Source organism: Rhinolophus ferrumequinum, chromosome X (assembly GCF_004115265.2).
Source record: "Rhinolophus ferrumequinum isolate MPI-CBG mRhiFer1 chromosome X, mRhiFer1_v1.p, whole genome shotgun sequence".
Taxonomy (NCBI): Eukaryota; Metazoa; Chordata; class Mammalia; order Chiroptera; family Rhinolophidae; genus Rhinolophus; species Rhinolophus ferrumequinum.
This window is the reverse complement of record NC_046284.1, coordinates 39,374,291-39,446,379: the sequence shown is the minus strand read 5'-3', so window position 1 is coordinate 39,446,379 and position 72,089 is coordinate 39,374,291. Positions and strand designations below refer to the sequence as shown.

The following is a 72,089-nucleotide window of genomic DNA, read 5'->3' as shown; positions in this document are numbered from 1 at the left end:
TTGATCTAAATTGATTGAGAAAAATAGAGAACCTTCCAAATAGCGGCAATGGCATTAATAAAGGCTTGGTGGCAGGAGGGAGCAAGATGCATTAAAGAGAGTGATTTGACTGAAGAGATGGGCTATGTTAGGAAGGAAGGAGAAATACATTTATGGACAGAATATGAATAGGAGGATAAATGTATTAGGAATTTTACATGTGCGGCTAAGGATTTAGGGATATACGAGTATAACTACATACAAAGGGTGCCAAAAAATATACACATTTTAAAAACGGAAAAAAACTGTATTAATATATACCAATAGCAAAAGATGAATACAAGACATGTTTGACTTCTGCAATTACAAGAGTCCCGATACTTCTGATTACAGCGAACTACTGGTTGAGCAACACTGGCCAAAGTGTTACTATCTCTTAAAATATGTATACATTTTTTTGGCACCCCCGGTATAACTGCAATTTCCATAAATAAAATGAAGTAGGCAGCTTTACCAACTTCTCTCTCTCTCAAAACAATTGACCCAAAAATCAGGTTTAAAACTAAAACAAAACAGCCTTCTGGTTTGGGACAATATGTCCTAGACTCACCTCTCTCAGCTCCTGCCTACTAAGTACAAGTAAAAAGCTTGGAAACAATAAAATAGATAATCATAGGAGAACTTTGAAGACTAAAATGAGGAAAGCAGACTGCCTAGGGGACCTGATGACTTGAGGGAAAACAGTGACCGAGTATCTCCTGACCACCCATCAGGGGCAGAAGCAAAATGGTGCCCAAAGTGTCCTGATGCTCCAAGGGACAGAAAGCATACCAGGGTCAATTTCTTGTGGGGAGCCATAATTTCCTGTTATTCTGAAGCCTTGCAAACTGGCTCAGTTGTTATCTTTGCCTGCAACTGGTGGATGTTTACAAGTTGCTGAGGAAGGTGGTGAGAATGGCCAGTTTCTCGGAAACAGATCACTGATGGCTATCAGGATAATTGATAGGCTCTGTTATGGGATAATTGGTTTGGGGAGTTTTTAGTGATTTGTAGTGTCAATGTTAAAGTTAAAAATTTACGTTCAATGATGTAATGCATTCCACTGTTTGCTGACTAGTAGTTGTGCACGTACTCTTAGGGTATATAAGTAGTGAAGGTGAATAAAGCTGGTGCTTCAGCATCACTGGAGACCGATCGATCGCATCATCAACATTTGTGTAAGTGTCTTTGTTCATTCCCACTCCCCCTTTCGGGCCTTTCGTTGATTTGTGGCTGCTGGTCAGCCTCATTTGGCGCCCAACGTGGGGCTCGAAAACGGGGGATTCAGTGAGGAACACCGTACAGCTTGGGCCCAGCTCGGTTACAGAGCGCTGATGGTACGGTGAGTAGGGCACTATCCCCTCGGTCGAATGAGTGTGTGAGTGAGTGATAGCTCCACGACCTCGTGTTACGGAGCTTGTTTGGGCCCTAATCTGAGGTTCCGGTTCTGTCATATGGCATAACGGCGATCAGAACTTCGGTTCTGCCTGGTCGGGAAATTGTACCGTCACGCCTTAGCCACAACAGATTTGGTCCCATAAGGGGCACGGCCAGACGGGCATCTGATTGAATTATTTGTGTGAAAGAAGGGCCGAGTCAGGGAAAAGAGAAATAGGTCACGCTATCAGCAAGGACCGTTTGAAAAGAAGTAGGTCTCGCTATCAGCTAGGACCGTTAGAAAAAATGGGTCTTGCCAGCAGCAAGGACCTGTATGTTAGAGGCCTCAAAAAAGTTCTTGCCGCCCGTGGCAGCAGGGTGAGCAAAGAGCAATTAGATAAATTTTTAGAGTTTGTAAAGAAAGTTTGCCCATGGTTCCCAGATGAAGGTACCGTCAGTTTGGAGACTTGGGAAAAGGTTGGAGAACAATTACAAGGCTATTATAGTGTCCACAGACCTCAACGGGTCCCGGTAGAGACTTTTGGATTGTGGACTTTAATCAGAGATTGCTTAGATCTTAAAAGGGAAGGCTGTAAGTTAGAAAGAGTAAAACAGGCAGGGAATGAAGAAACCCTTCCGTTTGCCGCTTCACTGGAAGAGCTGGGAGAAAGGGAGGTGGCTGATTATGCTGAGAAAACTCTTCCATCTGCCGCCTCTCCGGAGGAGAAAAAGGAGGGAGAAGGAGTCAGATATGCAGAGGGACTTGCTAAGCATAATAAAGAGCCTGTTAGTCAGAAACCTCCAGATAAACACTGGGAAGATTTAGACCCTCAAGATCAGAAAGATTTAGTGGTGGCTGCAGCTCAAGAGAGCAGACGGCTTGCAGATCCTATGTTTACACTCGCAGAACAGATAAAGATGATTCAGAGACAATTAGTAGAGCTTAAAGTTGCTGTGAGTAAAGAAAATTGTCCTCTGGGTCCCCAGATTTCTTTAAGAAATCAGTGGGATCCTCGGGGTAAAGACCCCGCCCCCCCCGCCAGGATATGTTAAGCCAGGATCAGATTCTGTTGTGCGCTCCCCTCTTCAATTGGCTTGCAAAGAGACTCATAAGCAGACAGAGTCTTTAAAACAATTTAGAGTATATCCTGTCTTTAACAGGCTTGACCAGACAAAAAATGTGTTTAAAAAATGGAGACCTTTTCAGTAAAAGCAAGTAAAAAAAAAATTAGAAGAAGCTTGCACACAGTACGGTCCCATTGCCTCTTTTACAATGACAATTTTAGATGCTTTGTCGAGTAAAGCATTGGTGGCTCAGTAGTAAAATTCTTGCCTGCCATACAGGAGGCCTGAGTTTGATTCCCGGCCTCCCTGTTAACCTTTTAGTACAAAAACAGTTTGATAAAGGCCATATAATTAAATCTACTTCACCCTGAAATTCACCCATTTTTGAAATTAAGAAAAAATCAGGAAAATAGAGATTGTTACAAGATTTTAAAAAAGTAAATAAAACTAGCCTATAAAAAGATATCAGTGGCGAGTCTTTCCCCAAGACATGGCAAATAGCCCCAACTTGTGTCAAAAGTTTGTTAGTAAAGCAATTGATAACACCAGAAAACAGTTTCCTTCTGTTTACATCATTCATTATATGGATGACATTTTGTTGGCCTGTAAGAAGGAAGGGGTGTTGTTAGCTTGCTTTGTGAATATGAAAGAGAACCTTCTGGCCTCGGGTCTTATTATTGCACCCGAAAAAGTACAGAGAAGTGAGCCTTATTTTTACTTGGGATTTCAGTTGTTTGCTCAGTATTTCACTCCACAAAAAATAGAGCTTAAAAAAGATCATCTTAAATCTCTTAATGATTTTCAAAAGTTGTTGAGAGATATTAATTGGCTGCGCCCTTCTTTGGGATTAACTACTGGAGATCTTAAACCACTGTTTGAAATTTTAAAAGGAGATTCTGATCCGACCTCCCCCAGATCTCTTACTGAGCCTGCACGGAAGGCTCTCTCTAAGGTTGAGAAAGCCATTCAACAAAAAATTCTCTTTATTTTGCCAGCAATTCTCTATCAATCATGTTACTGGCATTCCTTACAATCCCCAAAAACAAAGGATTGTTGAACGCACTCATGGCACATTAAAAGTCAATTTACAAAAAATAAAAAAGGGGGAGTTATATCCCCTGACGCCTCATAATTACCTGTCTCATTCTCTCTTTATTCAAAATTTTTTGACCTTGGATGCCCATGGTAAGAGTGCTGCGGAGCGCTTTTGGCATCCTTCCACTGCCACTCAGGCTTTGGTCAAATGGAAAGACCCACTTACAGGCTCTTGGCAAGGCCCAGATCCAGTCCTCATATGGGGCCGAGGGCATGTTTGTGTTTTTCCACAGGATGCAGAAGGCCCTCGGTGGCTGCCAGAACGATTGGTGCGACATGTGGACCCTCTACTTGCTGATGACATTGATGACCCTCAACAATGCAAAAGAAGACCAGACGTATTGGGCCTATGTACCTGATCCACCAATCCTCCACCCTGCTGTATGGGATGGTCCTGAGATTCCAGTTTATGTCAATGATACTCACGCCCTAGGATTGCCTTCTAATGGACACATAAAACAACATTTGGAAAGTTTTGTAAATCAGACACTCCCTGCAGTCAGGTGACTGATTTACAAGATGGGACTAGAGACTGGTCTAAGAAATCTGTTAATATATCTGCTTGTGTTCCTTCCCCATATATACTTTTGATTGGAAATATTAATGTACATTTTGTAGGAGTTCAGTATATGGGAGATGTAATTCAAAGCATAAAGGTTAAATCTCATTTGGAATGTCATTCTGAATATCATTGGATATGTGTTACTCCTAAAAGATATAATAATAGTCAATATGATTGGAGTCGGGTTCGTTCACATCTTCAAGAAATTTGACATGATGTTAATGTGTCTTTAGATATGTTTCGGCTTCATGATGAAATTCAAAGTATGAGAGAAGCTGAACCCTTGAAATTTGATGCAGCCCAGGCTGCTTCTGATTTTGTTAATGCTTTAAAAAATGTTATGCCTTCTTTGCCCTCTATACCGAATTTGGTCCATTCTGTCCTGGTGTTTCTTACACTAGGCATCTGTGTCTGTGTGATTCTGTGCCTACTCCCCATCCTCATTAAATGTTTCATCAGCAGGATGTTAGACTTGCGAGCTGACATCCATCAGCTTGAGCTTAAGACAAGGCCTTAAGTCTCTCTCTCCCCCTTGTATGTATTGGGACGGGTTAGCCAATGACGGGTAAATCCTGGGAGGTCCTTCAACACCTAAGACAGGGCTTGTATTAAAAAATACAAGTTCCCAAGACGGGTTAATTGATGAGACGGTCCCGGGGTGCCTAAGACAGGCGCCGTCACCTTATATCTCCTGTAATATGGATTTTGCTTCAATAAAATAAAAAAGGGGGAGATGTGGGGAGCCATAATTTCCTGTTATTCTGAAGCCTTGCAAACTGGCTCAGTTGTTATCTTTGCCTGCAACTGGTGGATGTTTACAAGTTGCTGAGGAAGGTGGTGAGAATGGCCAGTTTCTCGGAAACAGATCACTGATGGCTATCAGGATAATTGATAGGCTCTGTTATGGGATAATTGGTTTGGGGAGTTTTTAGTGATTTGTAGTGTCAATGTTAAAGTTAAAAATTTACGTTCAATGATGTAATGCATTCCACTGTTTGCTGACTAGTAGTTGTGCACGTACTCTTAGGGTATATAAGTAGTGAAGGTGAATAAAGCTGGTGCTTCAGCATCACTGGAGACCGATCGATCGCATCATCAACATTTGTGTGTCTTTGTTCATTCCCACTCCCCCTTTCGGGCCTTTCGTTGATTTGTGGCTGCTGGTCAGCCTCAATTTCTTGAGAGTGGTAGCCCTCCTGGCACCGGAAAGCCAACAAAACAAAATAAAACAGGACCTGGCAAGCAGTCTCTGTCTCACTATTACACACCAGGACCTTGTGGCACCCAGTGGCCCAAAGAAGCACATCTTGCTTCTTTACGTAACACCAGGAAGAATCAAGAGGGTGCTCTACCAGTACCAGATAATGTAACAGAGTATTCCACATGCCCTATCAAGCCCAGTGTCTCCTGCTTCCACTTAGGGGCATCATGCTTGACAAAGCATTTTAAAGAAGAATTAATACCACCTTTTACACAATCCCTTTTAAAAAGTAGATGTGGATGGAACACTTCCCAACACATTTTATGAGGCCAGTATCATCCTGATAGCAAAAACATACAATGGCAGTACAAAAAAGAAAACTGCAAAACAATACCTCTCATGAACTTAGACTCAAAATGCATCAACAAATTATTAGCAAGATATTCTGTAAAAGTGGTGTTAATTCTTTTCGAACTGTTTGGTAGAATCATCAGTGAAACCATTTAGACTGGAGATTTCTTGAAATCATACCAAGAATATTCTCTAACCACAATGCTTTGAAATTGGAGAGCAACTGCAAAACGAAAGCAGAAAAAACGACAAGTATGTGTAGATTAAACAACATGCTATTAAAGAATGACTGTGTTAAAGAATAAATAAAAGGAAAGATCAAAAGATGCATAGAAACAAATGAGAATAAAAATAAATCCTATCAAAATTATTAGGATGTGGCAAAAGCAGAATTAAGAAGGAAGTTTATATCACTACAGGTCTATCTCAAGAAACAAGAAAACTCCCAAATAAACAACCAAACATTACATCTTAAAGTACTAGAAAAAGAAAAACAAATGAAACCCAAAATCAGCAGATGGAAGGAAATAATAAAATTAGAGCAGAACTAAATGAAATAGAGAACAAAAAGACAATTGGAAAAACTAATGCACCAAAGAGGTGATTCTTTGAAAAGATTAATAAAATTGGCAAGGTCAGCTGGATGGCTCAGTTGGTTAGAGCATGAGCTCTGAACAACAGGGTTGCCAGTTTGATTCCCACATGGGCCAGTGAGCTGCACCCTCCACATCTAGATTGAAGACTATGAGCTGCTACTGATCTTTTGGTGGGGCGGCTGGATGGCTCAGTTGGTTAGAGCGTAAGCTCTCAACAAGGTTTCCAGTTCAATTTCCGCATGGGTTGGTGGGGTGTGCACTGTGAAACTAAAGATTGAAAATGGCGACTGGACTTGGAGCTGAGCTACACCCTCCACAACTAGAATGAAGGACAAGGACTTGGAGCTGATGGGCCCTGGAGAAACACAGTGTTCCCCAATATTCCCCAATTAAAAAAATCATTAAAAAAATGTTTAAAAGTAAAATAAAATTGGCAAAACCATGGCTAAACTCACTAAGGAAAATAGAGAAAAGACACAAACAAAATCAGAAATGAAAGAGGAAAAGATACCATGGATATGACAGAAAAACAAAGGATCATCCAAGAATACTATGGAGGACTATATGCCACTAAATTCAATAACCTAGAAGAAATGGACAAATTCTTAGAAACATGTAGCCTTCCTAGACTGAATCATGAAGAATTGGAAAATCTAAATTGATAGATCAACACTAAGGAAATGGAAACAATCATCCATAACCTACCAATAAGCAAATGTCCAGGACCAGAAGGCTTCACTAGTGAATTCTACCAAACATTCAAAGATGATTTATAATACCTGTCCTTCTCAAACTCTTGAAAAAATTGAAGAAGAAGCAATAATTCCTAACTCATTTCATGAGGCCAACATTGCCCTGATACCAAAACCTGGTAAGGATAACAATACAAAAGGAAATATCTTTGATGAATACAGTCACAAATGTCCTAAACAAAATACTGGCAAACAGAATACAACAATACATTAAAAAGATTATATATCACCAGCAAGTGGGGTTCATTCCAGGGGCACAAGGATGTTTCAACATATGCAAATCAATCAATGTGATATACCACATTAGCAAAATAAAAGGTAAAAATCATATGATCATATAAATAGATGCAGACAAAGCGTGTGACAAGATACAATATCCATTCATGATTAAAACACTTAATAAAATGGGTATAGAAGGAAAGTATCTCAACATAATAAAGGCCATAAATGATAAAGCCTCAGCTAATGTCATACTGAATGATGAAAAACTGAAAGCTTTTCCTCTAAGACCAGGAAAAACACTAGGATTCTCCCTCTTACCACTATTATTCAACTAGCATTGGAAGTCCTAGTCAGAGCAATCAGGCAAGAGAAATAAATAAGAGGAATCCAAAATAGAAACTAAGAAGTCAACATGGTTTCGTAGACAACATGATTCTTTATATAGAAAACCCTAACAACTCCACCAAAAAAAAATATTAGAAACAATAAATACAGTAAAGTTGCAGTATACGAAATCAATGTACAAAAATCCATTGTGTTCCTATGTACTAACAATGACATTTCAGAAAAAAAATGAAAACACAATTTCTTTTGCAATTGCAACAGAAAGAATAAAATGCCTAGGAATGAATTTAACAAAAGATGTGAAGTACCTATACACCAAAAACTACATGATTTTATTTAAAGAAATTGAAGAAGAGACAAAGGATTGGAAAGATAGTCCCTGTTCATCAATTAGAAGAATCAACATAGTTAAAATGGCCAAATCACCCAAAGCAAACACAGATTTAATGCAATCCCTATCAAAAGGCCAATGGGATTTTTTAAAGAAATAGAAGAAAAAAAATTATCAGATTTGTATGGAATCACAAAAGACTGAATAGCCAAGTCAAACTTGAGAAAAAAGAACAAAGCCGGAGGTATGACATTCTTTGACTTCAAATTATACTACAAAGTGGCATTAAGTAAAATAGCATGATATTAGCAGAAAAACAGACACAGAGACCAATGGAATAGAATTGAGAACCCAGAAATGAACCCACATATATAGGAGGTCAGACAATTGGGTTCGAGAACTAATCCTAGACAAAGTGCTACATATCTTATTGCTGAATATTACTGTAGTCACCTTCGAAGCACTCCCCTTGGTAAGCTATGCACTAATTCCAGCACCTACTCCACCCTTCGAAGCAATTTTGGAACTCTTTTTCTGGAATTCCCATCAGAGCTGTCGTTGTGTTACCCTTGATGTCCTGAATGTCATCAAAAAAGGAATCCACATACACTGTTGGTGGGAATGTTAATTGGTGCAGCCGCTGTAGAAGGCAGTGTGGCGGTTCCTCAAAAAATTAAGAATAGAATTACCATATGACCTGGAATTCTCTCTTCTGGGTATACACCAAAAAAAATCTGAAAACATTCATTCAGTGGCCAAGACGTGGAAACAACCAAAGTGTCCTTGGATAGATGATTGGATAAAGAAGATGTGGTAAATATATACAATACAATATTACTTTGCCATAAGAAAAGATGAAATACTGCCATTTGCGACAACAGGGAGGGATCTTGAGATTATTATGTTAAATAAAATAAGTCAGACAGAAAAAGTCAAGAACCATATGCCTTCACTCATAAGTATGTGGGATACAAAACTGAAAGCAACAAATGAACAAGACAAAAAAAGAAACAAAATCTCATAGACATAGACAATAGTTTAGTGGTTACCAGAAGATAAAGGGGGACAGGGGCAGGTAGAAGATGGAAAAGGGGGTCAAATATATGGTGATGGGGGAACTGACTCTGGGTGGTGAACACACAATGCAACGTATAGGTGATATGTTATAGAAATGTACACTTGAAACCTATATAATTTTAGTAAACAATGTCACCCCAATACATTTAATAAATAAATAAAATGTTAATTACATATTCAATGTCTTTACTGGTTATAGGGGTATTCATATTGTTTATCCTTTTGAGTTTGACAGTTTGTGATTTTTGAGTAGTTGGTCCATTTCTTCTAAAATGTTGAAATTACGAGCCTAAAGTTTTTGTAGTATTGCCTAATTATCCTTTTAATAGTTACAGGATCTGCAGTGGTATCTCTTATTTTATTTCTGATATTGGTAGTTTGTGTTGGTTTTTGAAAATACTTTATTCTTTTTCAATTACAGTTGACATACAATACTATAGTAGTTTCAGATATAGATCATAGTGATTAGACATTTATTTAAATTACAAAGTGATCACCCCAATAAATCTAGTACCCATCTGACACCACAGTTATTACAATATTATTGAGTATATTCCTTATGCTATAGTTTATATCCCCATGACTATTTTGTAAATACCATTTCATACTTTTTAATCCGTTTCCCTTTTTCACTCATCTGCCAACTCCCCTCCCACCTAGTAACCATCAAAATGTTCCTGAATCTGAGTTTCTGTTTTGTTTGTTCATTTATTTTGTTCTTTAGATTCCACATATAAGTGAAATCGCATGTCATTTGTCTTTCTCTGATTACTACACTGAGCACAGTATCCTCTAGGTCCTTCCAGGTTGTTGCAGATGGCAAGATTTCATTCTTTTTTATGGCTGAGTAATACTTCATTATATATGTGTGTGTGTGTGTGTGTGTGTGTGTGTGTGTGTGTGTGTGTGTATATATATATATATATATATATATATATATATATATATATATATCCATTCATCCATTGATGAACACCCAGGTTACTTCCATGTCTTGACTATTGTAAATAATGCCACAATGAACATACGGATGCATATTTCTTATTAAATCAGCTTTTAGGTTGATTTGGATAAATACCTGGAAGTGGAATTAGTGGGTCCTCTTTCTCTCTTGTTATAGCTTTTGTTTTAAAGTCTATTTTGTCTCGTATAAGTATTGCTACACCAGTTTTTTTTCCCCCCATTATCATTAAATATCTTTTTCTATCCCTTTCTCTCTGTGTGTGTCTTTTGATCTGAAGTGGGTCTCTTGGTAGGCAGCACATGCAAGTAAAGGTCTTCTTTTCTTATCCATTCAGCCACATTATTTTTTAATTGGAGCATTTAATCAATTTACATTTAATGTTATTGTTGACAGATATGTATTTATTGCCATTTAATTATTCATATTTTTTTATCTTTTTGTTCTCTTCTTCTTCTTAAAGAAGTCCCTTTAACATTTTTTGTATTGCTTGTTTGGTGGTGATGGACTACTTTACCTTTTGCTTGTCTGGGAAGCTCTTTGTCTGTCCTTCAACTCTAAGTGATCACCTTGCTGGGTAGAGTAATCTTGGTTGCAAGTCCTTGCTTTTCTATCACCTTGCATGTTTCCTGCCAATCCCTTCTGGCCTGCAATGTTTCTGTTCAGAAATCAGCTGACAGTCTTATATGAGCTCCCTTGTATGTAACTAACTGCTTTTCTCTTGCTGCTTTTAAGATTCTCTCTTTGTCTTTAACCTCTGTCATTTTAATTATGATGTGTCTTGGTGTGAGCCTGTTTGGGTTCATCTTGTTTGGGACTCTCTGTGCTTCCTGGGCTTGTATGTCCATTTTCTTCACCAGGTTAGGGAAGTTTTCTGTCATTATTTCTTCAAATAGGTTTTCAATTCCTTGCTCTCTCTCTTCTCCCTATGATGCAAAATTTGGTAGCTTGATGTTGTCCCAGAGGCCCCTTAAACTATATTTTTTCAATTCTTTTTTTCTTTTTGTTGTTCTGGTTAGGTATTTTCTGCTACATTATATTCCGAATCACTGGTTTTATTCTCTGCTTTAGCTATTCTACTGTTGATTCCCTCTAATGTATTCTTCATTTCAGTTATTGTATTCTTTATTTCTGACTGGTTGATTTGTACGTTTTCTATCTCCATTTTTATGTTTCCTACCTTTTTGTTGAAGTTCTCCCTGAGTTCATTGAATATCCTTATAACCAGGGTTTTGAACTCTGCATATGCTAGATTGCTTGTCTTCATTTTTTTAAATTAAAGTTTATTGGGGTGACAATTGTTCATAAAGTTACATAGATTTCAGGTGTACAATTCTATAATACTTGGACAGGAGATTCTTTTTGTTTTTTTTTTTAGTTTCTTTTTTCTCTGGAGCTTTGTTATGTTCTTTTATTTGGACATGTTTGTGCCCTCATTTTGGCTGCCTCCATGTGTTGGTTTCAACATATCAGGTAGAACTGCTATGTCTTCCGGTCTTGGTGGAGTGGCCTTATGTAGTAGGTGTCATGTGGGGCCCAGTGGGACAGTCTGCCTGGTCACCTGGTCTGGGTGCTCTAGGTGTATCCCTTGTGTAGGTTGTGTGTGTCCCCCTGTGATAGTTGAGCCTTGGTTGTAGTTTGCAGGTCAGTGGGAGAGATTGACTCTTAGACTGATTGGTTGTGAGGACTGGCTGTGACTAAAGTGGATGAGCTCTCATGCAGGGGTGACCCTATGGAGCAGGATTCCCTTTAGCATGGCTCTGGTGCCTGCCCCGTTTGACCTTGGAGTGTCTTTTGTTGAGGTCGTTGAGTGGTGCTCTGGTGTGATATGAAATTGGTCACCAGGTGTGTTGGGTTTAGGGCCTCTTGGGAGGGGCTCTTTAGCAGGCCAAGGTCACATGCTGTCTGTCTCCTGCCCAGGTCCACTTGGTGTGCATTACAAAGTGATCTGCAGATTGTTTCCACTTGGAGCTACCTGGGAGAGGCTAAGCTGTGAACCCAGTTTGGCAGTTGCTAGTGCCAGTTTTGAGGCTACATAGCAAAAGATTCAGAGTATGCCCAGGCCAGATGCTGCTTGTTTGGAGTTTGTAAACCTTTGAGAGATTTTAAAGTCCTCAGCTTGAGCCAAGACAGCTTCTTTGTATGGAAAAGACCCTGGAAGTAGCTTGTCTGGGCTTGAAAGTTGGGTGTGGGGAGGTCTCAGGGAATCACCAGGGTAGGATGAGCAGCATTAGCCAGATTGATGGAGAATCAGATATGCTGGCTGCCTGCATCTGCACACTCGATGGGAAGAGAGCTCAACAAAGGAACAATGGCTTCTCTTACCACTGCTGTCTGGGAGAAAGCTGCCCATCCAGGCATTACCTTGAGGCCAGACAATTCAGTTGCTCCCCATATGTCCCTGGCATCTTTTGAGTTGCTGCTCCAGCACTTGTGCTCAGAGCAAATGAGTCCATCTGTGAGTAAATACATGCAGGGGCCCTTTTGGAGGAGTGCCTGGGACTCTAGCAGCCCTCTGTCTCATTCAGCCACAATTTCTGCTGGTTTTCACAGCCAGAAGTTGTGGGCACTTCTCTTCCCAGCAATAGAACCCTGGACTGGGGATCCTGGTGTGGGACTGGGACCGCCTTCACTCCTCAGGAGGGACCTCCTCAGTCAAGACATCCCTCCCAATTTTTAAAGGTCACTGTTTGGCTAGACTCAGGCAATTCTCAATGATGGTTGTTCTGTAATGTAGCTGTAATTTTGATGTGGTCATGAGAGGAGGCTAACACAGTGTTTACCTCTTCTCCCATCTTAACCAGAAGCCTCTGATTTGTTTTACTTTTTTAAATGTTGCTAGAATTTTACTGATATTACTGATTTTTTTCATAAAACCAACTTTGATGTTTTTCTATTGTTTTTCTGTTTTTGATTTCATTAATTTCAGTTCTTATCTTTATTATATCCTTTCTTCTGCTTGCTTTGGTTTTATTTTACTGTTTCTAGTTTCTTGAGTAGTAACTCAGATTATTGATTTGATACCTTCTGCCCCATAATTTTATAACATTATTGTTTAAATACACAAATCAATAAAATGAAAAACAAAAAACAAAAAACATTAGGGGATGATATATCCAATAGGAGATAAATTAACCAGTCCATGTAAGTAATATGAAATGGTTATCAGAGCATTTGTACAGATAATTCAGACCAATGAAATCTCCTTTTACAAGAGTTTGTTGCAAATGTGAACATTCCTTTGAATTTTCTTGGTGATTTTCCAATTTATATTAATGCCATAAACAACTTATAGAACTTAAAATAATATAGAAGTCAGATATTCTTTAAACATACTATATTTTGAGAAAAAGGACAAACTGAGATGAGTGAATAGACGACACAAAAGAGTATCCCATGATGCTTGCATCAAAAACAGTACAGAGGAGTGATGTCATAGGAATGGCAGCAGCAGGGAGCACTTTTTGAGTTCTCCTCTGGATCTTATCACAAACGGGACATCTATAACCCATCAAAGGACTCTCTGCTCATCACGCAGAACAGCTAAGAGACTTGTGCAAGGATTACTTGAAGGTGGGCAAATTGGGCGAGCAGGGGAAGAGGGAAGGGAGCGGAGTGGAGACGCAGCCCACATCTGTGGCTGTGGAAATGAGATCTGAATCTGTGGCAGTGGAAATGTGGCCCGCATCTTCGGCTGTGTAAACATGGCCTGTATCTGTGGCTATGGAAACGCAGTCCGCATCTGCAGTGGTGGAAACACAGATGGCATCCACAGCTGGAGAGACGCAAGGGATCCCAGGACGTAACAGAGAACACAAAAGCCAGAAAGTTGGCTCTTTCCCTGCATCCCACAGCTGATCTCTACCACTGAGGGGGCATTTCCAACATTTGAGCCAATAAGCTCACCTAAGATCTCCAGTTGGGCCCTAGGCCGGACAAAGGACACAAACACCATAACTGGGCCCCTCCCCCCACTCTTCCAATCCTACCCTGCCCTTCCAGAGACTTAAACTGGCCCCTGAACTGAGTAGTAGTGTCAAACTACAGAGGAGCCTTAGTGCTCAGGCTCTGGGAAGACCGTCGTGCAGCTCTGACCCAGGGAAGAGGCTGGGAAGAGTGTGATTTTTGCTGGGTTAGGAGAGAAGAGACTCCTCTACCCACAGCCACCACCTTTTCTGGCCTGCGGGAAGAGTGTGACATGGCTGGGCTAGGAAAGAGAAGACCCCTCCATCCCCAGCTCCCACCCTTTCTGGCCTGCCTAGGGCAGGGCAATTACAACTGCGGAGGCACTCCCAGGGATCAGCAGTAGGCAGCAGACGCAGCTCTGGGCTTTCAGCAGCTCAGAAATCTCCCGCTCACCACACACACACGGAAGAAGTTCCCTAAGACTCAGGAGAACTGGACACAGGGCTGGTAGTGCTACTCTCAGGGTGCACATGTGCAGCCAAAGGCAGAAACTGCACTGACATTGTAGAAACTACCATCCAGACCCCTCAGCCCTACTCATCTAAATCTGTAGTCCCAATGTCACTCTGGGCACCAGGTGAGCGGCTCTGCCTGCACAATACACAGAGGACTCTTTGGTACAACAGAGGACAACCTGGAGATTACATGCTGGGCTTAAGCCAAAACTGGCGCTGCTTTTGTTTTGTTTTGTTTTGTTTTGTCTTTATATTTTTGATATCTTTGCCTGTGTTGAGTGTGGTTTGTCGGTTGTTTTTACATGTGAACGTATTTCATTTTTTCTTTGTTTTTGTTGTGCTTGGTGATTTGCTTTGTTCTGAAATTGCCCCACCAGGGCCCAGCTTAAGAGGCACAAGATTCAACACACCCAGAGGCCAACTCCAGACCAAACCAGAGTACTACTGGGTTTAACCTACAAGTGACACACCCAGAGGGAATTCTCTACAGGCAAAAGAGCCCAGAGAGGCCAAACCACATTTAAGCAGTCAATCCTCATACAGCAGAACACCCTGCGGTGGGCAGAACCAAGTCTCACAACTAGTTAGCCTAGGAGTTAACCCCACCTACTCAAGAACGAAAAGCAATTAAAGATCTTCTTGAACAGGACAATATACACAACACAAGAGTCACCTTTGGAGCACATGCAGAGGAGAAGAACGAAGTAGTGCAAGTCATATATAAAGGATATATACTACATAAGATAACCCAGCAAGAACTAAGAACTCTAGGGGATCTACCTAACACATCGAAGCAAACACAGAGAGTCAGCCAGAATGGGGAAACAAAGAAACATATCCCAAATAAAAGAACAGAAAAAAAACCCAGAAATGGAACCAAATGAAACACAGGTAACCAACGTATCAGAGACAGAGTTCAGAACACTGGTGATAAGAATGTTTAAGGAGCTTAGAGATGACATACAGAAGGATAGAGAAATCATAACGAACAACCAGTTAGAACTAAAGAACAGAATTACCGAAATAAAGAACTTACTTGAAGGAATTACCAGCAGGTTAGATGAAGCAGAGGATCGAATCAGCAACATAGAAGACAAGGTAGCAGAGATCACCTAAATGGAACAACAGAAAGAAAAAAGAATAAAAAACAATGAGGATGGCTTAAGAGACCTCTGGGATAACAACCAGTGCAACAACATGTGCATCATAGGAATACCAGAAGGTAAAGAGAGGAAGCAAGGGATTGAGAACATATTTGAAGTAATAATGTCCCAAAACTTCCCTAACCTGATGAAGGAAACCAACATACAAGCCCAGGAAGTGCAGAGAGTTCCAACCAGGATAAACCCAAACAGGTCCACACCAAGACACATTATAGTTAAAATGGCAAAACTTAAAGACAAAGAGAGAATCCTAAAAGCAGCAAGAGAAAGACAGAGGGTTACATACAAGGGAACTCCCATAAGACTATCAATTGACTTTTCTACAGAAACGTTGAAAGGCTAGGAGGGAGTGGCAGGAGATACTCAAAGTGATGGAAAACAAAGGCCTACAACCTAGATTGCTTTATCCAGCAAGGCTATCATTTAAAGATGATGGAGAGATAAAGAGCTTTCCAGAAAGAAATAAGCTAAAGGAATTTATTACCACCAAGCCAGCATTGCAAGAAATACTAAAAGGACTTCTGTAAATAGAAGATGAAAACAACCTAACTACAAAATTAAAAATGGCAATAACTATGTACCTGTCAATAATCACTTTAAATGTCAATGGATTAAATGCTCCAATCAAGAGACATAGGGTGGCTGAGTGGTAAGAAAGCAATACCCTTGTATATGCTGTATACAAGAGACTACCTCAGATCAAAAGACGCACAAAGGCTGAAAGTGAAGTGTTAGAATAAGATATTTCATGCAAATGGAAATGAGAAAATAGCTGGAGTTGCAATACTTATATCTGACAAAATAGAATTTAAAATAAAGAACATATTAAAAGACAAAAATGGGCACTATATAATAATAAAGGGATCGATCCGACAAGAGGACATAAACCTAGTAAACATCTATGCACCCAACATAGGAGCACCTAAATATATAAAACAGATATTCACTGACATAAGGACAGAGATCAAGCGTAACACTATCATAGTAGGGGACTTCAACACACCTCTGACAGCAAGGGACAGGTCTTCCAGACAGAAAACTAATATGGAAACAATGGCCTTAAATGACACATTGGACCACTTGGATTTAATCGATATTTTCAGAGCATTTCACCCCAATGCTGCAAAATACACGTTCTTCTCAAGCGCACATGGAACATTTTCCAAGATAGACCATATGTTAGGCCACAAAACAAGTGTGGGGAGCCATGATTTCTTGTTATTTTGAAGCCTTGCAGACTGGCTCAGTTTATGATTAACCTGTTTCAGCTCCTAAGGCATTGTCTCTGCTTGCACCTGGAGGGTGCTTACAAGCTGCTGAGGAATGAGGTGGGAGTGGCTGGTCCCGGACACAGAGGACTGATGATTATCAGGGTAATTGGTGGGCTTTGTTATGAGAAAATGACTTTGGGGAAGTTTCAGTGATTTTGTAGTTTCTATGTAGAAGTTAAAAATTTACTCTCAATGAGGTAATGCACACTCGTGATTGTTAAGCTGCACGTACACAGATGGCATAAATTGGTGAAGGAAAGTAAACTCGGTGCTTCAGGATCACTGAAGACCGGCCGCATCATCATTTGTGTGAGTGTCTTTTTTCATTCCCACTCCCCCATTCAGGTACTGTTCGATTTATGGCGGCTGGCCCGTCACAAACAAGTCTTGATAAATTTAAGAAAATTGAAAGCATACCAATGGTCTTCTCTGACCATAGCGCTATGAAATTAGAAATGAACTACAGGAAAAAAACTGGAAGACACATCAATTCATGGAGGCTGAATAACATGTTACTAAATAATGAATGGGTCAAGCATGAGATCAAGGAAGAAATCAAAAGATACCTTGGGACAAACGAAAATGAACACACGACGACCCAAAATCTATGGGATGCCGTGAAAGCAATCCAAAGAGGGAACTTCATAGCATTGCAGGCCTACCTAAAGAAACAAGAAACATCACTGATAAACACTTTATCTTCACACTTAAGGGATCTGGAAAAAGAACAGCAAAATAAGACCAAGGGGTGTACAAGGAAGGAGATAATAAAGATCAGAGCAGAAATAAATGAAATAGAAACCAGAAAAACAACACAAAAGATCAATGAATCCAAGAGTTGGTTCTTAGAGAAGGTAAACAAAATCGACAAAGCTTTAGCCAGACTTATCAAAAAAAAAGGAGAGAAAGGACCGAAATTAATAAAATCAGAAATGAAAGAGGAGAAGTGACAATAGACATTGCAGAAATACAAAAAAAATTTAAGAAATTACTATGAGCAACTATATGCAAACAAATTTGACAATCTGGAAGAAATGGACAATTTTCTAGAGGTGTACAACCTTCCAAGGCTAACTCAAGAAAAAACAGAAAACCTGAATAGACTGATTACCAGCAGGGAATTTGAATCAGTAATCAACAATCTCCCAACAAACAAAAGCCCTGGACCAGATGGCTTTACAGTTGAATTTTACAAAACGTTCAAAAAAGAATTATCACCTATTCTCCTCAAGCTCTTCCAAAAAATCCAGAAGAGGGAAGACTCCCAAACACTTTTTATGAAGCCACTATCACCCTGATCCCAAAATCAGACAAAGACACCACAAAGAAAGAAAACTACAGGCCAATATCTCTAATGAACATAGATGCAAAAATCCTCAACAAAATATTAGCGAACAGAATTCAGCAATACATTAGAAAGATCATACAGCATGATCAAGTGGGATTCATCCCTGGTATGCAAGGGTGGTTCAACATCCGCAAATCAATTAATGTGATACACCACATTAACAAAATGAAAAATAAAAATCACATGATCATGTCAATAGATGCAGAAAAAGCATTTGATAAAATCCAGCAGCCATTTATGATAAAAACTCTTAAGTAAGTGGGAATAGAGGGATCATATCTCAAAATAATAAAGGCCATATATGATAAACCCAAGCTAACATCCTACTCAATGGGGAAAATCTAAAACCATTCCCCTTAAGATCAGGAACAAGGCAAGTTTGCCCAGTTTCTCCACTTCTAGTCAAAATAGTGCTGGAAGTTCTAGCCACAGAAATCAGACTAGAAAAGGAAATAAATGGTATTCAAATTAGTAAGGAGGAAGTAAAATTGTCATTATATGCAGATGACATGACACTATATATAAAGAACCCTAAAGACTCCACCAAGAAGCCATTAGAGCTGATAGATGAATTTAGTAAAGTAGCAGGGTACAAAATTAATATTCAGAAATCAGTTGCATTTGTATATACCGATAATAAAACATCAGAAGGAGAGATTAAAAAAAACAATCCCATTTACAATTGCTCCAAAGACTATAAAATACTTGGGAATAAATTTAACCAAAGAAGTAAAAGATCTGTACTCAGAAAATTATAAGACACTGAAGAAAGGAATGAAAGAAGATATAAATAGATGGAAACACATATCATGTTCATGGATAGGAAGTATTAATATAGTTAAAATGTCCATACTGCCTAAGGCAATATACATATTCAACGCAATTCCTATGCAACTACCAACGACGTTTTTCACAGAAATAGAACAGATAATCCTAAAATTTATATGGGACCATAAGAGACCCCTTATAGTCTCAGCAATCTTGAGAAATAAGAACAAAGTGGGAGGTATAACAATACCTGACTTCAAATTATACTACAAGTCTACAGTAATCAAAACAGCATGGTACTGGCATAAAAACAGATACATAGATCAATGGAACAGAATAGAGAGTCCAGAAATAAATCCACGCCTATATGGCCATTTAATCTACGACAATGGAAGCAAGAATGTACGATGGGGTAAAGACAGTCTATTCAATAAATGGTGCTGGGAAACCTGGACAGACACATGCAAAAAAATGAAGCTGGACCACCTCCTTACACCATATACAAAAATAAATTCAAAATGGCTTAAAAACTTAAATGTAAGTTCTGAAACCATAAAATACCTAGAAGAAAATATAGGAAGATACTTCACAGACATTACCCGGAGTAAGATTTTTACTGATATATCCCTTGCGCGAGGGAAGTAAGAGAAAAAATAAACGTGGGATTATATCAAACTAAAAAGTTTTTTCACAGCAAAGGAAACCATCAATAAAGCAAAAAGGGATCCTACTAAATGGGAATAGATATTTGTCAATGATATATCTGATAAGGGATTTATATCACAAATCTTAAAAAAACTCACTCAACTCAACTCCAAAAAAACAAATGACCTAATTAAAAAATGGGCAGAGGACTTGAAGAGACATTTTTCTAAAAAGGACATACAGATGGCAAACAGACATATGAAGAAATGCTCAACCTCACTAACCATCAGAGAAATGCAAATAAAAACCACAATGAGATACCACCTCACCCCAGTCAAAATGGCTATCATCAATAAATCAACAAACAACAAGTGCTGGCGCAGATGTGGAGAAAAGGGAACGCTTGTGCACTGTTGGTGGGATTGCAGATTGGTGCAGCCACTATGGAAAACAGTATGGAGGTATCTCAAAAATCTGAAAATGGAACTACCCTATGATCCAGTATTTCCACTCCTAGGTATCTATCCGGAGAAATCCAAAACTCCAATTCAAAAATCTTTATGCACTCCTATGTTTATTGCAGCACTACATACAATAGCTAAGACATGGAAACAACCAAAATGCCCATCGGTAGATGACTGGATTAAGAAACTGGTACATTTATACAATGGAGTATTACGCAGCCATAAAGAAGAAAGAAATCTTACCATTTGCAACAACATGGAGAACATTATGTTAAGTGAAATAAGTCAGACAGAGAAAGATAAGTACCATATGATCTCACTTATTTGCGGAATCTAAAGAAAAGAATAAGTGAATGAACTAATCAGAAACAGTTTTGGAGACAAAGAGGAAAAACTGTGGGTTGCTAGATGGGCGGGGGGGGGTGGGGGGGGGGGTGAGGGGATTGGAGGGCAGTCGGTGACCACAGGATGGCCTCGGGGTTTGAAAATTAATCTGGGGAACGTAATTTAGTGGTTACCAGAGGGTAAGGGGGTTGGGGGGTGGGAGATGAGGGTAAGGGGGATGAAATATATGGTGATGGAAGGAGAACTGACTCTGGGTGGTGAACACACAATGTAATTTATTGATGATGTGTTACAAAATTGTACATCTGAAATCTGTAATTTTACTAACAATTGCCACCCCAATAAATTAAGAATAAATAATAAAAAAAATAAAAATATATCAGTAGAAATCTCATCAATAGAGGTAGACAGGCTTTGTGTCCCTGGGTATTCCCAGATTCAATTCTTATTCATGAATCTCTAGAATAAGAAAAGCCACCATTTTGTCAGTATTGATGAATTTCTGTTGAGATTTATTCTCCCATTACATAAACAATTTGCCTTACTCCCTAACGCTAAATCTGAAATTCATCCCTGTTCTGGATTCTAGGTCCATTTCTTTCCCAAGCCAGGAGAATCTGGAGTCTTAGGCCAGTAATTTTGTACATCAGGATTTAGCCTTACAGGTGGTTCTGCTCTCAAATCAGACCATAATTCTAATAACTGGGCCTTATAAACTGTTTCCTTGACTTCCTTCCTGGTGCCCTAGCTCCTCTTGCTTTTTTCCTCTTCCAAGAATTTTAGATTGGAATCTTGTCTCTGAAAGAGATTTTGCTATGGCTGATTTAAACACCACGTCAACACGTTCCTCTTGCTTGAATCCATCTTAGTTCATCTGCCCTGTTAATTGGTTTATTCTGCTTTCTATATCTCATCCACCTCTGGTATTACTAGGTTTGCTGATATATAAATGCATGTAGTAAAACTATTAAATAAATAGGAAAGGAGATAGGTTGGGATGATGTTTCCTAACATTTTTTTAAATGATCATGTTTGTAGAATCTTTTTGGCGACTGAAGAGCGGGGAGCGGCAGGCTGGGAAAGCCAGGTAACCTCGCGAGACTTAGAAAGGTGGAATGTGAGGACGCGCGTGCTGCTATCATAATAACGGTAAAACCAAAGTCCTGCTTCCGGGGAGCACTCCTTCCTGTCAGAAGTGGTGGCCTGGAGGCTGTGGGCATCGGCTGCCTCCGGCTTGGCTTTCCACAGCCAATAGGGCATCGTCAGTTGGTAAGAGGGAGGAGGGGAACTTCTTGTGTACCTCGCGCCGTGCCAGAGAGCCGAAGCGCACTGTCCGCCCTGATGAAACCGTTGTGTTAATGCCTCAGAGCAGCCAAGGTTTCCTGACGGAAACATTTATTTATTTTCTTACTCGACATTTATCCTAAACTTAGATAAATATACCTCCTTCCAGAGTAATTCTGTTTACCTTCCCCACGGAGCAATGTATTTAATGCTCCCAATCACTGAATTCTGGTAGACTGCTAGGCGTAATATTTAAACACAAAACTGTTAATTTGCTGTCTCCGAACTTGGACTGGAAATACTATTCTTTCTCTTCCAGGTGTTGATGTTGAATATGCCTTGTTAGCATAGTAGAATGGCTGAACCTAAGGACATGATCCCTTCTTTGTCCGAAATCCAGTGCAAGATCTGTGTGGAAATCCTGATTGAGCCGGTAACACTGCCTTGTAATCACACGGTCTGTAAGGCATGCTTCCAGTCGATTATTGAAAAGTCAAATTTATGCTGTCCTTTCTGTCGCCGCTGGATCTCTTCATGGGCCCGGTACCATACCCCAAGAAATTCTCTTGTCAATATGGAACTGTGGGAGAAAATTCAAAAACACTATCCAAAGGAATGTAAACTTAGAATCTCTGGGCAAGAATCAGAAGAATCCATTGATGACTTTCAGCCAGTTCGTCAGTTAAGTGAACCAGACGAATTGAGAAGAGAATATGAAGAGGAGCTAAGCAAAGTGGAGTCAGAGCGAAGAGCCAATGAGGAAAAAGAAAACAAAGCCAGTGAAGAATACATACAGAAATTATTGGCAGAGGAGGAAGAAGAGGAAAAAAGACAGGAAGAGAAAAGGAGAAGAGACATGGAAGAACAACTCAAAAGTGATGAAGAACTGGCAAGAAATATAAGCATTAATATTAACAATACCTGTGAAGACAGTGTCTTGGCTTCTCCTGGGAGTTCCAGAAAATCTGATCCAGTCACAACCAAGTCACAAAAGAAAAGAAAAAACAAAGAAATTGATACTGGAGATATTCAGGAGTATGTGTCACCTAAATCTCAGTTTGAGTCAGCATCACAGTCTGAAGAACAAGAAGGCAGAAAAAACTCCATGTTTAAGGAAACTGACAGTAGTGATATAAAGAGCCCTAGGTGGAAAGACACAGAAATTGAAGAAGATATGCCAACACTTTCTTCTCAAATATGCCTTGAAATTCAAGAACAAGGAGCAAAGTCTTCAATAGAGTCAACTATGCCTCAGTTATGTACAGATGATACAGAAAGATGCCTTGAAGGAAAAGTCAAAATGAGACCAAGCACGCATGACAAAGAGTCATGTGTCATAAGTCATGAGGGACCTAAAGCCAGAGTTTCCTATTCAAGAGAATCTGCAGTTAAGACTTTTGGCAAAACAGAGAGTGGGTGCACTAAGTCAGGTATGACACAGATCAGAAATGAAGAGTCTCACCTAATGATAAGTAATGAAGGTATTTCCAAAAGAAAAAAACAGGAATCTTTGTTTGAAACCATTGGGGATCCATGCTTTTCTGCAAAAAGAGGAAACACATTCCCCAAATCTTCCTCAGGCCAAGAGGAAGCAGAAGACCCCTTCACCCCAAAACTGTTACACTTGGAACATCTATTTTTTGAAAGACGTAAACAAGAAGAACAAGATAGGTTATTAGCATTAGAGCTTCAGAAAGAGGTGGATAAAGAAATGAAGCCAAGCCAGAAAAAGGGATCTGGAAGTGAGTATCAGTTACATGCTACATTCCCATTTCCAGAGAGAATAAGTGGGGAGAGGAAGAATTCCAAAGATAGCAACTCCAAAAGACAAACTGATACAGAACATTCAAAATCTCAGAGGGGCTCAAAAAATTAAAATTGGCAACCTTTTTTTAACATCCAGTTGTAGCATTCAGTTAATGTTAATGAAAAATGGCAAATTCTAGTAGAGATTATTGTAATATATCTAAAAGTACTCATTCCTTACAGCCTAGTAAGGCACCACAGAAAAGTATTTTTCATATGTTTCAGAAATACCCAAAGTAATGCATGGGTAAAGGGAGTGTTTAATAATCTACTAAAGCTAGTTTGTGGAGCTCTATTTATTTTTGTCATAGAATCTTAATAAAATTATCATTAATTCTGCTCTGTGGGCTCTCTCGTTGTCCTTAATTAAAGTACTGTGTGATTACAAGGGAGGAATATACAAATGTGTTTCTGCCAAATTCAATGATAAGCAAGAGACCCCATCCTTTTTAAATAACTGTGATGTGCTGAGATTGACAGTCCTTATAGATAGAAAAATGCCTGGGCCATCTCCCAAGAAATCTTCAAGTGCCATTATCTCCCCCGCCCAAAAATAAATGCATATTTTATGGCCTTTGCTCACCTTTTTGTCCTGTAGTAATCAAAGCAAGATTATACTATAACAAGTCGTTAAGGAATCCACGTTTAAAAATCCAGGCTTTCTTCCCATGTATTTGCAGAGCCTTTGAAATGCATCTTCCATGAAACTAAAGGAATCTAACTCTCATCTTTTAATTATTTTAACCATTACAGCATTTCCTTTAATTTAAAGTGGCTTAGAATCAACATGAAATCAGAATTATCTGGAAAATTGGGATTAATTGACAGAAAACTAGAGTCTTGATACAAAAGGAGTTAAGAGTTGGGGTGAGGCCGAGTGGGGTGGATTGATAATTTGGCACACTGCACCTGAGTGGGTGATCAGAAAGTGGATCCAGGGTGGAGTATCAGAGTGTGCTCCCTTTTCCTTTCTTTGCTAAATAACAAAGAAAACATTTGGGTTTTACACCTTTTCACACCATAATATCTGGTGCCAAAATAAACATTACTTACTAAATTACCTAAAATTTTGGAAATTTGCATTTCTATTAGTCTGCTAGTCCAGAAAAGAAAAATGGAAATTTACTGTAGGAGAGTTATGTAACAATATCCTATGTTGTGGAACCTGAGACATAAATAGCCATTTGTTTATTTCCTTATATCATCACTTGTATTGATTCTGACTTTTATTTGTATTTCTGGACAGAAATAGAAAGTATGATACTTGGGTTTTGCCCTATATTACACCTCAAAGTTAAATCAGAAGGCAGTGATTTCATTTTGTGAAATTTACCTTACAGACTACCAATCTTTGTTTCATTATCATGAACAACTTTGACCAAACAAACAGTTTTAACAGTATTTCTGCTGATGTCTAGTAGTTCATCCTTTTAAGGTAAAAATGCAATTAAATTCTTAGAGCTAATTCTAGCTTAAATTTGTCAATATTTTTATACATCATTGACATTTTTTCTCTCCAAATTTTGTAACTGAAATTCTGTTAATCTTTGCATATTTTATGTCATCTTCTTCAATATTTATTGGGTAATTATGGGCAGAATTTTGATGCTAATTTAAAATTTAGTTTGCCGTTTCTAAAAAATAAAATTAATTTCTCTATGAGTAATGATTGTGCTGAAATGTAGTCAGAAACTAACAAATGTAGTCTAAAATAGACTGAAATCTACCTTCTCATCAAACCGATATTTTTCCAAGAGCAATTTCACTTTACATTTCAGGTTAGACTTTGTTGGAACTCCTCAAATTAAAAGTTATATAATTAAATCTTCCTGTAATAGTCCATAAACAAACGGGGAAATATAGTGTGATGTATTTAGGATTTATATTATTTAACAACTTTTCTTTTTCTGTGCAGAAGTGTACAAGTTGGTTTTAAGATGCATTTTAATTTCTCTGTTAGTCTTTCTGATAGTCCTACCATGTATGCCTTTTTGTTACAAACCAATGTTGTGTGTCAGTCATTAGAATGTGGTGCTACATTCTCCCTCATTTTTGTGGAAGGGATAAGAAAGTGTTTAATTTCTGAGAGAGTACTAAAACTGTGCAGAGGTTGAGAATATGAAAATTGAAATGGATTATTATGTATATTTTACCACAATTTAAGAAATAAAAATTACATAAAAATGGAAAGTTCTACACAACAAAAACTACCACAAAGGAAAATTGGAAGACATGGCAAACTGGGGATGAAATAGGTGCAATTCATCACAAAGAGCTAATTTTCTTTACATAAAGTGTCTGTCAATACATTAAGAAAAGATTAACAACCCAAAGGAAAATTAGAAATGTTTATGTTCCCAAGAAACATAGTTCTCGGGAAAGGAAATATAAATGGCTTTTAAATATGTGGAAAGATGATTAACATGACTCATATATTTTCTGCCCTTCAGATTAGTAAATATAAAGGCGCTTTTTTTGTTTTTTAAAAAAGGATAAAATTTGTATGAAGCTGCCAACACAGGCCACCCTAGCTGAAGAGTGCAATGTCTTGGTACATCTGTAATGTATTTGGAACACATCAATATGCTATACTAGTTGGGAAGCTCTAGATAAGGGAAGATTGTGATCTTCTAGTTCAAGTTTACATCTTGGACACATTGGTTGGAAAGATCTGAGACAAATATTTTTATTTTCTGGTAATTTTTAAAAATATGACATAATATAATTTTGTTATTTTTTTGCCATTCCTACTCTATCCCATTCATGCAAAAGTATCATTCTATACTCACTGCCTTCAGGGTACACATATGACAAATTTAAAGAGAAACAAAAGAGTCAATTCTCAGCTTCTGAGTTTCAGAGTAGATTTCGAAATAGGCTTTTGGGATTCATAGAGAAGTAGCAATTTACATTAGGTCTATGAATCTCAAAATTTCTGGCTTTTAATTTTTAAAAGACAAATGTTCAAAGAAATTAGCGTAATAAAATGCATCTTTAAAGGAAAAGGAAGACAATCCATAAATATAATGAATATACCATGAAATAGAGGAGAAAACTCTGGATTATCTGAGTCTGCCTTGAATTAATAAGATTAAGTATGCCGCCATGGGGCAAAATAAAGCTTCAAGTTGGAAACAAGTATCAATTATAGAAACATAAAAATTCTTTTGCACATCTAAGTTGCATTTGAGAGATATTTTAAACTGCTACATCCCCAAATTCTTTTGTATGTATAACGTGAAAAAAATAATTCCTCAGTTATTACTGATAAGCCCAACCATGGTACCCCATTCTCTAACTAAAAACTTGTTGTACTAATAGCATCCGAGGTGAACTAATTCAGCTAGCCAATATTTTTCCAGTCTTAAGAGATGCCTTCTATCTTCTTAAAGATTCACAGTTTTCCTAATTTATAAGGCATTTCACCACCATTGCTAACAAAATCTTAAGGAAACTTCAGGGTTGCTGAATACAGGCTGTTAAGAAAACAGTCAATATATTTTTCTGAGTCAAATTTGACATTTTACCCTTTTATAGATGTTTTTCTTTTTCTGCTTATCTGATCATAAACTTTTAAAGCTTTAAATAATTTGAATTCCATACTTTGCTCCATTTGTTTTCATATCAGGTAACAATTACCTACACAGTTCCACCATATGTCATCTGTATGTCTTTGGACAACTTACTGAGTTTCCTAAGCCTCAGTTTCTTTGCCTATAAAATGGCCGTAGGAGAAACAGTTGGACATGCAAATTGAAAGGTTATGGTCAGGAAAAGAGATCTTTTATATAGTGATTTTGGTGATGAACTATTGCATGATTACCTTAAAAAACAGTAAGAAAAACAAAAACACTTGGAGAAATGCAAAAATAATTCAGTAGATGCTCAATATATGTACTTAGGACATATAAAGATGTGGCCAGAGTTATAATAATAGCAACTAATATTTCTTGGTTTCTATATGTAAGCATCATGCTAAATGGCTATATATTTCCTCATTTAATCCTCACAATAACCTGTTAAGTTGTAACTTTTATCATTACTCACTTTACAGATGAGAAAATGGAGGCTCAGAGAGACAAGTAATTTGTCCAAGGTTTCACATTTAGTAAATTGTGAATCATGAGTCTAGCCCTGCCAAACATTATTAACTCCTAGGTTGCACTGCCTTACCAACGTTCTGAAGTAAAGCTTCCTCATCCTTATAATCCCTCTTAAATAATATTGATCAAGTATATTCTAAGCATCTTCTCTTATGTAAACTGACTCTTACTTCTTTTTTTTTTTTTTTTTTAGCAGTGAAGTTCCTCTTTATTAAGGAAAAGACACCAAGTATATATCATTTGTTTAGAAAAAAAATCCTAACCATGTTACCCAGTAGAAGGAAAATTCTTTACAAAGTTAGAATGTTAGTTTAACCGGTATTGTTTTCAGGTACTTACACCAAACTACGAAACACTCTCTCTCTTCTGGACTTCAGTTTGAACCCAATCTGTGAATTTTACCAAACCATGAACCAAACAAATGTGTTTTATTTAATTTATTTTTCTTTTTATTATTATTATTATTATTATTTTAATTTATTGGGTGACAATTGTTAGTAAAATTACATAGATTTCAGGTGTGCAATTCTGTATCACATCATCTATAAATTACATTGTGTGTTCACCACCCAGAGTCAGTTCTCCTTCCATCACCATATATTTCATCCCCCTTACCCTCATCTCCCACCCCCCAACCCCCTTACCCTCTGGTAACCACTAAATTACGTTCCCCAGATTAATTTTCAAACCCCGTGGCCATCCTGTGGTCACCTACTGCCCTCCAATCCCCTCCCCCTCCCCCCCACCCCCACCCACCCCCGCCCATCTAGCAACCCACAGTTTTTCCTCTTTGTCTCCAAAACTCTTTCTAATTAGTTCATTCACTTATTCTTTTCTTTAGATTCCGCAAATAAGTGAGATCATATGGTACTTATCTTTCTCTGTCTGACTTATTTCACTTAACATAATGTTCTCTAGGTCCATCCATGTTGTTGCAAATGGTAAGATTTCTTTCTTCTTTATGGCTGTGTAATACTCCATTGTGTAAATGTACCACAGTTTCTTAATCCAGTCATCTACCGATGGGCATTTTGGTTGTTTCCATGTCTTGGCTATTGTGTATAGTGCTGCAATAAACATAGGAGTGCATAAAGATTTTTGAATTGGAGTTTTGGATTTCTCCGGATAGATACCTAGGAGTGGGATTACTGGATCATAGGGTAGTTCCATTTTCAGATTTTTGAGATCCCTCCATAGTGTTTTCCATAGTGGCTGCACCAATCTGCAATCCCACCAACAGTGCACAAGCGTTCCCTTTTCTCCACATCCGCGCCAGCACTAAATGGTGCTGGGAAACCTGGACAGACACATGCAAAAAAATGAAGCTGGACCACCTCCTAACCTTTGCCATTTTTACTTTAATGTTTCTTGGTGTGGACGTGTTTGGGTTTATCCTGGTTGGAACTCTCTGCACTTCCTGGGCTTGTACGTTGGTTTCCTTCATCAGGTTGGGGAAGTTTTGGGACATTATTACCTCAAATATGTTCTCAATCCCTTGCTTCCTCTCTTCACCTTCTGGTATTCCTATGATGCGCATGTTGTTGAGCTTGATGTTATCTCAGAGGTCTCTTAAGCCATCCTCATTGTTTTTTATTCTTTTTTCTTTCTGTTGTTTCGTTTGGGTGATCTCTGCTACCTTGTCTTCTAAGTCGCTGATTCGATCCTCTGCTTCATCTAACCTGCTGGTAATTCCTTCAAGTGAGTTCTTCATTTTGGTAATTGTGTTCTTTAGTTCTAACTGGTTGTTCGTTATGATTTCTCCATCCTTCTTTATGTCTTCTCTAAGCTCCTTAAACATTCTTATCACCAGTGTTCTGAACTCTGTCTCTGAAAGTTTGGTTACCTCAGCTTCATTTGGTTCCAGCTGTGGAGGTTTCTTCTGTTCTTTTATTTGGGACATGTATCTTTGTTTCCCCATTCTGGCTGATTCTCTGTTTGCTTTGATGTATTTGGTGGATCCCCTAGAGTTCTTAGTTCTTGCTAGGTTATCTTATGTAGTATGTGTCCTTTATATTTGACTTGCACTACTTCGTTCTTCTCCTCTGCATGTGCTCCAAAGGCGACTCTTGTGTTGTGTATATTGTCCTGTTCAAGAAGATCTTTAATTTCTTTTTGCTTGTGAGTAGGTGGGGTTAACTCCTAGGCTGACTCGTTGTGAGACTTGGCTCTGCCCACCGCAGGGTGTTCTGCTGCGTGAGGGTTAACCACTTAAATGTGGTTTGGCCTCTATGGGCTCTAGTGCCTGCAGAGAATTCCCTCTGGGTGTGTGACTTGTAGGTCAAACCCAGTAGTAATCTTGTTTGTTCTAGAGTTGGCCTCTGGATATGTTGAATCTTATGCCTCTTAAGCTGGGCCCTGGTAGGGCAGTTTCAGAACAAAGCAAATCTCCAAGCGCAACAATAACAACAACAACAACAAAGAAAAAAATCAAATACATTCACATATAAAAACACCCGATAACCCCCACTCGACACAGGCAAAGATATCAAAGATATAAAGACAAAGCAAAACAAAACAAAACAAAGCAAAACAAAAAGCAGTGCCAGTCTTGGCTTAAGCCCACCAAGTAATGTCCAGGTTGTCCTCTGCTGTACCAAAGAGCCCCCTGTTTATTGCGCAGGCAGAGCCGGTCACCTGGCGCCCAGAGTGACTTTGGGACTGTAGATTTAAGTGCGTGGGCCTGAGGGGTCTGGATGATAGTTTTTACAAAGTCAGTGCAGTTTCTGCCCTTGCCTGCACATATGCACACTGAGAGTAGCACCACCAGCCCCGTGTCCAGTACTCCTGAGTCTTAGGGCACTTCTTCAGTGTTTGTGTGTATGGGGGGGTGTGGGCGGGAGATTTCTGAGCTGCTGAAAGCCCAGAGCTGTGTCTGCTGCTTGCTGCTGATCCCTGGGAATTTCTCGGCAGTAGCACTTGCCCCGCCCTAGGCAGGCCAGAAAGGATGGGGGTTGGGGATGGACGGGTCTTCTCTTTCCCAGTCAAGCCATGCGTCTCCCTCTTCCCGCAGGCCAGTAAAGGTGGTGGCTGGGGTGGGGGAGTCTCTTCTCTCCAACCCCAGCCAAAATCACACTCTTCCCAGCCTCTTCCCTTGGTCAGGGCTGCCTGTCAGTCTTTCTAGAGCCTGAGCACTACTACGGCTCCTCTGTAATCTGACACTACTCCTCAGTTCAGGGGCCAGTTTAAGTCTCTGGAAGGGTGGGGGTAGGATTGGAAGAGCGGGGGGGAGAGTCCCATGTATGGAGTCTGTGTTCTTTGTCCGCCCTAGGGCCCACTAGCCGCCCTCCTGGCAGGAGAAATCAGCCGTGGGATGCAGGGAAAGAGCCCACCTCCTGGTCTCTGTGCTGTCAGTTCCGCCCTGGGATCTCGTGCGTGCCCAGAATTGCAGGTGCCACCGCAGTTTTCGTTGACTCCGCCGCCGCCGGCCAAGACCCTGCCGCGGGCCCTCGCGTTTTCACTCCGCTCCTTTCCTTCCTTCCCCTGCTCGCCCAATTAGCGCACCTTCAAGTAATCCTTCCACGAGTCTCTTAGCTGTTCTTTGTGATGAGCAAAGAGTTCTTTTATGGGTTATAGGTCCCGTTTGTAATAAGATCCGGAGCAGAACTCAGACAGTGTGCCCCGCTGCCCAGGTGTTCCTTTTTGACTTAGCCACATCCTGCGTTCTTGTGTGGGGAGTGGGAACTAAGACCCCGCATGACATCCCATGTGACAAATGGCGGAGCGAGCAGGGTATGGTGCCTGCTGAAACTCACCGAAGGATGGTGGAGCAGTTTATGCCTACAAAAGTTCAGCTTCGGGAAGCCCACGAGGAGCAACGCTGGGAGCGGGAAGCACGGTCTGCCTGGGAGCCTCGAGCCTCCAGATGGTACACCTTACTCATGGCGATGGAAGTCGTTGTCCTCCTTTTTTGGATCGGCTTCTGCTGTAGGCTCCGAGGATTGTGGACATTATACACCGAGGCCACCACCCACTCAGACACCTGGCACAGCGAGCAGGTTTCCGATCAGGTAGGAATGGAGTCTGACTCTGGGCAGGAGGACGTGTGGCCCCCACACAGTGTGTGGTGTCTGATGGCCACTGTTCTCAGGAGTTGGACCACCAAGGAGGGGTGGGAGGACATGGATGGCTCTCCGGCCAGTGTGGAGAGGGCCCTGCAGGCTCAGGCTGAGTGGTTGCCGGAGGAGGAGAAGGCTACAGCCGGCCGCGTGGGCTGGATGTTCCTCACGGCCTTGAGGCTCAACACGGAAAATGCACTTAATGAAATGGCCGAGGTGCCAGACCAGGTGTCCTGGTTGGAAGTACTGGAAGCTCGGGTCCTCCTGTTAGAAGAGGGGCCCCACAGTGGAGACTCTGAGGCAGAGGCGGAGGAAGCGAGTGGAGACAATGTAGCTCCCAACCCACAAGCCCGGCCAATCTTGAAGTAAAGGGTAAAACGTGAGCAACCTTTGGGCCCCAGGGGCGTTGCTGCCGGCAACCCAGCTGTGACTGAGTTCACAACCGACACTCCTTACACTCCCCCTGAGTTGCAGGAGCTGGGGAGGTGGTACAGAGCCCTGGAGAGCCAGTCTCGGCTTGGCTATTATGTTTATGGGTTTAGGGAGCAGACAACTTTCTCTGCTCCCCAGGCGAGATGGAAAAGGTAGTCTTCGTCACAGTGCATCCGTCCCTTCGACAAAGGTTACAGAACTGTCATAGGTTGGCCCATGACCAGAGCAACCATTCTCTAATGGAATGCCTCAGAGCTGTGGTACGCACAGTTTGGGGACAGGCTGGCGAGCTGCCAGACACTGTGAGTCAATGGCAGTCATATCCGGAACTTACTCAAATCATCCGTGAAATGGGTGTAAGGCATGCAATTTTCAACCCTAATATGCAGGGGCCAGATGACCAGATGACGAGCTTTTTACAGCCAGCACGAGAGATCTGCTTTTAGATACTGCACCTGCGAGTGCTTTTGGATCCTTGGTTGCTATTCTTACACCCTATGTAGGGAAACAGATCCTTGAAGTTACAACTGCCATGGCCACCCTAGGGGATGTTGAAAGCCGGAGGAGAAGGAATTTAAGACAGGAGGTCCGCACAGTTAAGACCTGGAAGCCCAATCCAAAGGCAAAGGGGCGAGGTTGCGGGCCTCAGAGAGTAACATACGCACAGACGTGGCGTGATCTCCTGGCAGCAGGGGTCGATCAAAAGAAAATAGACCGACAACCCAATGCACTCCTGCTGGAACTTTGGAAACAGGTGAGTCCGGAACAGCAATTCCGGAGAAGCCTAAAGGAGATGTGTGGGAAAGCGCGACCCGTGTCCCTCCAGGACTTCATGCAGCCACTTGAGGCCGACTCCTTTCAGCTTGATTAGGGGTGGAGCCAAGGTACCCAGTCAGAGGGGATGAGCAGGGACCGGAGACCCCACGTGGAACTGTCCATACATTGGTCCCCTTCTAATGTGCAGAGGGTTTTGGCCCTAGTTGACACTGGCACAGACTGCAGTCTCGTTTATTGGAACCCGGAACTGTTCCCCAGACCAGCAATCTGCATTGATGGCTACGGGGGAAAGACTGTGACTGTGAAAGCTGTTTCCTTACCACTGGGTATAGGAAGGCTTCCCCCTCGTACTTACAAGGTTTATGTCTCCCCTGTTCCAGAGTATATTCTAGGGGTGGACGTGCTACATGGCCTCAACTTACAGACGTCGGTAGGCGAGTTCCGTCTCCGGGTCCGGGTGGTGAAAGTGGTGACACGCGGGCATGCTCACCACCTTCCTCAAGTGTTGCCACAGCCCGGGCGAGTGGTTACAGTGTGACAGCACTGCCTGCCAGGAGGGCAGAAGGAGATTGGTCGTACAATATTGGAATTGGAGAAGGCACATATTTTGAGGCCAATGCTCAGTCCTTTAACTCCCCAGTATGGCCTGTCAAGAAGCCAGATGGGACCTGGTGAATGATTGTGGACTATAGGGAGTGAAATAAGGTGATGCCTCCCTTGCACGCTGCAGTGCCTTCAATTCACGATTTAATGGATCATCTGACTGTCTGCCTCGGGACATATCACTATGTAGTGGACTTGGCCCTGGAATGTCAAAAGTCCCCACTGTCGGTGGTTGGACTTGATAGCCCCATGGGGGGCCGGTTTGACTCATGATTTGCAAGTGACGCCAGGGATGGTGGCTGAGTGGCCACTGCAAGTGACCGTAGTATACGGAGGTCCTAATACTAGGATGATTTTGCGGGGAACCTATGTGCTCTCACTACGGCCTATTATGGGGTCCCCTGTTCTGTTACATATTGAAACTATGCAAGGGACCCTAAGCACTGCCATAAAGGTCTTGTACCACAAACCTGGAAAGTTGCCAGTGACAGCGACCCTCCTTTCCCAGGACAAAAAGCTAGCGTGTATCCTCCCAGATGGAAGGGATTTGCCATTGTTGGTTCTTAAGACTACTGCTGCTTTTTGTCCGTAGGTGCCGATAGGCTAATATGGCACAGGGACCCTCGCGGAAGCTGCTTGTCGCATAGATTGTGAGGCGAGACTCTGTAGGGGTGGAGTGTGAGGACAGAGCCCCAGAGAGCAGTTTCCAGGCTCTCAGCCTCGCGTGGAGGGGTGCTGGCTCGGGTAGTGGATGGCTGCAAGGTGTGGCTGGTTGGCGGTCAGCTGTAGCCATTGAGCCGTTAGCCACTGATATAACTGCCGCGGCTGCGTTGGGGAGTGGAGGAGAGTAGAGGGAAGTCAGAGAGTCGGTCGGTTGCAGAAAGCGGACAGCAGGTCGCACGTGGTGTGAATCCAGCCTCCAGTGAGACTATAGTGGTATGACTCCCTTACCTATGGCTCCGTGGGTGTTCCTTTTTGGCCTAGCCACATCCTGTGTTCTTATGTGGGGAGTGGGAGCAGTGACCCCGCAGGCTGTCCTGCACGACACCTACACCTGCTTTAATCTGGATACCATTTGCTTGGAGTGTCAATTTCTACCCTTTCACTTTGAGTCTATGTTTGTCCTTGTAGCTGAGATGGATGTCTTGGAGGCAGCATGTGGTTTGGTTTAGTTGTTTTCATCCCGTCTGCTACTCTATGCCTTTTTATTGGTGAGTTCAGTCCATTTACATTTAGGGTGATTATTGATATACGAGGATTTCCTATCATTTCACCTTTGGTTTCTGGTAAGACTGTGTCTCCATTGTTTCTTTGTCTTTTTGTTGTCTGTTATTTCTTTGTGGTGGTATTCTATGATTTTCCCCTCTGTTTGTTTTTTCATTATGTTACATATTTCAGTTCTGGATTTTTTTTGAGCTGTTACCATTAAGTTTATGTAAAAGAGTGTTTGATATTTAGAGTATTCCATTTGTTGATCATGCTTACTTTCTCCATTTAAATATTTTGCTTCAGGCATTTACTCTTCCCAGTTTTATGTTTTGGTTGCCACAAATTATCCCTATTTATGTTCATCGAATAATCTCCATTAGTATATCTTGTAGTGCACTTTTTGTGTTAGAAAATTCCCTCGGCTTCTGTATGTCTGAAGAGGTCTTTATTCCTCCTTCATATCCAAAGGATATCTTTGCTGCATATATCATTGTTGGCTTTTAATTTCTCTCTTTCAATAGTTTGAATATTTGATTCCAGTCCCTCCTGGCTTGTAGAGTTTCTGCTGAAAAATCTGATGATAATCTAATGCGCTTTCCTTTGTATGTTTCCATCTTCTTTTCCCTGGCTGACTTGAGGATTCTTTGTTTGTTGTTAATTTTTGAGAGCTTCAATACACGGTCCCTTCGAATAGTCATTTTGGGGTTGAGGTAATTAGGTGTTCTATTTGCTTCTTGGATTCTAGTATCCATTTCTTTCCGCTGTTTGGAAAGTTGTCATCCACTATTAGTTTGAATATACTCTCTGTTCCCTTCTCTCTTGCTTCTCCTTCTGGTATGCCCATTATTCTTATATTGCTCTTTCTGATGGAGTCAGAAACTTCTTGTAGAGTTCTTTCATTTCTTGTAAATCTCAAGTTTCTTTCTTCTTCCATCTGTGTCATTTCCAGTTTTCTGTCTTTGATGTCACTGATTTTTTCCCTCCATCTGGTCAACAATACTACCTAAGCTGGCTATTTCATTTTTCATTTATTTTATTGAGTTCTTAATCTCCAGAATTCTATTTGGTTCTTTTTAAAAATTTCAATTTCTTTGGTAAAACATTCATGTTGTTTGATTGTGTTTCTGAGTTCTTTGTAGTGCCTGTCTGTGTTTCTTGCATCTCGTTGAATTTTTCCAGAATTACAATCTTGAATTGTATGTCATTTAACTCACATATTTCCATGTCTTTAAGTTCATTTTCTGGAGACGTTTCATTTTCTTTCTGAATTGTCTTGTTGCCTTGGTTATTCATTTCAATTAATGATTTATTATTTCTCTTCCTGGACATCTATAGGAGTGGGTTCTGCAATATGCGATAGAAAGAGGTCTTTGTTTTGTTTTACAGTAGGTCTTGGTAGAAAGTTTTATTTTCTCTCCGACAACAGCCTTTTATTCTCTCTCACATTGTAGTGTTATATTTTCTCTGCATTATTCCGGCTTGTTACACAATGAGGTCTTCCCTGGAAGGTGAACAATTCCTCTATGAACAGTTCACCTGGGTCATAGGGTGTCACCTCTGTGGGGGGATGTGGAGAGCTTCTGAAGTTCCAAAGCTCTTCCTGCACCAGATTTAGAGCCCATGAATTTCAGAAGCTCTGTTTACTCCTGCAAGCATCCACCCAGATAGGTAGGTACAGGGGCAGGGTAGGTTGTGAGAGTTGGGCCAGAGCAATTGCGATGACCACCACCACAGCCAGTCCTGCTTGCATGGGTCCCTCCCCTTTGCCAGAACTAGTTGGGCTACAAATCCATCTCTGCAGACCACAGTTCTTAGAACTGCAAATATTCTGTTATTTTGATCCGATACTGCTTCTGTTCTGCTTCTAGCACTGTGCAGGTGGGGGTGGGGTGAGCTCTGGGAGCATAGGGAGGGGGAGTCCAGGCTCATTGCCTAAGGCTTCCATTCTGTACTTAGCAGTGAGGGCTTAAACCACGGTATTCAGCCTTCTTCCCTTAATCTTTGCAGGAGAGGGAGAGTTCTTCCCTCTCCTGCAGCTGCAGTTGTTCTGGAATATAGCGAACTCGGAGCACTGAGGTAGGTCTGTGCCCTGAGCCCATGTGTCCCTGTCTCCGTGCTTCTCCCTTCCCTCCTCCCCTGCTTGTGCAATTTGCCCACCTTTAGATTATTTCAGTAGTGCGCCTCTTAGTCTTGCCTGTCTGCTGTGCAAGGAGTCATTTGTGGAGGTATAATTGTTCAATTTGTTGTAAATTCCAGAGGAGATTTTAAGAGGCTCACCTCACACTACCATTTTTTATGATATCATCTTGGTCATTTAATTTTTGACACAGGAAAGAAATATTTACATTGGTAAAGATGTTCTATTTAATAAATGGTGCTGGGAAAAACTTGAGAGATACATGCAAAAAAATAAAAAAACAAAACTGGTCCACCTTTATATGCCATATTGAAGAATTAACTCAAAGTGGATTAAAGACCTACATAAATGTAAGACCAAAAACCGTAAAACTTCTAGAAGAAAATATAGGAAGTAAACTCTCAGACATTACCCTTAGCAATATTTTTCCTGATATATTTTCTTAGGAATGGGAAAAAGTAAACCAATGGGACTACATCAAACTAAAAAGTTTTTTCACTGCAAAGGAAACCATCAACAAAACAAGAAGACATCCTACTGAATGGGAGAAGATATTTGCCAGTGATACATGTGATAATAGGTTAATATCCAAAATTTATTTTAAAAACTCATGCAACTCAGCACCAAAAAAAACCAAACAACGTTATTAAAAAATGGGCAGAGGACATGAAGAGACGTCTCTAAAGAGAACATACAGATGGCCAACAGACATATGAAAAGATGCTCAACATCACTAATCATCAGATAAATGCAAATAAAAACCACAAGGAGATACCAGCTCATTCCTGTCAGAATAGTAGCTACTATCAATAAATCAATAAGCAACAAGTGTTGGTAAGAATGTGGAGAAAAGGGAACCCTCATGCACTGTTGGTGGGATTGTTGTTTGGTGCAGCCACTATGAAAAACAGTGTGGATTTTCTTCAAAAAGTTAAATATAGAAATACCTTATGACCCAGCAATTTCACTCCTGGTTTTGAAATCCAAAACACTAATTCAAAAAATTATATGCACCCCTATGCTTGTTGCAGTGCTATTCACAATAACCAAGATATGGAAACGACAAAAGGCCCATCAATAGACAATTGGATAAATAAATTGTGGTACATTTATACAATGGATTATTACTCGGTCATAAAAAAAATGAAATCTTACCATTTGCAACAACATGGATGGACCTAGAGAATATTATGTTAAGTGAAATAAGTCATACTGAGAAAGACAAATACCATATGATCTCACCTGTAAGTGGAATCCAAAGAACAGAATGAACAAGCAAACAAAACAGAAGTCAACTCAGAGATATAGAGAAAAAACTGATGACTGAGGAATGGGAGGTGTTAGAGGTGGGGAAGAAGGTGAAGAGATTAGAAAGTACAAATTGGTGTAGTCACAAAATAGTCATGGGGATGTGAAATACAGTATGGGGAATGTAAGCAATAATGTTGTAAAGATTATTTAGGATGTCAGATAGGTACTGGACTTATTGGGGGATCACTTCATAGGTTATATAAATGCCTAACCACTGTGCTGTACACCTGAATCTAATATAAAATAATATGGAATGTCAACTATAAATAAACTATAGTCACAGGATTAATGTACAGCATCAGGTACATAGTGAATGGTATTGTAATAGATGTACAATATCAGAGGGTTAGTAGACTTGGGGGTTATCACTTTGTGAGGCTTGGAAATATCTGATCATTATGTTGTTTTGTATGCCTGAAACTAATAAAAAAAAAGAAAGCAATTCCATTTACAATAGTATCAAAAATAAAAAGGATGTAGGAATTAACTAAGGAAGTAAAACACTGGTATACTGCCAAATATTGTTGAAAGAAATTAAAGACATGAGTAAATGCAAAGCCATTTTGTGTTCATGGTTTGGAAAACTTAATATAGTTCAGATGTCAATTGTATCTGAAGTCATCTTCACATTCATTGTAATCCTTATCAAAACTCCAATGACTTTTTAAAGAAAAATCCATCTTAAAATTCATATCGAAGCTCAAGGGACACTAAATAACAAAAACAGTCTTGAAAAAGAAAAACAAAGTTAAAGGACTCACACTACCTTGCTTCAAAACTTACTACAAAGCTGTAGTAATCAAAACAGTGTGTAGTACTGGCATAAATACAAACATATTGACTAATGGAATAGAATACAGAACCCAGAAATAAACCCTTGCATATTTGGTCCAATATTTTAAAACAAGTATGTCAAGACTATTCAATGGGAGAAAAGAGAGTCTTTAAAACAAATGGTGCTAAGAAAACTAAATATCCACATGCAAAAAAAAAAAAAAAAAAGAAATTGGACCCTAACTTTATACCATATACAAAAATTAACTCAAAATGAACCAAAAACCTAAATATAGGAGCTAAAATATAAAACTCTTGGAAGGAAGAATATGGGGAAAGATTCACGATATTAGATTAGGCAGTGATTTCTTAGGTAAGACACCAAAAGCACAGGTAACAGAAGAGAAAATAGGTAATTGAAGTTAATCAAATTAAAAACTTATGTGAATCAAAGGATGTCATCAACAAAGTGAAAAGGTAATCCACAGAATGATAGAAAATATTTGCAAATATATATATCTGATAAGGGATCAATATCCAAACAAAGAAAAAAAATTATAAATGGGTAAAGGACTTGAATAGAAATTTCTTCAAAGATATACAAATGGCCAATAACATGAAAAGATGCTCAACGTCACTAACCATTAGGGGAATGCAAATCAAAATCACAATGAGATACTACTTCACATCCATTAGGATGTCAATTAGTAAAAACAAGCAAATAAACAAACAGAAAACTAGTGTAAGATAGGATGTGGAGAAACTGAACTATTGTGCATTGCTGATGAAAATGCAAAATGGTGTAGCTGGTATGAAAACCAATATGGCAGTTTCTCAAAAATTAAACACACACTCGCCATATGATGTAGCAATTTTATTTCTGGGTTTATAACACAAAGGAATTTAAATCAAACAGTCAAACAAATATTTATGCACCCATGTTCATACCAGCACAATTCACAAAGCCAAAATGTGGAAACAATCCAAATGTCTATCAACTGATGAATAAATAAATTGTGGTAAGTGCATACAATGGGATATTATTCAGCCTTAAAAAGAAATGAAATTCTGACACATGGCACACATGGATTAACCTTGAAGACAATATACTAAGTGAAATAAGCTAAATATAGTCCACTTATATGCAGTACCTAGAGTAGTCCAATTCATAGAGAAATAAATTGGAACAGTGGTTACCAAGTACTGGGGTAGGGGCAAAGAAGGATTTTTTGTTTAATTGGTAAAGGTTTTCAGTATGGGATGATGAAAATGTTCTGGAGATGGGGAATGGTGATGGCTGCACAACAGTGTGAATGCGCTTGATACCACTGAACTCTACACTTAAAAGTGATTAAAATCATAAATGTTATACCACAGTAAAATTAATTACTAAATAAGATAAATCACCCCAATTTGGAAACCTTAAAAAATAATTTAGACAACAACCAAGATGGCACAGTAGGTAAATGCTGTGTTTACCTTCTCTCACAACCACATCAAAATTACAACTAATCTACAAAACAACCATTATTGAGAATCACCTAAAATCAAGCTGAACTGAAGCCTTTCAATTAAGGACTTGCAGAAGAAGCCATCTCCATATTGGTAGGTCAGAGACACAGAATGGGCTGGTCTCATACCTGCATGTTACCATCAAAGATCGGAAGGGCTATTTCAGCTGTGGGGGTCCCCTCCATCCCCTAAAGGGGTGAGACTCCCCAGCCCCATCCCAACCCCAGTTTCCAGTGCCAGGGAGAGAAGTCCCCATAATTTCTGGGTGTGAAAACCAATGGAGATTGTGACTCAGTGAGACGGAGCACAACTTCACTCCCAGGCACTCCTCTTTAAAAGCCTGTGTGCAGACTTACCCACCAATGGAATCACTTGCTCAGAGCTCCAGCACTGGGGCAGCAGTTGGAGAGGCAATAGGGACACATGGTGGGGAACTGAGTTGTCTGGCTTGGGACAGTGGCTGGAGAGGCAGCTTTCTTCTGGACAGGGGAGCTGGCGGAGGCCACTGTTTCTTTGTTGAGCCCTCCCTCTTCTCCGTGTCGGAGCACAGGTGACCACCATATCTGAGTCTTTGCCATTTGTTCACCACGCCCTGGCAATTCGAGACCCAGCCCCGCCCAACCTTCGGGCACACACAGGCTGCTTCCAGTGGCTTTATTGTGCAGACCGCCTGCCTTGGCTCCAGCTGCAGACTTTCCTAGACACTCTAAGGTTCACAGAACCCAGACAAGCAGCATCTGGCTTGAGTGTGTCCTGTACCTCTGGCTGAGAAGCCCTAAGCCAGCCCTGGCAGCAGCTGGCCTTGATTCTGGCTTGGCCTCTCAAGGTGCTTCCAAGCATAACGTAGACAGCAGCCATCCGTGGATTTCTTTCTGGCTCCCAACGGGAGGCCCCAGGTGAGGCATGGGCTGTGGCTGAAGTAGACCTACTGTGGATTCCCTCCAAGGTGGTCCTGGGGCTGGCACCCCCAGTGGCTGGCTTCAAAATGAGCTGGAGCATCACCCAGCCACCTCCAAGTACCACACACCCAAGGAGTGAATTGGGCAGGCACCAGAGTCCTGCTGAGGCAGATCTTGCTGTGTAGGATTAGCCCCTGTACAACAACTCTTCCACTATAGTCAAGGCCAGTCCTCACAACCAGTGAGCCCAAGGGTCAGTCCCTCACACTGATGTGCAATTATCAACCATGGCTCAACTACAAGAGGATGGTACACACAACCCACACAAGGGACACACCTGGAGCGCATGGCTCAGGTGACCGGAAAGACTGAGCCACTGAACTCCACAGCACACCTACTACATAATGCCACTCTACCAAGACCGGAAGACATAGCAGCCCTACCTAATACATAGAAACAAACACAGAGAGGCAGCCAGAATGGGGAGACAATAAAAGTCCCAAATAAAAGAACAGGAGAAAGCTCCAGAAAAAGAACTAAATGAAACAGAGATAAGCAATCTGTCAGACACACGGTTCCAAACACTGATAATAAGAATGCTCGATGATCTCAGGGAGAACTTCAACAGAGAGATAGAAAGCGTAAAAATGGAGATGGAAACCATAAAAAAGAACGAGTCAGAAATAAAGGATACAATAATGGAAATGAAGAATATATTACAGGGAATCAACAATAGATTAGATGAAGCAGAGGATCCAGCCAGTGGTTGGAAGATAAAATAGCAGAAAACATCCAACCAGAACAGCAAAAAGAATCCAAAAAAAATTAGGAGAGTTTAAGGGGCCTCTGGGACAATATCAAGCGTACCAACATTTGCATTATAGGGGTACCAGAAGGAGAAGAGAGAAAGAAAGGAATTGAAAACCTATTTGAAGAAATAATGACAGAAAACTTCCCTAGCGTGGTGAAGGAAATAGACATTCAAGCCCAGGAAGCACAGAGAGTCCCAAACAAGATGAACCCAAAGAGGCCAACACCGAGACACATCAAAATTAAAATACCAAAGGTTAAATACAAAGAGAGAATCTTAAAAGCAACAAGAGAAAAGCAGTTAGTTACCTACAAGGGAGCCCCCATAAAACTGTCAGCTGATTTCGCAACAGAAGCCTTTGCAGGCAAGAAGGGAGTGGCAGGAAATATTCCAAGTGATGAAAAGCAATGACATACAACCAAGATTACTCTATCCAGCAAGGCTGTCATTTAGAATTGAGGGACAGATAAGGAGCTCCCCAGACAAGAAAAAGCTGAAGGAGTTCATCACCACCAAATCAGTATTACAAGGAATCTTAGAGGGACTTCTTTAAGATAGGAGAGGCTTAAGGATGGGTGAAAGGGGAAAGGATTAAGAAGAACAAATTGGGTGTTATACAGTAGTCATGGGGATGTAGGGTACAGCATAAGGAATATAGTCAATAATATTGTAATAACTAGGTATGGAGCCAGATAGGTACTAGATCTATCAGGGTGATAGATGGGAATGCAGTTGGGGGCAGGGTGAAAAAGGTGAAGGCATCAAGAAATACAAATTGGTAGTTAACACAGTATGGGGAATATAATCAACAATGTTGTAAAGATCATGTAAGGTGCCAGATGGGCACTGGACTTACCAGAGGGATCACTTTATAGACTGTGTAGATGCCTGACCACTGCACTATATACCTGAGAAGCTGAAGAATAATATTGAATGACAACTATAACTAAATATATAGGTATATATAGTCATGGGATGTGGAGTACAACATAGGGAAGATAGTCGATGGTATTGTAACAGCTATATAAGATGTTAGTAGCTTGGGGAATGGATTATCACTTTATGAGGGGTTTAAATGTCTAAATATTACATTTCTTGTACACCTGAAACTGATAAAAATAAACAAATTTTAAAAAATTAATCTATCCTATAATTAAGGTCAAATTAATGGGGAGTGGCCCAGCACATTAGCCTTTATCAAGAACAAGCCACCTGTGTTTTTTGCTCCTTGCTGACAAATGATAGAAATATTTCTGGCCTCCCAGAGTCTTTATTCTTCCCTTGATAAATAGGAAAAACAAGAGCTTTTATCATGTTCTGACCAATAGTTAAATTGCCTCGCCCCCCCCCCAACACCGGAAGGATTGCTAGGCATTTCAAATCACCTGATTCCTCTGTGGATGGATAAAGCTAAAACAGCCTTTAATGACATTTTCCTTAGTTAGCAGAGCAGCACCAGGATGGCCCAGTGCTGACATTTTCTTTTCTAAAGAGGAATAGGAAAGGAATGGGACCATGTCTGTCTTGTTTGTAATTTTACACCACTGCATAGCACAAGGCCAAACACAAAATTTGGTTGAATAAATGAACAAATAGGTGCATGAATTACATTACACAAGGCTCACCCACCCCACCACCCAATTCTTGGCCAAAATTCTGGAAACTTTCACCTCATTTCCATCTTGATCCTGTCTCCATTTTTTTTTTTCTGTCTCCATTTTTGAGTTCACCTGGGATCCTGACCTGTATCTCTCACCCATTCCCAACTACACATGTTTCCTTTAGGCTCATTTGGATTTTCCAGTTTGACTTTTGCACTCTCTAGCAGTACCTGGTACAAAGCCACTCGTTTTCTGAGTCAAGCTGGGCCTTTGGAACCCCATAACACACTTGCACTGCTCTTCACCCTGCAACCCTCTTTTGAATATTTGAAGGTACCAAGTGCTCCCTGTTTTGGGGTACTTGTGTATGTTGTTTCTACCACCTCATGTTTTAACCCAATCTTTGCCCAGATGAACCCCTACTCATCAGTCAAATATTGGTTAGCATGTCACTGTTACAGAAAGTTTCACTTGACCCTTTCCTCTTCCCACTTCTAAATTAGACTCCTATTAAAGCATTTAAAAGCTCTTTCCCTTATAAAATGTCACAGTTTATATATTTATATATATATGTATATATATACATATACACACACACACACACATATATATACATATACATGTATATGTATATATATGTGTGTGTGTGTGTGTATATGTATGATTATTTTATTATTATCTAGAAGTTAAGCTTTATAAGGAATGGGACCATGTCTGTCTTATTTATAATTTTACACCACTGCAAAGCACAAGGCCAAGCACAAAATTTGGTTGAATAAATGAACAAATAGGTGCATGGATGCAGGTGTCAATCAACTTAGCTGGCACTCTCCGACCACCTGAGGAGATGTGGACAGTCCTTCTAGCTCCTGAATGTCCTGAATGCATACTCTGGGATCTAAATACTGCTAGAATTGAGGAGAGACCCAGAAAAAGGAGACAGCAACAAAGGAAAAGGTGTTTTCCACTAGCTATTGCTAAAAATGTTAGCAAGCTGATACACATATACTCATCCAATAACTTTACTTTCAACATCATTATGAAGGCAAAATGTGGGACTAATTTTCCCTATGCGTGGTGCTCCCCACCCATTCTACAATGTGACCTTTTCTGACTTTATCCTCAAATCTCTTATTGATGCTCATTTTATTCTGATTTTAGTGGCTTCCAATATACGTTTTGTTAGGGGTGGGTGGTGGTAGTGGTGATGGACAGTTTGTCTGGATACTTCTCCACAGGAAATACCTTGAAATCATTCTTTCCTTCCACCTACCTGAGAAGGAGCAATAGAGCTGATATCTTACGAGTTCCATTTCATTTAAACCTTGGACATATTAATCCAAACAAAATTTTACTATTATTTTACAGTTATGTCCTGGCAAATACACTTGTAATGAATATTCACTTTGTTCATTTATATACTAATTCGTTTATTCTAAATATGTTGCCCCTAAAAATCAGCAATGTCTCATCTCTTGGTTCAGTTATAGAGCTGTTCATCTGAGACAATATAATGGGGGCTTTGCTTGTGTGAATAAGTTGGGTTGATTGCCAAGTTCCAAGCTACCATCCTATCTGTCATTTGAACAAGGCAATCTGTAACTTGATGTAACATCATTTCACCATAAAATTACAGAATATTAGATCTGGAAGGAACTGCAAATAGTCACTAGTACAATCCCCTTATTTTACTGTTGAAGAGACTGAGGCCAACATGACACACTTATTCTGTGCCAGTAATACTAGGATCCTGCCACCACACAAAATCACTTCCCATAGCTATTGTACTCATTACTTTAAAATGCTCATCTCTCCCATATGTCTCAACAAACGTGCATTTATTTCCTTTAACTCTATCTTCCCTCCCCTCTCCTCAACTGTTCCTATCTTTCACTCTCTCCTATCTATGATCCATCTCAGCCAACCAGGGTAGTGTTACCTTTACCCTTCTTCAAAGCTATATACACTTGCTCAGGAGCAATGGACTATAAACAAATTGAATTCCTTTCAGCATTAGGTCAGAGCTCCTAAGCTAGCTCTGTACAAATCCTGTAGCCAACCATAACCCTCCCCTAACATCTGACCATTTTGATTTGTGCATAACCACAAAGCTTCAGTAGCTTTTTTCATACTAACATTGGATAGTCCTTTTTATGACAACCATTTTATGGACATTGTAATAAAGTACCAACTCCTAAGCTGTCAATGGCCTAATTCCAAATTTGTTTTAAAACAACTATACACAGATTCCCCACTGTTGTCAGAATATAACTTTGCTGGGGCATGAAGCCTAGAGTGACTTGAGCCTGAGGGAGATTATAAAGCAATTAGGACTTTGTAGAGAATACTGGCTTCGCTATCCAGAAAAACACAGGCTTAAAAGATGCTTAGAAAATCATTTCTTATTTCTCTGAAATCCAAGACACACTTGCTAAGAAAACAAATTCATGATAGCACAATTGATCACATGCTAGTGTTAAATTTTAGTAATCACCATAGAGGATACCACCTCACCTCTTAACCATACATTCCATTGCTCCAAAAAGCATTAAGAGTACTTCCTGCTGTTGCTCCATTCATTCTTCTAACAAGCCATGAACATGCACTGACTATCTAATATGTGATATGCCAAGTACTGTTTGAGATTCCAGGGACGTAACAGTCATTAAGTCATACTTTCCCTCTGTCTCCTGGAGTTTACTGTACTGGTAAACATGGCTATTAATTAAATAGAGACATGAGATATTGGGTGCCAATATTTATATAAAAAGGACATCTATCCTGACCAGGGAAATCAGACCTAATGGATCTCAGGATGCAGGACAACACTATTCGTGTCTGGGCAGAGGGTGATTAAAAGAATGGGGGGGGCAAGTTTGGAGGAGAACTTAAACTTTACCTATTTCATAATGTTGTCTAAGCCTACCTTTGACTAAGGGATACCCCTTGTGATAGTCATCTTCTTAAAACTCTTATCATGTTACTCCCTTGTTCACAAACATCTATTGGTTCCCTGTTGCTCTTAGGTTTTAACTGCTTACTCTGACATAATAAAAGGCTGTTCACAATTGAAAGAAAATGTCTTTCTCTATATTCTGTTATATATATATATATATATATATATATATATATATATATATATATATATATATATATATATATATATATATATATTACTCTACCCAATGAAACATCACACTGTTTCCATTCTTTTATTCTTTTAGACATGCTGTTTCCTAGAACACTGCCCTCCCCCACCTCCTCTTATCTAGCAAACTCTTTTTAATCCATTCTAAATCAGTACAAATGTAAACTCTTGAGTAAGGCCTTTACTGGCTATCCCAGTGTTCCTCCCATATGCCATCTCACCTAACAGACTGACCACCCCCTTTAGCAGTAATAAGCTATAAGCTTAATAATAAGGTAACTTTTGAGTACTTATTAAATCTCCAACAATGTGTTAGATATTTTCACATATGCTTTCTAAATTTATACTTACAATTAAATAGTGAGGTAGATACTATTATTATTCTCCTTTTACAGATAATTTAACTTGTACAAAGTCACACAGCAGTGAATAATAGATTTGAGATTCAGGCTCAGAGTGTTTGATTCCTGAGACCATACTCTTAACCATTTATTTATTCATTTATTCTACGTGTTCATTGATTTGTCGTTAAATGTGCTAGGCACTAAGAATATAAGATTAAAAAAAAAATGTTTCTGCATCCAGAGCTTTCAATCCTCATGCCTCCCAAAAAAAAAGCATGCAGAGAAATGGACAAAGACTCAAACTGAGGTGTCCTCTGCCACATGGCAGACAAGATTTCTATTACTGTTTCTACCTCTGAATATGGGATTTTATTCATATTTCCTTTGGCAAAGATACTTCTTCTATGAAAAAAACAACAAATACCAGCTTATTACCATGGCCTCAAAACTCTGCATGGATTGGCAATTGTCTACCTCTAAAATCACATCTCATGTTGCTTTACCTGTCTTTAATTGCATTCTAGTCACACTGCCATCTTTATAATCATTGAAAAGTTCTTTTCCATCTCAGGACCTTTGTTTATTTCTTTATTTATCATCATCGTCGTCATCATCATCATCATCATCATCATTTTAATAAAAGGTAAAATACCACACTTAAATGAATACTCATGTTAACTTCAGACTTTTTTAAAGAAATAAAATATTACAAGCTTGAATTCCCTACTCTCTACTCTGTAGCTCCAAATCTCTTCCTCCCTCCCCACTGGCAATCACCATCATGAATTTGCTTTCTCTACAGTTTTTCTTACTTTTTTTTTAAAAAAATTATGTGTATATGTCTTCATTTCTAAATTTATAAGAGTGATTTCATACTGCATATGAAGTTCTGGAACTTGCTTTTTCTCACTCACCATTAGATTTATGATGTTCATCCATGTTGACATGTAGAGATTTAGTTCACTCATTTTTTACTGCTGTATTGTATTCCATTATATTAATATACCACAATGAATTAATTCACTCCCTGTATTACTGACATCTGGTTTTTCACAATTAAATACAATGTTTTAATTAATATTCTTAGACAATTATTGAGGGCATTATGACAAGTGAAATAAGTCAATAGAGAAAGACAAATACTGCATGACATCATTTATATGTGGAATCTTAAAAAGCTTAAATCACAGAAACAGAGAGTATAATGATGATTACGAGGGGCTCGGAACTGGGGAAAATAGGAAGATGTTGGTCAAAGGATACAAACTTCCAATTACAAGATGAATAAATCCTGGAGATTTAATATACAGCATAGTGATTATAGTTAATAGTATTGCATTATATACTTCAAAGTTGCTAAGAGAGTAAATCTTAAATGTTGTCACCACAAGAAAGAAATAGTAGCTATGTGACATGATGGAGGTGTTAGCTAAAGCTGTTGTAGTAATCATTTCGTAATGTATGAGTATGAAATCAACACTTTGTATATCTTAAATATACACAATATGTCAATTATATCTCAATAAGCTGGAATACAGAGCAAGAGCATAATTAAGAAAATCTTACACCAATAAATTTGAAAACCTATATAAAATAGACAAATACCTAGAAAAATATAACTTACTTGACTCAAGAAGAAAATTTCCTGAATATTTCTATAATCCCACAAAAGAAACAAAATTCATAATAAAAATTTTTCCTACACAGGAGAAAAAAAACCTGGTACAGTTTTATGAGAAAGTCATATCAGACTTTGAAGGAACATATTAATCTAATATTTCCCAAACTTTCCAGAGTGTAGAAAAAGAAGAAATAATATCAGTTCATTTTATAATGCTAACAAGTTTAATACTGAAATCTGACAACAAATATATGTGAAAGGCAAATTATAGAAAATATTCTCATGAACATGGGTGCAAAACTCCTAAACAAAATATTAACAAACATAATCCAGTAATGCATAAGAGAGATCATATATCATGACCAAGTTGCGATTATTTCCACAGATTTACAATGCCATATCTGTCATCTGCCAAATTTTCTTATCTACAGGGATGTATTTCAGGCACTACTATGTTCTTTTCGTCATTTGTCTATCTCTGTGCCAACACATCAATTTTTTTTTTATTTATTTTTAATTTATTGGGGTGACAATTGTTAGTATAATTACATAGATTTCAGGTGTGCAATTCTGTATCACATCATCCATAAGTCACACTGTGTGTTCACCACCCAGAGTCAGCTCCCCTTCCATCACCATACATTTGATCCCCCTCACCCTCATCCCCCCCCACCCCCTTACGCTCTGGTAACCACCAAATTACGTTCCCCAGATTAATTTTCAAACCCCGTGGCCATCCTGTGGTCACCGACTGCCCTCCAATCCCCTCACCCTCCCCCCCACCCCCCACCCCTCCCGCCCATCTAGCAACCCTCAGTTTTTTAATAACTACAGCTTTAAAATACATCTTGAAATTTTATAGCACATGTTCCCCCATCATAGTCTTCATTTTCAAGTTTGTCTTAGTTCTTAGATTTTACTCTTACAAATGAGTCTTTGAATCAATTTGTTTAGTTACAGGAAAAATTCTATTGGATTTCTATTAGAATTGCCTTTAGTTTATAGATTAATTTGGTGGAGAACTGACATTTTTATAATGCATATAGCAGGTCTTTCCAGTTATTATGTCCTCAATGATTTCTAGACAAAGATCTTGAATTAATTTTTATGTTTTAGATCTATTCATAGGTACTTCAACATTTCATTGTTATATTTAATGAAATCATTTTATCTTATTGCATCTCCTATTTAGTTATTACAGCATGAGGACAATATTGATTTTGATCTTTCATTGATCAAAATCAATTTGGAGGACTGTTGTCCTCCAAATTTATCTGAAAATAATAGCATAGTTAAAATATAAACATATAAGAAGAGTAAACTGAGCGTCCATTCTGAATGTTTTTACATTTTATGATTTCACTGTTCATTAATCTGTCTGTTGCCCGTTTGTTTGTTTTAATAATAATTAAATAAAAAACAAACAAACACTAAGCACTCTAATACTTCTTTAGGGTTCTACCTAACTGAACAGGTACTGAAAAGGTCATGATAAAAAAAGTACCATTTGACAACCAAACCACAGGATGTGAGAGCTTCAGTGGTCTTCACACATTGTACATTCATTTATTCAATCAGCAAATATTTGAGAAATTACTGTATGTGCTGAACACATACTGTGTGATTGGCACAGTGCTAGAGGTAACCACGAAAGCCAAGGTCTCTACCCTTTTATAGAGCTTGTCATCTAGTGGGAGAATCAACAAACCTATTGTGATAGTTAATTTTGTGTGCCAATTTGAATAGAGAATAGTAGTCAGTTACTTAATTAAACATTAATCCAGGTGTAGTTTTTAAGGTATTTTGTAAACGTAGTTAGCATCTATAATCAGTTGACTTTAAATAAACTAAATAAGATTTCAGATAAGATGGTGAAGTTGTTAAACACTGTGCTTGTCTCCTCTCATGACCACATAAAAATTACAACAAAACTACAGAAAATCCATCATTGACATCACCTGAAGTCTAGCTAAACAGAAGGCTTATAACTAAGGATATAAAAAAGAAGCAATGTCAAGACTGGTAAGAGGGGCAGAGATGTGGAATGGGCAGGTCCCACACCAACCTGTGACATTTAAAAATTGGGAGGGATATCTTGGCTGCAAAAATCACCACTGAGGAGTAAGGAGCCCCAGCCCCACACCAGGCTCCCTGGCCCAAGGTCCCATTGCCAAGTAAAGAAGTTTCACAACTTCTGGCTGTGAAAACCAGGGGAGATTGTGGCTGAGTGAGATGGAAGGCTGCTGGAGTCCCGGGCATTCCTCTTAAAGGGGGTCTTATTTACTGACGGACTCACTTGCTCTGTGCTCCAGCACTATGGAAGCAGCTTGATAGGTGCCAGGGAAATACAGGAAAGAACTGAATTGTCTGGCCTCAGGGTGAAGGCTGGAGGAACAGCTTTTTCCCAGATAGAAGTGGGAGAAGCCATTGTTCCCTTGTGGAGCCCTTCCCCCTCCCAGCATGCAGACTTGGGTGGGTACCATATCTGAGTTTCTATAAACCTGGCTAACACTCTTCACCCTACCCTGGGGATTCCCTGAGATCACATCCCACCCAGCTTGTGAAACCACCCAAACCACTTCCAGTGGCTTTTCAATATAAATGACCTGTTTTGGCTGTTGTGTGGACCTTCCTAAAAATCACTCAAAGGCTTACAAATCCCAAACATGCAGGATCTGGCTTTTGACCCATACCTCCTGCTGAGTAGCCCAAAGTCCAGCACTGGCAATAGCAAGCCTCACTTTGCAGCTTAGCTTCTCCTAGGCACCTCCAAGCCCAGCATAGGTGGCAGCCATCTGTGGATTGCTTTGTGGTTCATTCTAGGTAGCCCTGGGTAGGGCACAGGCTGCTGCTGAACTTGGCCTGTGGTGGGGCCCATCCCAGGAGGCCTTTGAGCCAGCATTCCCAGTGGCCAGCTTCAGACCAAACCAGAACACCACTTGGCTACATCTGTGCATTTCACATCCAAAGGACAGAATTAGTAGGCACCAAAGACCCATTAAAGTGAATCCTGTTCTATAAGCCCAGCCCCTGCATAACAGCTCCCCCACTACAGTCATGGCCTGTTGCCATGCAGGGTGTCATGCGGGGTCTCAACTCCTGTTCCCCACATATGAATGCAGGATATGGTGAGGCCAAAAAGGGACACCCACGGAGCCATAGATAGGGGAATCATACCACTATAGTCTCACTGGCGGCTGAGTTGGAGACACAGGAAGCAGGAGCAACACGATCCACAACCTGCTGTTCACTTCTCTGCCAACCATCCAACCCCTTGCTAACTGCACTCTGCCGTGCTAACTGCAATCCACGCTTGCCAGACACCATCTTCTTGCTAGACCACATTTGCTGCTAGCGTAGCCACAGCACTTATATTAGTGGCCAGTGGCTCACTGGTTATAGCTGACAGCCAACTAGCCACAGCTGATGGCCATCCAATCACAGTTGATGGCCATTTACTACCTGAGCCAGCACCTTTCCATGTGAGGCTGAGAGCCTGGAAACTGCACCCCTGGCTCTGTCCCCACACCTGTACTCACAACCATTCAGCCTGAGGGTCAAACCCTCCCATTGACATGCGAACAGCAACCAAGGCTAAACTACAACAGGAGGACACACAATCCACACAAGGGACACACCTGGAGCACCTTTGTCAAGTGACCAGGGAGAGTGTGCCACTAGGTGCCACAGGACAACTACTACATAAAGACATTCTACCAACACCAGGAGATATAGCAACACTACCTAATACATGAAAACAAAGGGAGGCAGCCAAAACTGGGATATAAAAAACATGCCTTGAATGAAAGATGAAAACATAGCTCCAAAAAAAGAACTAAACAAAATGGAAACAAACAATCTACAAGCTGCAAAGTTCAAAACAGTGGTTAAAGGGATGATGTGGGGACAGAGCCAGGAGTGCAGTTTCCAGGCTCTCGCCCTCACATGGAAAGGTGCTGGCTCAGGTAGTAAATGGCCATCAACTGTGATTGGATGGCCATCAGCTGTGGCTAGTTAGCCATCAGCTGTATCCAGTGAGCCATTGACCACTAATATAACTGCCGTGGCTATACTAGCAGAAAATGGGGGGCTAGCAAGAAGATGGTGGCTCAGTTAGCAAGTGCAGATTACAGTTAGCACAGTGGATTGCAGCTAGAAAGTGGGGTTAATGGTTGGTTGGCAGAGAAGCAGACAGCAGATTGCGGATCATGTGGTTCCTGCTTCCTGTGTCTCCAACCCAGCCTCCAGCGAGAATATAGTGGTATGACTCCCCTATCTATGGGTCCATGGGTGTTCCTTTTTAACCTCACCATATACTGCGTTCTTGTGGGGAGCGGGACCAGAGACCCCACATGACACTCTGCATGACAGATCCTCAGTGATGTCACTGAGAACTTCAACAGAGACAGGAAACATAAAAATTGAGAGAGAAAACATTTTAAAAAAAGAGCAGTCAGAAATGAAGAATACGATAACTGAAATTAAGAATACATTAGAGCTAATCAACAGTAGATTAGATGAAGCAGACGATCGCAGGTTCGATTCAGTGATTTAGAAGATAAGATAGCAGAAAACACCCAATCACTACAGCAAAAAGAAAAAAGAATCCCTCTCCCCCAAAAAATGAGGGTACTTTAAAGGGCCTCTGAGACAGCATCAAGCAAACCAACATTCTCATTACAGAGGTACCAGTAGGAGAAGACAGAGTAAGGAATTAAAAACCTATTTGAAGAAATAATGATGGAAAACTTCCCTAATCTGGTGAAGGAAATACCCATATAAACCCAGGAAGTTCAGAGTCCCAAACAACATGAACCTAGAGGTCCATGCCAAGATACATCATAATTGAAAGGCCAAAGGTTAAAGACAAAGAGCAAATATTAAAAGCAGCAAGAGAAAAGCAGTTACCTACAAGGGAGCTCCCATAAGACTGTCAGATGATTGCTCAACTTAAACATTGTAGGCGAGAAGGGATTGGCACAAAATAGTTAAAATGTTGAAAAGCAAGTAACTACAACCAAGATTACTCTACCTCGCAAAGCTATCATTTAGAATTGAAGGACAGATAAAATGCTTCCCAGACAAGAAAAAGCTAAAGGAGTTCATCACCACCAAGCCAGTATTACAAAAAATGTTAAATGGACTTCTTCAAGAAAAAAGAAAGATAAAAATATGAATAATAAACTATCAACAACTACATTTTTATCAACAATTACTTTTTAAATAGATGTTTATTAAAATGTAGCTAACAAACAATATTATATTAGTTATTCAATATCTGTATACCTAAAACAGTGATTAACATGGTTAGTCCAGCAAATATCTGACACTATACCATGCTATCAAAATATTATTCACTATATTCTCTATGCATACATTACATCCCCATGACTTATTTGTTTCATACCTGGAAAATTTGAACCTCTTATTCCCTTTCTTGTTTTTCCATCCTTTTTAAAATTTCAATTACAGTTGACATTCAATACTATTTTATATTAATTTCAAGTGTACATCACAATGGTTAGGCATTTATATAATTTAAGAAGTGATCCCTCTGACTGATCTAGTATCCACTTGGCACTATACATAGTTATTACCATATTATTGACTATATTCCCTATGCTTTACGGTACATCCCCATGATTATTTTGTTACTACCAATTTCTACTTCTTAATCCCTTCATCTTTTTCACCCTGTCCCCAAACCACCTTCCCATCTATCACCCCAATAAATCTAGTACCCATCTGACACCATATATAGTTATTACAATAATATTGACTATATTTCTTATGCTATACACTACACCCTCATGACTACTTTGTAATAACCAATTTGTGGTTTTTAATTCCTCTGCTTTTTTCACCCATCCCCCAAACTCCTCACATCTGGCAACATACAAAATGTTCTCTGTATCTATGAATTTGTTTCTGTTTAGTTTGTTTATTTTATTCTTTAAATTCCACATATAAGTGACATCACATTTCATTTGTCTTATTCTGTCCAATATACTCCACTAAGCACAATATTTTTCAGGTCCATTCATACCACTTCAGATGGCAAGAATCCATTCTCTTCCATAGCTAAGCAATATTCCATTGTATACATGCACCAGCCCTCTTTATCCATTGATGGTCACCCAGGCTGCCACCATATCTTGCCTTTGTAAACAATGCTGAAGTGAACATATGGATGCACAAGTCCCCTCGAAGTAGCATTTTGGATTTCTTTGGATAAAACCCAGAACTGGGATTACTGAATTCTTCTTTGTCTCTTGTTATAGCATTTGATTTAAAGTCTATTTTATCTTGTATAAGTATTGCTACCCCAGTTTTTGTTTATTTGTTTCCATTTTCATGAGATATCTTTTTCCATCCCTTTACATTCAGTATGCTCATGTCTTTTGATCTGAAGAGTCTCTTGTAGGCAGGATATGTAAGGGTCTTCTTCTTCTTTTTTTATCCATTCAGCCACCTTATCTTTTGATTGAAGCATTCTATCCATTTACATTTAAATTAATTGTTGATAGATATGTAGTTATTGCCAAATTATTATTCATATTTTAATCTTTTTTTCTTCTTTTAAAGGAGTCTTTTTAACATTTGTAGTAATACTGGTTTGGTGGTGATGAACTCCTTTAGTTTTTTTCTTGTCCGGGAAAGTTTTCATCTGTCCTCTGATTCTAAATGGTCATGTTGCTTGGTAGAGCAATCTTGGTTGTATGTCCTTACTTTCTATCACTTAGAATATTTTGTGCCAGTCCCTTCTGGCTGGCAAAATATCTGTTGACAAATCAGCTGAGGGACCTCATTTGTAGGTAACTGCTTTTCTCTTGCTGCTGTTAAGATTCTCTCTGTCTTTAACCTTTGGCATTTTAATTATGATGTGTCTTTGTGTGGGCCTCTTTGGGTTCATCTTGTTTGTGACTCTTTCTGTGCTTCTGGGGCTGTATGTCTGTTTCCTTTGCCAAGTTCATGAAGTTTGTCATTAATATTTTTCAAACAGGTTTTCAATTTCTTGCTCTCTCTCTTCCCCTGCTAGTACCCTTATGATGCAAATGTTGGTACACCTGATGTTGTCCCAGTGGCTTCTTAAACTATCCTCATATTTTTGGATTCTTTTTTCTTCTTGCTGTTGTCATTGGGTGTTTTCTGCTACTTTACCTTCTAAATTGCTGATTCGGTCCTCTGTTTCATCTAATGTACTATTGAATCCCTCTAATGTATTCTTTATTTCAGTTGTATTCTTTATTTCTGACTGGTTCTTTTTCATGTTTTTTATATCCATTTTTATGTTTCCTATCTCTATGTAGAAGTCCTCACTGAGATCAACAAGTTTTGAACTCTGCATCTGGTAGATTGCTTGTCTCCATTTATTTCTTTTTCTTTTTCTTTTTCTTTTTTCAGTTCTTTTTCTGGAGCTTTGTTCTAACCTTTCATTTGGAACATGTTTCTTTGTATCCTCATTTTGGCTGCCTCCGTGTGTTTGTTTCTATGTATTGGATAGAGCTACTATGTTTCCCAGTCTTGGTAGAGTGGCGTTATGTAGTAGGTGTCCTGTGGGGCCCAGTGGTGCAGTCTCCATGGTCACCTGAGCCGGGTGGTTCAGGTGTCCCTTGTGTGGGTTGTGTGTGCCCTCCTGTTGTAGCTGAGCCTTGATTGTTGTCAGTGGGATAGATTTACCTTCAGGCTGATTGGTTGAGAGGATTGGCTGAGACAAAAGTGGAGAAGCCGTTGTGCAGGAACTGACCCGAGGGAACAGGATTCACTTTAGGAAGGCTCTGGTGCCTACCCAGTCTGCTCTTTGGGTGTGTCATTTGTCCTTTGTGGAGGTGATTGGGTTGTGCTCTCGTGTGGTCTGAAGCTGGGCACCTGGTATGTTGGTTCTGGGGCATCTTGGGAGTGTTTCTGTTGCAGGCCAAAGTGAGCCACTGTCTGTGCCCTGCCCAGGGCCACTTGGTATTAGCTGAAAAGTGATCCTCAGATGGTTGCCACTGGTTATGGACTTAGAGTTTTCTGGGAGAGGCTAAGATGCAAATCGAGGCCCACTGGCACTTGTGTGAGACTTGGGGCTGCTTAATAAGAGGTACAAAGCACACCAAGGCCAGCTGCTTCTTGTTTGGGATTTATGAACCTTTGAGAGATTTTAGGAAAATCTACAGCATGTGCTAAGACAGGCTGTTTGTATGAGAAACCACTGGAAGTGGCTTGAATGGACTTGCTAAGTGGGTGGGGTGGTGTCTTAGGGAATCACCAGTGTGGGACAAATGGTGTTACCTATGTTGATGGAGACTCAGATATGAAGCTTGCCTGTGCATGCAGGCTCAGTGGGGGAAGGGCTTAAAAAAGGAACAATGGCTTCTCTCACCACTTCTATCTAGGAGAAAACTACCCATCCAGCCCTTGCCCTGCAGGCAGACAATTCAGTTCCTCACTGTATGTCCCTGGCACCTTTTGAGCTACTGCCCCTGTGCTGGACCTCAGAATGAGTGAGTACATCAGCAAGTCAGTCTTTGTGCAGGACCTTTAAGTGGAATGCCTGGGACTCCAGCAACCCTCCATCTCACTCAGCCACATTCTCCCCTGGTTTCACAGTCCAAAGTTCTGGGGAACTTCTGTTCCTGACACTGGAACCATAGGCTGGGGAGACTGGTGTGAGGCTGGGAGCCGTGGCTCCTTTGGGGGAACCTCCACAGCCGAGATATCCTCGAGATTTTTAACAGTCACACATGGGTGTGGGATCAGCCCATTCAGCATCTCTGCCCCTCCTACCAGTCTCAAGGTGGCTTCTTTCGTATGTCCTGAGTTGTAAGACTTGTTTTCAGCTATATTTTAGATGATTTTCAATCAGAGGTGTTCTATAGTTTCGTTGTAATTCTGATGTGGTCATGAGAGGAAGCAAGCATATCCTTGACCTACTCTGCCATCTTGACTGGTTCCCCACCTACATGGTCTTTTATTTTTATTTATTTTGTATTAGTTTCAGGTGTACAAAACAATGCAATAGTTAGACATTTACAGCCCTCACAAGGTGATAACCTCCTACCCCTCTGACATCGTATACAGCTGTTACAATTCCATTGACTCTATTCCCTATGCTGTACTCCACATCCTGTGACTCTAATGATATATATAACTATATATATATATATATAGTTATATATATAATTATAGTTGACATTCACCAACATAGTCTTTTAAAATGGAATTTTTCAAAGAGAAAAATTCAAAGAAAAAGAGCACAAAATCAAGAGTTATTAACATCTTTCACAGAAAGCTCCATGTCTCAACATCATTGTTAAATGACTCCTTCTTGGGCTTGACCTACATTAGCACTCTTCTTTCTCACAGCCACAAGGTGGAGGTTAGTAGACTTGAACTCCTCCTAAACATTAGAGTGTACTGCTACTACTCTCCCCTGCTATTTTATTTCTTCTTTTTAATCCAATGAACTAAATAGCCAGGATAATAGGCAAACACAGGCATTAGACATTCCATTTAGAGTAAATCAATAATATTCCAGAAAAATCCTGCCTGTAACATCATGAAGCTACTTTTCCAAAAGATGACATGGTTCTTGTATGTTCATTTAGGTCTAATTAGATGAGCAACACAGCTCCTCAAAGTCTTTACAAATGTTATCTTTGATATTGTTCCTAGAAGTTACATAAAAGGATCTGAGTGAAAAAGGTGAAGGGGTTAAGAAATACAAATTGGCAGTTACACAATAGTCATGGGTATATAAAGAACAGCATAGAGAATATAGTCAATAATGTTGCAACAACCATGTATAGTGCCAGGTGAGTATTAGATTAATCAGGGGATCACTGAATAAATTATGTAAATGTATAACCACTAAGCTGTACACCTGAAATTAATATAATTTTGAATGTCAACTGTAACTGAAAAAATAATAAGTAAAAAAAAGTGAACCTTTCCCTGCAATCCCTGCCTACATTGCAGATACATGAGCTAAATAAGTGGCTCTTATTTTTTTAAGCTGAAAAAAAATAGTGATCCACATAACTTGTTTTACAGAATAAAGAAGTCATTTGATATATTCAATAGAAAAGCTGTATTTCATTTGCAGATGAGGACTCAAGTGGATAATATTATATTTTTTCTAAAGACATGTTTAGATTGCAGCCACAAACTAAGTTACTGTAAGGTTTGGTTAACATTGTTTCCCACACCACATCTCTCCAAGTAAAGGAAACATGGAAATGAAAATTTACTTATTCATTCAGGAGGGGATAAGACTGCCTAAATCCATGGTTCCTTTAAGTTTTATGCTTAGCTTTTAGAAAATACAAGACCAATTAATTCTCCATATTTATCAACAGAATTTTATTTTAGCTTATCTTTATTCCCTAATTCAGGTACAAACTGTGTATTTTCTTATCTTGGGTTTGTCAGAGACCAGCTTTGTTACTATTTGAAAATAGTGTAAGAATTCTCTGTTTTTCCTGATGTTTATGTCTTGGCAACAGAAGATCATAACTGGAAACATTCTAAGATATTTCTGTCAGGTAGGATTTATTGATTCTTTTATATGTTTAAATATAAAAGTATATTCTTGAAAATTTTATTAAATTTATTGGGGAGACATTGGTTAATATATTTTTTAAAAGGATCTGGGTGAACTTCAATTATATTTGTCCCCAGGTCAGTCTAGATTCTATGCCGAGAAGTTGTCTATCAGTCTACATCTTATGTCACATTACACAGATACATTGCCTCATCAAGATTATTAAATAATACAAGTGCACCACTTTAAACAATACAAAGCCTATACTATAAAATACCCCAAATTTGTCATTACCCTATAAAAAAAATACCACGTTTGTAGTAACCATTTTCGGTTAAATTTTTTGGTCCTTTAGTGAAAGGTTCAATAGGATGAATATCCTCTCCTACACTGCCAAGAGCCAATTAAATCCAATCATATGTACAAAGATACAGTACCCTTTTCCATTTCTTCTGATGATATTAAATTTCAACCAGATAATTTTATCCAGGTGAGTCAAGTTTGAGTTTCTTCTTTCATTACCTATATCTGGCAGCATCTTCTACTGAGACTGATTTTGCTTTTTCGTAGCACATCTAAAGATTGAATTTTCCAATCCCAAGTCAATCATCTATATAATTTGTCTAAATGCTTTAATTACTAGAATACAAAAATAGTCCAACACTGGCTCCATACCTGCAAAGTCACAGATAAATCAGGTGATTTTCCAGGATAAAGAGCTTTCAATAAATTTACAATCTAAGAACCAATTCCCATAATTCCCCATTATAAATTTGTAATCTCAGAACCCAACATATTACAGTCTTGACCCTTATTACTGTTACTACCCACAAACCAAAGCAAAAATTAATGATACTGGAAAGAAAACGACTTCACTGATCAGTTTTTTTTTGCGGGGGGGTTGTTCAGTTTTTAAAAGAAATGATGTTGTGCAAATATTTAATCCTCCCTTTCTCCCTCTAAGATTTCTTTCCATGTGACAATAGCAACACACAGAACACATGAGGCAATGCGAATTTACAATAACTAGTTTATTTATTCTAGCTATGATCACACCAGGTAGATGAATATCAAAAAAGTATCATACTACAAGACACTTTTGAGCATGCAAGTCAATACGTGGTCACAAAAATGGAAACAATCTAGTATCCTCCTTCTTATGTGTATCTTCATACGAGATCCGACAGTTAAGTTCACGAACTCATCCTAGAAAAAGTGCTACATACCTCATTGCTGAATATGACCACAGTCACCTTCGAAATACTCCCCTATACCCCTGGGGAAGCTATGCACTGACGCCAGCACCTAATCCACCCTTCAAAGCAATTTTGAAGCTCTTTTTCTGGAATGGCCATCAGAGCTATCACCATATTACCCTTGATGTCCCGAATGTCATCAAAATATTTTCCTTTCAATATTTCCTTTATCTTCAGAAGTAAGTCATTGGGGGCCGGATCAGGTGAGTATGGAGGGTGTTCCAATATAGTTATTTGTTTACTGGCTAAAAACTCCCTCATGGACAGTGCCCTATGAGCTGGTGCATTGTCGTGATGCAAGAACTATGAATTGTTGGTGAAAAGTTTAGGTCGTTGAACTTTTTCAGGCAGCCTTTTTAGCACTTTCAAATAGTAAACTTGGTTAACTGTTTGTCCAGTTGGTACAAATTCATAATGAATAATCCCTCTGATGTCAAAAATGTTAGTAGCATCGTTGCAACAAGTTCGTGAACTTAATTGTCAGACCTCATGTAGTACACTAACCAAGAATTTTGTTTAATCCACTAATTTATAACATTTTGTTTCTAGTAATATAACACAAAATATATTTTAAAGCCTTTACAAACTCTCTATCCTAATAAATTTTCATATTCCAAAACACTACAATTTTATTCTGAAGATTATTACTCTTATTTGTTGTATATGTCTTTCTATATTTATATCATTACAAAAAGTAGCTCATCTTTGCATTCTCCCATATCTTTCTCTCCAAGTTAAAACTAATACCTTTTTATATATTAATTAATCATGTAATCCATCTCTCTCCCTCATTTGTGTTAACCTTGTTGTTGACACAATAGTTGAGTGTAGGAGTTGCATAAATTGGTTCGATCAATATACAGCAGTTTTATAGACAATATTGGAAATTCTTGCGTGTAGTACAAGCATCTTTTAGCATGCTTTACATTACTTGTACATTTTTAGTATCGTCATGGATTTATCATTTTTTAATGGACTCAGCTCTTTAAATTCACTGCAATCATTACAGTTTTATTTCTTTGTTTTTTGAGATTTCTGCATGAATTTTAATGATTCTTTTTTTATTAGTTTAATCAGCAAACAAAACAGAAATAGATTCAGAGATATAGAATCTAATAGATTCAGAGATATAGAGAAAAAAAAGTCAGTTGTTAAATGGGAGGGGCAAAAGGATGGGGGAGAAGGCGAAACGATTAGAAAGAGCAAATTAGTAGATACAATGCAGTCATGGGGATATGAAATACAGAATGGAAAATATAATCAACAATGTTCTAAAGTTATGTAAGGTGCCAGATGGGCATTGGACTTATCAAGGGGATCACTTCTTAGGCTGTGTAGATGTCTGACCAATGCTCTGTTCACCTGAAGATGAAGTAGAATAATATTGTTTTATTTCATGTTTGATACTCTATTTTTACTGTTTGCCAAGTGAGAGACTACTTCAGGCAGGCCTCTTTGTTTATGCTCAGTATGTCACTCTGCCTGGTGAGAGTCTTCTTCAGGGCTTGCTGTCCTTTGTACCCCCAGTTAGCATTCTCACTTTCTGTAAATGGCAAGATGTTCCAGGGTCATCTTGCTTTCTCTTGCCCCAAGATTTGGTGCCAACTAGCCTCCAAGGAGCCCTGGTTCCTTATAATGGAGAATAGCTTAAGGAGCGGAAATCTGGGTGCGAGGATACAGCACAGATTTTTCTGCAATGTTACTGATAATGGGTAAGGCAACTTTAGAGACATTTTAGGCTATTGCAGTGACAGAGTGAGAGACTTCCAGGGCAAAAGCATATATTTCCTATTTATCTCTACTTTTTCCAAATCTCTTTTCACCAATCAAGATTACCATACCATGCTATATATTGTCATACCTAATACATGTGTTCAGATTTCATTGTTGATGAATGTTTAGAAGCTTCCATTTCCTTTTTCTTCCTTTTGTTTCTTCATCCAGGGATCCTGGAATTTTCTCCAAATTGTACAGGTCGATATGCTCCTCTCTGCCAGAATAATCTACACTACTTTTATTGAAAAAGAAAATAAATGCCAGTCTCCTTCCAGGTAGCATTGCCAGATTTGGTAAATAAAAACACACGCAATATTTGGTACACACTTATACTAACTAACACAATATCTGTTTTTTATATGAAATTCAAATTTAACTGGGCATCTGTATTTAAGTGGATATCCTACATTCAAGGGAAGAATAAGGAATCTAAAAGCATAAGTCATCTAGTATCACAGTAATGGCCACTAATACTCTTTAATATATATGAATTGAAAGGAAGATATGACTGCACCAATATGCAATCCCAGCAACAGTGCACAAGGGTTCCCTTTTCTCCTTATCCTCACCATCATTTATTTGTTGATTTACTGATGATGGCCATTCTGACATGTGTGAGGTAATATCTCATTGCAGTTTTAGTTTGCATTTCTCTGATGATTAGTGACATTGAGCATTTTTCATGTCTATTGGTCATCTGTATGTCCTCTTTGGAAAAATGTCTATTCAGGTCCTCTGCTTATTTTTTTATTTGGATTTATTGTTTGTTTGATGTTACGTTATGTGAGTTCTTTATAAATTTTGGATATTAACCCCATATCAGATGTATCATTGGCAAATATCTTCTCCCATTTTGTAGATTGTCTTTTCGTGTTGTTGATGGTTACCTTTGCTATGCAAAATTTTTTTAGTTTGATGTATTCTTATTTTTTTCTTTTGTTTCCCTTGCCTAAGAGGATAGATTTAAAAAAAAAAATAGACTCATACATACAGAGAGCAAACTGGTCGTTGCAGATCAGAGGGTTTTGGGAGGGCTAGTTGGTTGGATTAGTATGTAATGTGTACTCATGCATGTCCCTGAATTTTCCAAATTTAAACGAATGTAATTTTTAAGGTAGATTCCCAAAATACATGTACAGTTTGATCTCATTTTAGAAGTAAAAATAGCATGTTTTTGTATGCATGTATACATGTGTTTGTGTGTGTGTCTGTCTGTCTGCACAATAGAAGACTGACAATATTTAGCTCTACAGATTGTTTCTAGGAGATGGCATTTTGTGTGATTTTTATTCTCTTATTTGTATTTTTTTCCTATATTTCCTAAACTTTATCAAATCAATAAAAGAACATTTTTAAAGAACATTTTAAAGTAAGTTATAAACTTAATGTTCAAAATGATTCTATTTTCATAAGAAAACTGTTAATGTAACTATTTATTATAATTCATACATGTAGTTATACTCAGAGCTGAAAGCAAATAGGTAAAATGTTAACTGTTTCTGAGCGTTAAGGTTAAAGATGATCTTTATATCTTATTCCTTTTTGCTTGTAGGTTTTAAACAATATCTAATCAAGAACACACTCATTTTCTGTTTCCAAATCAGAAGAGAACATCAGGAAATGAATTTTTAAAAATTGAGTGTGATCCCTAATTGGGGGCAGAGACTCCACTTTCCCTTGTGAGCTAGGATGTTTTACATTTAAAACACATCTTTTGCCATGAGAAATTCATCAAATGACACTGGTCACAGCCCCAGTCCCCCACTCTGCACCTGAAGGTACGTCTTGCAGAATGAGAGAAGCCAGGCTCTTGCTTAAACCTTCAAACTCCTGCTTAAACCAGAAACTCCTGGATGGCCTTGCTTACCCCTCCATGTAGTTCTAGAATTTTTCACAGGAGGAACTGCTGCAGCTTCTTCTGCTGCTGCTCCGGGAAGGGACAACATAGGTAGGAATGAGTAAGAGGATGCGGAGAGACTGAGGGGTAGCAGTTCACCAGCCTGGGCCCAGGACCTCCCAGACCTCAGAGCAAAGGATAATAGCAACCTGCTGGTTGTTCCCCCATACAGAAATCACTTTCTCCTCCTTTGCCTTTCTCCCTGTAGCAGCAGTCAAAGGAGTAGTAGCAGTCTCCTGGCCTAAGCCCTTCACTGCCTCCTCCCTTGCCAGCAACTTGTTGCAGCCTGAACAAAAGTAAGCATACTTAATGTCTGTGTCTCCTTTCTCTTCTCCTCTTCCTCAGTTCCTCCCTGCTTCTGAGACCCAGTGCTTACCACCTGAAGAAGCTCATTCCTTAGTACATTTAGCTCTTCCTCTACTCCATGAAGGATTGTGAGATTTTGTTGAAGTTGGAACTGGGCCTTCTCCTTTTCCTTTCCTTGTATATCCCTCATTCTATTCACCATTCCGACCAAGGCATCAATGAACAACTTCTACTCTTCGAACTGCTCGTGGAAATTCTTTATCTTTTTTCTCCTCCTTTTGCCTCTCAGTGATACGCACTGCCAGGGCCAGGGTACACCAGGCACAAGCCTTCTGGATGGCACCTAATATTGCTGAGTCACTCAGGATGTCCCACAACTTCTTCTCCGTGTCACCCCAGGACTCGCACATCTGCATCGTGTAGAAGTACGGACTAACTCCATTTTGAAATATTTGCTTATTTATGAAATCTACAACCTCCCTATAAGAGAAGGAACAGGCTGGGTCATTAAAATTTACAGCCATTGTAAGTAAAGCACTCTCTGACCTGTTTTACTTCAGAAAGTACACAGTAACAGACTGTGCCTTTTGAATCTTTGACCTTCACCTCTCCACTCAACTATTGCTTCTTCCTTATGGGAATTTGAAGGTCTAGCAGAAGGCATGGTGATTGCATTGTCAGGTCACGCCAGACAGTGGCCATGCATGCCTTCACTTCTCATGGGCGCCATCCTTGCCACCTTCTCCAGTAGCCTCCTTGTGCCCACGCACGCCAGGCCCATGATGGTGGGGACCTGCGGTTGACAGCATGTCCTCCTCAGGCCTTGCTGTGGAGGGAGGGAGAGGCAACCCCCTATCAGCCCACGTCTCAGAAAGAACCCGAAATTCATGGCCTGAGAGAGGAAAGTGAAGATGAGGACGGACAAGGATGATGAGAAAGAGCAAAAAAAAAAAAGAAAAGAGTCCCATCATGGAAGGCAAGAGGGGAAAGAAAAAAGTAGACGTTGGCAATGCAAATCTCTTCTTTACAAAGAGAGCCATTTACAATTGCACAAAGAAAGGGGCAGAAACTGTGAAATTGAAAGGATACATTTCTTTCTGAGTAAGAAGAAAACAGATGAACTTAGAAATCTACATAAACTACAACAAACCAGGCATATTGTCCTCATTAAAGAAGAATGTGGGTCAGTTCAATGTCTTTCCATTTGAAAAAGGAAGTACCCAGTATAAACAGAAGGAAAAAATGTTGAAAAAATTAGAAATGCCATGTTAAAGAGCATTTGTGAGGTTCTTGATTTGGAGAGATCAGGAGTAAATAGAGAACTGGTGAAGAAGACCTTGAATTTCTTAATGGATCCAAAGCCTCTGGCAAACCATTGCCAAAATCTAAAAACACTTCTAGCAAAGGCAACAAAAAGGAATGAACAGTTCTGGAATGGCAAGGAAAGCTAAGTGAACCAAGTGTCCTGAAATCCTTTCAGATGAATCTAACAATGATGCAGATGAAAAGATAAACCAGGAAGAAACTTCAGAGGATGAAGATAAAGTGAAGAGGTAAAATCCACCCAAAAAATCTGAAAGAGAAAAACCTAAACAAAAAGACACTTCTAAAAACAAACAAACAAACAAAAAAAACTTAAAGAGTGCTAATGTGAAGAAAGCAGATAGCAGCACAACCAAGAAGAATCAAAATAGTTCAAACAACGAAAGTGAATCTGAGGCTAGTCCAGATAATGAACCTTTAATTCAAAAATTGAAGAAACATCCTACAGATGAAGAGTTAAAGGAAACAGTAAAGAAACTATTGGCAAGTGCTAACTGGAAAGAAGTTACAGTGAAGCATATTTGTAAAAAGGTATATGAAAACTATCTTGCTTATTATTTAACTGAACAAAAAGGTTTCATTAAAAATAACTATTAGAAGAGACATAATCAAAATGGCAGTGTGAGGTGAGCCTCTGGAAATCTACCGTGGAATTTACAATAAATTAAACAGATATAACTCCACAAAGGACTCCCTGCACAGCAGACAGGCAAGACGAAGAGGCTCTCTACTGAATTCACCTAAAGGTGGGCAAATTGCTCCAGCAGGGGAGGAGGGAAGGGAGAAGTGTGGAGACGGAGCCGCGGGGGCACAGGACTCAGACCTAGCTCAGTGCTCCCAGGTCGCTGCATCCGGGAACTACCGCAGCTGAGGGAGAGGGAAGAACTCGGACTGCTACGGCTCCGTTTATGGTCCACAGGGCTGAGGGGACAGCATATAACATGGCTGAACCCAACGCTCATGGCAGAGACCTCGGAGCAAAGACTGAGGGAAGAAAGCTGAAAACGGTGATTTAAGCACGCACAGCCACAGAGAAAGGAAGACTTAGGGACTGAGACTAGCCACCACCCCCCTCCCAGAGCTCACCCCAACCCCACCTGCCCAGTGCTAGAAGCAGAAGAGTAGCAGTGTCAGATCAAAAGAACAGCATATTTGCAGTTCTGAGAAATGTGGTCTGCATACACAGATTCACAGTCGAATTAGTTCTGGTAAAGGGGAGGGAGCTGTGTAGCAGGACTGGCTGTGGTGGTGGTCACTGCCATTGCTCTGGGCCATCTCTCACAACTCACCCTGCCCCTGTCCCCACCTATCTGGGCAGATACTTGCAGAAGCAAACAGAACTGCTGAAATACACAGGCTCTGAATCTTGTTCAGGAAGAGGATTAGAAATTCAAAAGCTCTCTGCATCCCCACAGGGACGTGGCACCCTGTGACACAGGTGAACTATTAACAGAGGAGAAGCCTGCATTCCAGAGAATTCGACCATTGTGTGAGAAGCTGGAATAGTGCGGACAAAACATAACACTACAGTGTGAGAGAGAAAAAATGGCTTAAGTCAGAGAGAAAGTAAAACATTGTACCAACACGTGCTGGAAAACAAAAGATACATCTCTTCCTACCAACTCACTCCTGTAGATGTCTAGGAGGAGAAATAATAAATCAGTAATTGCCATGAATAACCAAGGCAACAAGACAGATCAGAAAGAAAGTGAAAAGTTTCCAGAAAATCAAATTAAAGTTATGGAAATATGTGACTTAAATGACAGAGAATTTAAGGTTGCAGTTCTGAAAAAACTCAAAGAGATGCAAGAAAATGCAGAAAGGAAGTTTAATGAACTCAGAAACACAATCAAAGAACAACATGAGCATTTTATGAAGGAGATTGAAATTTTAAAAAAGAACCAAATAGAATTTCTGGAGATTAAGAACTCAATAGAAGAAATTAAGAATGAAATAGCCAGCTTAGATAGTAGAGTTGACCAGATGGAGGAAAGAATCAGTGACATTGAAGATACAAACCTGGAAATGACACGGATGGAAACATAAAGAGACTTGAGACTTAAAAGAAATGAAAGAACTCTGCAAGAACTTTCTGACTCCATCAGAAAGAGCAATATAAGAATAATGGACATACCAGAAAGAGAAGAAAGAGACAAGGGAACAGAGAGTATATTCAAACAAATAGTTGATGAGAACATCCCAAACTTGTGGACAGAACTGGTTCCTCGAATCCAAAAAACAAAGAGAACACCCAATTACCTCAATCCCAACAGGTCTTCTCCAAGACACATTGTATTCACCCTGTCTAAAATCAACGACAAAGAAACAATCCCCAAGGAAGCCAGGGCAAAGAAGTTGGCAACATAAAAAGGAAAGCCCATTAGATTATCATCAGATATTTTTAGCAGAAAGTCTACAACCCAAGAGGGAGTGGAACCAAATATTCAAAATATTGAAAGAGATAAATTATGAGCCAAGAATAATATATCCAGCAAAGTTATCCTTTAGATCTGAAGGAGGAACAAAGACCTTTCCAGACATACAGAAGCTGAGGGAATTTTCTAATACACGACCTGCACTACAAGAAATACTAAAGGAGACTATTCGACCACCGTCATCAGAGACAATTTGTGGCAGCCAAAACATAAAAAGAGGGAGAGTAAAGGCCGGAACCGGGATATGGGAATGGAGAAAGTAAGCATGCTGAAGAAAATGGAATACTCTAAATATCAAACTTTCTTTTACATAAACTTAAGGGTAACCACTCAAAACAAATCCAGAACAGAAATATATAGTGTAATAAAAGAAGAAACCGAGGGAAACATCATAAAATACCACGATACAGAAATAATAAACAACAACAAAAAGGCAAACAAACAATGGAGACAGAGCCTTAACACAAAACTAAAGATAGAATGACCGGAAATCTTCACATATCAATAATCACCCTAAATGTAAATGGATTGAACTCACCAATAAAAAGTCACAGAGTAGCAGATTGGATCAAAAACTAAACCCAACCAAATGCTGTCTCCAAGAGACACATCTCAGCTACAAGGACAAGCATAGACTCAAAGTGAAACGGTGGAAATTGACACTCCAAGCAAATGGTACCCAGAGAAAATCAGGTGTAGCCATAATGATATCAGATGAAACAGACTTCAGGGTGAAAAAGATAACAAGAAACAAAGATGGACATTTCATAATGGTAAATGGGACTATACAACAAGAAGACATAACACACATCAATATTTATGTGCCCAATCAGGGAGCACCGAAATATACCAAGCAACTACTAACAGAACTAAAGGGAGAAATTGACCAAAACACAATTATAGTAGGGGACCTAAATACATAATTGACAGCTATGGATAGATCATCCAAACAGAAAATAAATAAGGAAATAGCAGCGCTAAATGACACATTAGATCAAATGGACATAATTGACATTGACAGAGCAATTCACGCTAAAACATCAGACTATATATTTTTTTCTAATGTACATGGAACATTCTCAAGGATAAACCATATATTGGGACATAAAACTTACCTCAGCAAATTTAAGAAGATTGAAATCATACTAAGCATATTCTCTCATCACAAGGCTTTGAAATTGGCTATCAACTGCAAAAAGAAAGCAGGAAAAACCACAAATACATGGAGATTAAATAACATACATTTAAAGAACGACTGGGTCAAAGAAGAAATTAGAGGAGAGATAAAAAGATTCATAGAAACAAAAGACAAGGAAAACACATCCTACCAAATTATTTGGGACCCAGCAAAAGCATTTCTAAGAGGGAAATTTATATCATTAAAGGCCTATCTCAAGAAACAAGAAAAATCTCAAATAAATAACCTCAGGTTACACCTTGGAGAACTGGAAAAAGAAGAGCAAATGTATCCTAAGTTCAGCAGAAGAAAGGAAATGATAAAAATCAGAGCAGAACTAAATGAAATAGAGAACAAAAAGACAATAGAAAAAATTAATGTGACAAAGAGCTGGTTCTTTGAAAAGATTAACAAAATTGACAACCCTTGGCTAGACTCATTAAGATAAGTAGAGAGAAGACACTAATAAACAAAATCAGAAATGAAAAAGAAGAAGTTATCACGGATGCCACAGAAATATAAAGGATCATCCAGGAATAGTATAAAGAACTATATGCCACCAAATTCAATAAGCTAGAAGAAATGGACAAGTTCTTAGAAACATATAACCTTCCAAGGCTGAACCATGAAGAACTGCAAAATATAAACAGACCGATCACCACTAACGAAATTGAATCAGTCATCCAAAACCTTCCCAAAAGCAAAAGTCCGGGACCAGATGGCTTCACTAGTGAATTCTACCAAACCATCAAAGAAGATATAATACCAATCCTGGTCAAACTCTTCCAGAAAATTGTAGAAGACATAGTACTCCCTAACTCATTTTATGAAGCCACCATTACCCTGATACAAAAACCTGGCAAGGACAAAGAGAACTACGGATCAACATCTCTGATGAATACAGATGCAAAAATCCTAAACAAAATTCTAGCAAATCGAATGCAACAATGCACTAAAAAGATTATTCATCACGACCAAGTGGGGTTTATCCCAGTGGCACAAGGATGGTTCAACATCCGCAAATCCATCAATGTGATACATCACATAATCGAAATAAAGGACAAAAATCATATGACTATATCAATTGATGCAGAAAAAGCATTTGACAATAGAGAACATCTATTTATGCTTAAAACACTTAATACAATAGGTATAGAAGGAAAATACCTTAACATAATGAATGCAATATATGACAAACTCTCAGCTAATCTCATAATTAACTGTGAAAAACTGAAGCTCTTTGCTCTATCTTCAGGAACACAACAGGGCTGTCCCCTGTCACCTCTGCTTTTCAACATAGTTCTGGAAGCCCTCGCCAGAGCAATAAGGCAAGAGAAAGAAATAAAAGGCATCCAAATTGGGAATGAAGAAGTTAAATTTTCACTCAGCAAATGACATGATGATATATATAGAAAACCCTGAAGACTCCACCAAAAAGCTATTAGAAATAATCAACGAATAGAGTAATGTGGCCAGCTACAAAAATCAAAGTACAAAAGTCCATTGCATCTCTACATACTAATAATGAAATCTCAGAAAAAGAACTAAAAAAAAAAGCCAGTTCCTTTTGCAATTGCAGCAAAAAGTGTAAAAGAGCTGGGAATAAACTTAACCAAGGATGCGAAAGACTTATGTGCTGAAAACTACAAGACATTTTTAAACGAAATTGAAGAAGACACAAATAAATGGAAAAACATTCCATGCTCTTAGATTGGAAGAATCAGCATAGTTAAAATGGCCATATTACCCAAAACAATATACAGATTTAATGCAATCCCCATCAAAATCCCAATGGCAGTTTTTAAAGAAATAGAATAAAACATCTTCAGATTAGTTTGGAACCACAAAAGACCCCGAATAGCCAAAGCAATCTTAAGAAAAAAAAAACAATGCTGGAGGTATCACACTCCATGACTTTAGCTTATACTACAGGGTAACAATATTCAAAACAGCATGGTATTGGCAGAAAAACAGACACATAAACCAATGGAATAGAATTGAGAACTCAGAAATAAAACCACAGAAATATGTACAGATAATTTTTGACAAAGAATCCAAAAACATACAATGGAGAAAAGACAGCCTCTTCAATAAATGGTGCTGGCAGAATTGGAAAGCCACATGCAAAAGAATGAAACTGGACTGCTATCTGTCACCATGTACCAAAATTTATTCATAATGGATCAAAGACTTAAGCATAAGACCTGACACAATAAACTGCATAGAAGAAAACATAGGTACTAAACTTATGGACCTTGGGTTCAAAGAGCATTTTATGAATTTGACTCCAAAGGCAAGGGAAGTAAAAGCTAAAATAAATGAATGGGACTATATCAAACTTGAAAGCTTCTGCACAGCAAAAGAAACCATCGCCAAAATAAAGCGGAAACCAACTGAAAGGGAGAAGATTTTTGCAAACAGTGTCTCTGATAAGGAGCTAATATTCAAAATATACAAGGAACTCATGCAACTCAACAACAAAAAAACAAACAACCCAATTGAAAAATGGGCAGAGGACCTGAAGAGACATTTCTCCAAAGAAGACAAACAAATGGCAAATAAACATATGAAAAAATGCTCAACATCACT

At 39.3% G+C, this 72,089-nt stretch overlaps 1 protein-coding gene and 1 pseudogene across 1 annotated transcript; both read left to right on the top strand.

The window, feature by feature from the left end:
• The first annotated feature begins 22,017 nt into the window (after positions 1–22,017).
• On the top strand, positions 22,018–23,708 carry LOC117031889 (E3 ubiquitin-protein ligase RNF168-like). Its single transcript, XM_033122824.1, is given in 2 exon segments — positions 22,018–23,589; positions 23,592–23,708. Coding segments are annotated over 2 exon segments (1,689 nt in total).
• A 7,621-nt stretch (positions 23,709–31,329) lies between these two features.
• Positions 31,330–66,485, top strand: LOC117036310 (protein DEK-like; annotated as a pseudogene).
• The last annotated feature ends 5,604 nt before the right edge of the window (positions 66,486–72,089 follow it).